Genomic DNA, 72,089 nt, shown 5'->3' on the forward strand with positions numbered 1-72,089 from the left:
TTGGTTCCGTGGTCAAGGCAACCGCTCCTTTATTATCACAGAAAATCTCCATGGGCTCCTTTATGGCAGGTACAACTCCAAGATCACCGATGAAGTTCTTCAACCATATTGCCTCCTTCGACGCTTCGCTCGCTGCAATGTACTCTAATTCGCACGTTGAATCAGCTATGGTTTCCTGCTTGGAACTTTTCCAAGTCACTGCTCCTCCATTCAGGGTAAAGACCTAGCCCGACCGCGAACGGTAGTTGTCCCTGTCGGTCTGAAAGTTGGCGTCACTATACCCTCGCACCTTCAAGTCATCACTCCCTCCGAGGACTAAGAACCATTCCTTCATCCTCCGAAGGTACTTAAGGATATTCTTAACCGCAACCCAATGAGCTCTGCCAGGATTCCCTTGATATCTGTTAACCATGCTCAAAGCAAAGGCTACATCAGGGCGAGTACAAGTCATAACATACATGATTGAGCCAACTGCGGAAGCGTATGGTACTCAGCTCATTTATGCTATTTCAGCTTCGGTACTCGGACTTTGAGTCTTACTCAACTTGGCATTACTTTGTATCGGTAATTCTCCCTTCTTCGAGTTTTCCATACTAAAACGTTTTAGTACCTTCTCTAAGTAAGTGTTTTGACTAAGTCCTATTAGTCTCTTACTTCTTTCTCTTACTATCCTTATTCCCAAAATATAGGAAGCCTCTCCGAGGTCCTTCATAGCGAAGCACTTCCCGAGCCAGGACTTAACCTCCTACAGAGTCGGGATGTTGTTTCCTATGAGTAGTATGTCATCGACATACAAAATGAGAAAGCTAACTATGCTCCCACTGGCTTTAACATATACAAACGATTCATCTTCGCTTCGTACAAATCCAAAATCTTTGACTTTGTCATCGAAACAAAGATTCCATCTGCGAGATGCTTGCTTAAGTCCATAAATAGACTTCTCAAGCTTACACACTCTATTCGGATGCTTCAGATCCACAAACCCCTCTAGCTGAGCCATGTAAACATCCTCAGCCAACTTTCCGTTAAGGAAAGCGGTGTTGACATCCATTTGCCAAATCTCATAATCATGAAATGCGGCAATCGCTAGCATCACTCTAATAGATTTTATCTTCGCAACTGGTGAGAAGGTCTCTTCATAGTCAACTCCGGGAGTTTGAGTAAAGCCCTTTGCGACCAATCGCGCTTTATATGTGTGTACGTTTTCATCCACATCGGTCTTCTTCTTGAAGATCCATTTGCACCCAACGGTCTTACGTTTGGGTACATTATCAACCAAATTCCAAACTTGGTTATCATACATGGATTGGATCTCGCTATCCATTGACTCTTTCTATTTCGCAGACTCCGGGCCTGCCATGGCTTCCTTATAGCTATTAGGTTCATCAAGGTTTATTAGTGTACCATCACTAATATACGTTTCCCCTTCGGTAGTGATATGAAAACCATAAAACCGAGGATGAACTCTAACTCTTTCAGAACGTCTAAGAGGTAAGGACTCGTCAATTGGTTCAACCGGAGTTTCCTCCTCGGATTGAGTGCCAACGGTAGAGGTTCCTTCATCTATCAACTCTTCAATCTCTTCAAGCTCGATTTGCCTCCCACTGTCTCCTTAGCATATGAGTTCTCGCTCTCGGAAAACTCCTCTCCTCGCAATAAAGACAACATTGTCCTTCGGTCTATAGAAGAGATATCCAAAGGATTTTTGCGGGTAGCCGATGAAAATACATCACTCACTACGAGGTTCGAGCTTGTCGTGAGTATCTCGTCTTACGAAAGCCTCGCAACCCCAAACCTTGATATGTTCTAACGAGGGAGCTTTCCCTGTCCACATCTCGTGAGGTGTTTTGGCAACCTTCTTAGTAGGGACTCAGTTAAGGATATGGGCGGCAGTCTCTAAGGCATACCCCCAAAAAGAGATTGGTAGTGAAGCACGACTCATCATAGAGCGAACCATGTCCAACAAGGTTCGATTACGCCTTTCTGCCACACCATTCAATTGTGGTGTCCTAGGTGGCGTCAATTGTGAAACTATTCCACACTCCTTGAGATAATCGTGGAATTCAAGACTTAGGTACTCTCATCCTCGATCGGATCGAAGCAACTTGATTTTCCTGCCCAATTGATTCTCCACTTCATTCTTGAACTCTTTGAACTTTTCAAAAGTTTCTGACTTTTGCTTGATTAAATAGATATACCCATATCTACTATAGTCATCGGTAAAAGTCATGTAGAAGCGGTTCCCATCCTTCGTGGTTGATCTAAACGGTCCACATACGTCGTTATGTATTAGGTCCAATAGACCCTCGCCCCTTTCACACGTACTTGTGAAGGGTGACTTGGTCATCTTTCCAAGTAAACAAGATTCTCATGTGTCATCTTCCCTAAGGTCGAATGACTCCAACACTCCATCCTTTTGGAGTTGGGCTATGCGTTTCTTGTTGACATGTCCAAGACGACAATGCGACAAGGATGCTCTATCCATACTATTGGAAGAATCTATGTTCAAAACATCATCTCCTAAGTTATCAACAATCATAACAGTTCCATAAATTCCATTACACGGTATTGCTTCAAAATAAAAGACACCATTTAGATAAGCCAAAATAGAACCATTCTCATTATTAAAAGAAAATCTAAAACCTTGTCTAAACAAACCATGAAATGAAATGATGTTTCTAGCTATTTCTGGAGAATAACAACAATTGTTCGAATCTAAACTTAAACCATTCCTCAGCACTAAAGAATACACTCCAATCTTGGTCACAGGCGACGATCTTCTGTTCCCCATGATTAGATTAATTCTTCCAGCCTCCACATCCCTATTTCTTCTTAGTCCCTGCACATTAGAACAAATGTGGTAACCACAACCGGTATCAAGAACCCAAGAAATAGCATGAGATGAATCGTTAGATTTAATTGTGTATATACCTGCGAAAGACGGGTTGATCTTTACTTCCTTGATGGCTTGCAGGTACTTTGGGCAGCTTCTCTTCCAATGTCCTATTTTGTGGCAGTGGTGGCACTCTGCCCCCTTTGGGTTAGGGCAGGGATTAGCAAGATCAACTTTGGTCCCACTAGAAGAGGCACCATCTCGGGCTTTAACCTTGCGATAGTTCTTAGACGAAGCCTTCCTCTTCTTTCCCTTTCCTTGTCCAATAGCCAAAACAGGAGCAACGGGTGGATTGGGAGTTGGTGCAACAGACTTGTCCTTGAAGTTTCTCTCAGCAACCCTCAAGAGACCTTGGAGTTTGCTTAGGGTGACCTCCTCTTTATTCATGTGGTAGGTCATCCTAAATTGATTGTAGCTTGGAAACAAAGAGTGAAGCACCATGTCGATTGCCAAGTCTTCCCCAGAGTCAACATTCAACTTGCGAAGATGGTTGACATACCTTTGCATCTTTTGCAGGTGCACGGTAAGAGACTCTCCATGACCCATCTTAGCGGAAATCATGTTAGTGAAAATCTCATAACGCTCTTGTCTCGCGTTTTGGTGGTATCTCTCCAATAAGTCTTGGTGCATCTCGTACGGGTACATGTCCTCATAGGACTTTTGGAATTCGGAGTTCATAGTGGCTATCATGATGCAATGAACCTTCGTTGCATTACACTCGTGAGTTTCAAAAGCGGTCATTTCAGCCGGAGTAGCGATTTCAGGGTTGATTTTCTCGAGCTTCTCATCGAGGACATACTCCTTATCCTCATAGCGAGCAATAATGCGAATGTATCTTATCCATTCGCTAAAGTTCGTTCCATCGAAGGTGACCTTTTGACAAAGGCTCATCAATGTGAATGAACTAGCAGCAGCGTTGTTTGCGTTCGACATCTACAATTAGAAAGGAAAAAGATAGATTAGAATATGAATCCCTAATTATCACCCAATAAGAAAAATTAGGGCTAGGATCCAACAACAATATTTACATATTAGAAAAGGGATGTCGTAATCTAACATGCAAACAATTTGAAGTTAAGTGAATGACGATTCACTAATTCTCCACCATGAAAACCTAACTTTAAGTTCTAAATGAATTTGAGAATTCCTAGGTTTAGATGAGATTCATTGAAACATTTCAATGGCATGTTTAAATCTCGATATGCCCCTCTTGTTTGTGACTGGGATACCGAGGATCACAAAGCGGTTGTGAATTACCATGCAAATTCACATGGTGCCTTCATTGTAACGATCACCCATTCGATGTGCCGGTAAACCACACACGCTCCATCGAACTATGATAAACAATGAATCACCCTTTGCCAGCTTCGCTTAGAACCAATTAGTGTGCCGGTAAACCACACACGCACCGCTAACTTCTTAGCTAGGTGCAAAGTGTAATTTCATGGGATTGCATCAATTCACTTTTCCTAAAGTAACTAAGATTGGGAAAGTTTTTTTGAAAAACATGTAGTTACTTTGTATTTCATATTATACTTTTAATGAGAGGATGAGGTTGCCCTATCCTACCCGTTCGGCTAACGACCCTCCACCGATCAAGCAAGCGGTGGGTGTGAGTGTACCCATTAAGCGCCATTTTATAGGCCGCAACCTTATACCCACCTTATAGATCGGCTTCGTGAATGAGGTCTACTAATGGTAAGACTAGCATTTTAGTTATACATACATATATATATATATATATATATATATATATATATATATATATATATATTAATCTTGTAATATTATATTAGTATAGGGTTGTATTTTAAACTTGTAAAATTCTAGGGTTTGAAATTTAAATTGTCTAAATTAGAACTTTTAATCACAAAACATAAATTTCAAAACTTGAGGACAAGTTTTAAACATTTAAAACATGGAGGATCAAATAACAAATAATCTTTAATTAACAATTAATTCCATAATTATCCATATTTGATTTATTTAAGATTTCTTGCATAATAATTTACCAATTTGATCAAAATAATTAATTAATTATCACATAAGGAAATTAAATATTTTATTAATTCATAAATATCTTTAATTAGATCAAGATTATAGTCATATATATCAAAAAATCGGATTAGGGTTGATCTAATATGATAAAGGCAAGTTTCCATAAGATAAATATCAAAAAAGTCCCGAATATGGCCCTTCCTGACGCTCGGACTCGCCGAGTGCCCAACTGGACTCGTCGAGTCAGGACAACTCGCCGAGTCCACTATGGGACTCGCCGAGTCTATGACTCAGAAACACAAATTTCGAATTTTGCAGGTAAGATTCAAACAAACAAGCAACAATTTAATAGAAACCAATCTAGGCTCTGATACCACTTATGGGTTTTGGCCATATGAACATTCCTATGTGCACATGCAAACCCTAATGCTTGGATCTAGGTTTCTCTAATTAAACATGCTTTGAATCCAAGACTTCTAATGACTAATTAGGTATAAGAACTATACAAAATCAGATCTGGAAGTTTACCTTTGAATCTCTTGTTTGATCTTGTTGTCTTGGAGCTCTAGAGTCACAATTGTCACTCCTCTAATGGCTTACAAACACCAACTAGCAAGGAGGATGATTTGAGAGAGAGGAGAGGGATTAGAAATCGGCCAGGGTTTCTTTGCTTTTGCAGAAGTGCCGATTTCCCTTGGCCTAGGGGTCTATATATATATACTTGTAAGGCTCCTAGGGTTTCACCCTTAAACCCTACTTGGATAATCTTTCCTTAAAGCAATCAAAATCCTTTCCAAAGATAAGCCTTGGACGAATTTGAGGCTATCCCAAGCCCTAGAATTCGTCCAACCTCTATCCAAGAAGGATTTACAGCCCAAAGTGTAACTATCAAACAATTGACAGTTTATACCCTCTTATTTAATTAATCTCTTTAAGTCACCAAATTAATACTAATTAATTCATGACTTATATTAATCAAATAACAATATTATTATTCATTATATTATTCTCATAATATATCAATAATATTTATTCTCTCATAATAATTCATCCTGTCAAGTTGCTATGGTGAAGGCAACCCAAAAGGACCATGAATAATCGGGTCAAATACTTGCCTGATATAGTTGCAGCCTTAGACACTATTCCAGCATATATTTTATGATGTGATTCTGGGAAGACTCTGATAATAATTGTATTGAAAACCTTTTTGTAATAACATTAATAAAATGGGTTGTTTTTGAAAAGTTAAAATTTGTTGAAATTTTTCGGTCGTTACAAGTTGGTATCAGAGCCTTGGTTTGAGTGAATCGGAGGAACATTCGTGAGAATCCAGTCTCAAATCAGGGAGAGTTTTTAAAAGAGAATTTAAAATGGTTTTCAAAATGAGTAAAAGGAGGACGCGGAGGTACGATCAGCTGGAGCCAGTAAGTAACCCCAAAATACCATACATGATATTTGTTTTTGAGCTTTGATAGAACATCATGCTAGTATTAGGCTAGAGATCTTCAGGGTTTCATGATAGTGTTGCCTGATTTATGATGCCTGCTAGCCTAGGGTCCTCTGTGGGAGATTTCTAATGTTCCTCCAGGAGTGAGGATTGAACGTTTGTTATGTATGTTTTTCAGTAGGGTGATGTGGTAGTACTTCATACAAATATGGGTAGGTGTGGAAGGTAGTATGGGCCCGTACTACTGAAAGCACAGGACCCATACGCGTATCAGGGAAACCATGACCTCTAGGGTTGGGTTGAGAGATTGGTTCCCGGGTTAGTGGGAAGTGTCTGAGATTTTGTGGTGTTTTTTCAGTATGGTGGTCACGAGGCATGCTGGGAGCGGATCCGGGTCAGGATCAGGAGCCGGAGCCAGAGAGGGCGGTCAGAGTGGGTCGGTATCGCTTGAGGTTGTGGGTCAGATGAGTACAGGCGAGTTGGATGCTAGGATTCGTGAGATCCTGCATGATGAGGTTGCTGCGTTGTTCCGGGCCGAGCTGCCGGAACTGTTTGGGTCGATCGACTGCCATGGTTGAGTATTTTGATGAGCGTTATGTGGATCTCACTGAGACGGCTTTCGCGGCGGCTACAACGGCTGTAGCAGCGGCAGGGGCAGGAGTCGGTCGAGGTTTTCAGTATCGGGACTTCGATAATACGAAGCCTCCTACCTTTGATGGAGTTCAGGACCCGATTGTGGCTATGAGGTGGTTGTCGGACGTGGAGGGGTGTTTCTTCACGTGTTCATGCCCTACTGATAAGAGGGTGAGGTGTGCTCTGAACCTGTTGAGGCTCGGGGCGAAGGATTGGTGGAGATTGACCACGGGGTCATATTCGGATGCGCAGAGGGCTGCGGTTTCATGGGATCAGTTCAGAGAAATGTTCAACACTCGTTATGTTCCGCGGGTTGAGAGGGAGAGATTGGCTCAGCAGTTCCTTGAGCTGAAGCAGGATTCGGATTCGGTGATGGAGATCACCAGGATGTTCACTGAGAGGGCGATGTTTTGCCCTGAGTTCGCTTCGGAGCAAGCTCAGATGTCCCGATATCTGAGTATGCTCAAGAGGGATATCAGACAGTTTGTGTCTACGCAGAGGTGCGAGACTCTGTTGGAGTTGTAGAAGGCCGCCAGGCGGCGTGAGTTGGAGATTGAGTTGCAGTTTCGAGAGCTGAGGCAGGCTCCGATGCAGTCGCAGCGGGCATCGAAACGGTCCAAGACCGTTGATTATAGGGTAGGAGATCAGAGCAGCCACACTTGTGGAAAGTGTGGGAAGGGTCACACCGGAGTTTGTAGGTCCGGTGGTGCATGCCGCAAGTGCGGAAAGGAGGGGAACTATGTGAGGGATTGTCGGCAGTCAGCGCCGGTTCGGGATTTGAGGATTTGTTATCATTGTCATCAGGTTGGGCACTTGATGGTCAACTATCCACAGCTTGCTGCAGGACCGGTGCAGGCTCCAGCACCGGCCACTTTAAGGATCACGGGTGGAGGTCAAGGTGGAGCGGAGCCCCCAAGGGATCAAGGTCGTGCTTTTCAGCTTACAACAGAGGAGGTCAGAGCAGTGCCGGATGCAGCTGCGGGTATGTTTCTTTCTTGATGTCTTGTTATCTTGTGATTATTGTGGAGTATTGTTTATCTGCTAGTCTCATTGTGTGGTTTTCGGTGTGGTATTCGTTGTTCTTTGAGGGTTATGGTATGGTTATGGGTTAGTGTTGGGAATTTCATTGGTTATCATTCATGAGGGTTATTAGTGGAAATCTGGCGTTTGGTCTGAATGTCGGGTAGCATCTGCAGTCTGAGGAGGGGTTAGCTAAAGATCGAGTTTCTTTCGAGCTCGGGATGATCAGTGTTGATATGTGATTTTGTGAAGGTTGCTCGTGCTTGCGGGACGCAGTTCGCGTGTAAGTGTTTGTGTTGTGTAGGGTTGTTGAGGGAGGTCGGTGATGGTGACCAGTGGTTGTTAGTCAGTGCTATAAGTGGGGGAGAATTAGAAAATTCTCCGAAAGATCAATGAGCATTGGAGGTTGTTTAGCTGCTTGGGATTCAGCAGTGTCCTGTCAGCCAAGAGCGTAGGCTGGTATGAGTAAGTGGCAGGCATGCGGGGCCGGATACATACCAAGGGTATTTGATTGAGGAGGGCCTGGGATCAGGCCGGGATTGAGTGTGTATGATGGAGATAGAGTTCGGAACCCCTAGAGGGCTAGAACAGTATGCATGGGAGGGTTTCCCGGAAAGATAACTCGGAAGGATGAATGCTAGTTGAGCGGTCCGGGTAGACTGAAGGCCGGTAGGCGTACCAGTCAGGCCGAAGGCTCGGAGAACGGTCCAGCCAGGCTGAAGGCCCTGGAGGGCGGTCCAGATTGGATGAAGGTTTTGAGAGTGGTCCAGATTGGCTGAAGGCATGGTAAGGCGGTCCAGTCATGCTGAAGACTCTGCAGGTATTGTTAGATCGGTTCGAGGAAATGGATTGAGTATGTCGCGATGTGTTAACATTAGAAGTTCTGGCCCCGGGTATTGATCTCGATTGGTGGAGATAGTGTATGGACTCGAGATTCCTTGCGAGCAGATTCAGAGCATGTGTGTTGCATGGACAGCGGTTATGCTATAGGGGAGTGGTGTAGCGTTGGGCGAGCACCATGGCACTTGTCGTAGTGACGGGGCGACCAAGTGGATTTCCTTGGTAAGGAAAGAGAGAGGAGTGTAGCTCTGAGAAGGAGTGTAAATCCACGGAAGTGAAAGCGGCAGTGCAGAGTTATGATTGGAGTGATCCAATTATGGTCATTGAGCAGCGTGATTGCGGCAGTGGTATGGAATCACATCCGGATGGGATGTCTGCTGAGGTTGCGGAAGGATTTCCGCGGGGGTAGAGACAAGAGGCTCGGAAAGGATGCAGGGATGGAGTCTTGGATTCCCAGTTTGACTCTGATCAAGGAATTATGTATGTAGTGGTGATTCATCCTGGGGGATGTTTGGACGTGTCGTCAGTGTGACGGGTTTTCCCATCCCGAGGGTGGTAGAGCTAGTTCAGTATGTGCATGCGATTGCAAGAGGAGAACTCATGGGAGTTGCTCTGAGGCTGAAGAATGTGTCATTCTGTCAGCATGGAATGGATAGAGTTGGACTATGATCGGGAACCCGGTGGTTCAGGGTTATATCTAGCTCGTAAGAGTCAAGTGATTGTTGTGATCAGGATCGAGAAAAGTGCCATGGAGTGGTACTCGGTTGATAAGTGTAGAATCTGATAAGTGTGGTTATCAAAGGGTGAAGCATGTGGCCGGCTTGAGGCGGTGGTCAGAACACCGCAAGAAAAAGGAAGGTTGAGTTTCGGATTTCAATGGTTGTGTCTTAAGGAACCGGGTTTGGTTAATGCCAGGTGGTGCGTTGTGGGAGAAGTTCTGGAGTCGAGTTGTTGCAGGCTTCGAGGGCGAAGCCTAATTTAAGCGGGGGAGAATTATAACGCCCCGTTCCTAAAAGTACTTATTTGTGAGTCCCCGGGATTTAAGAAGAAGGGTATTTTGGTCCTTTTGTGGGAAAAGTGGAAAAAGAGGGCCAACTATGAAAGTTGGGACACGCCGAGTACGCCCAGCGTAGGCGGGGTTACGCCAAGCGTAAGTGCGTAAGTGGACGCGGGTGCAAGGTTGAGTACGCCCATCGTACTAGCGTACTCTCAGAGTTCTAAAACCCTAAAATTAGGGTCAGCCACTATATAAGGAACATGTTGGTTCATACCCTAACCTCCATAAGCTCTCTCTTAACCTCAGAAACCCTAGATAGCCGTTCCACCTCCATTGTTGGGTGTGTTTGGCCTTGGAAAGCTTATTTTGGCAAAGGAGAGGCTAGAAGAAGAAAGAGGAAGTTGTCAAAGAAGGAGTTGAGTGGCTGGAGCTTATAGATCTGGAAAGATATCATCCTTTGGAGCCTATCTGGGGTATAAAGCTTCTTGCTTGTCATTTATATTGCATAGATCTAAGTGTTGTGAAGTTTTGACATCATTCTTGTCCCAAAAGTCCTCATCTTGATGCATGTTTTGAGTTGGTCGAGATTATCTGTCCTTTCAGACCTTTGGAGAGGTCTTGAGTGAGAAAAATGAGGTCCCAAGGGTTGTGGTTGCTCCATGTGTGAGATAAATAGGTCTTAATGGATTAAGACCTTGGATTAAGAGCTTTATGGACGTCCCAAGTGATAAAGTTTGAGACTTTATGAATCTTAGGCATATTTGGCCTAAGGATTTGAAGTTTCTTAAGAGCTTAAGTCGTTAAGAAGTTATGAGGACTTAATGAGCAGCGAAGTTACGCGCCGCGTAACTTAGGAGTACACCCCGCGTAGCGGGTCAGTACCCCGATCCCCAGTTGCGAATCAGCGTGTACGCCCAACGTACCAAGGAGGGTACGCCCAATGTACTCCCTCTGTTGGGTTTTCATTTTGGGCCTTAGGGATTGGGCTGATGGATTTTGGGCCGTGACTGGACATTATGGATGGTGTATTATGGACCCATTAATTATATTGGACCATGGGTCTAGGCCCATTTGATGAGGTGGGCCCAATTTAGTAAATTGGGCCAATAGTGGGCTTTGCTTCGGACTTTTGGACTTTGGGCCATTAGTGGGCTTAAGAGCTTATCCAGTGTTGGGCCGGAATGAGTTAAGGGTAAATTGGTCAATTTATCCTTGGAAGGGTATTGTGCTTAGCCTAATGATTATTTGTGCTATGTTGGCTAGTTCGGGATTTTCGGTGAGTCGGTGATTCGAGAATCTGCTTCTTCAGTTCAGAGTTTCGGCAGTGGCAAGGTGAGTTATCCTTACTATATCAACAAGGTCTAAGGCACCAAGGCCGGCCCTTTATCGGATTGAGATCCAGGTATTTGTTGTTATGTTATTGCTTTGATATGTTTGCATCCTGGTAGCTAGGATGGTATATGTTAGAGACCTGGTTAAGGACGGTATCCTGTTATGTAGGATGATGTTATGCTAGTGGCCGGTTAGGTCGGTATCCTGGTTAGGATGATGATATGTTATGTGATCTGCTAGATCGGCTTGTTGACTGTGAATTGTTATATGATTGTATGTTTATGTGCACAAGGTTGTTGGACTGGGGTTTGGTTGAGGCGGGTCCTGCTTTGTGCTGTAGGCCAAGATACCCAAGGCGGAACGGTTGTCCCGAAGGCCCAGCGAGCGGTCCGGATATGTTGTAGGCCCCAAGAGGGCGGACCAGACGTGCCGAGGCTCGGAGAGTGGACCAGGCCGACTGAAGGCCCGGTGCGGGCGTACCAGTCATAATGTAGACTCAGAGAGTGGACCAGGTGGATTGAAGGCCCGGAGCGGGCGAACCAATCACACTGCAGACTCGATGTATATGGCTAGACTCGGAGGGTGGACCAGGTGGACTGTTGGCCGGTGCGGCGGACCTGTCACACAGTAGACCCGAAGTGCATGGCTGTTCTGTGATCGGATATGATATGGCATGTTATGCGTGTATGGTATATGTGGTTGGTATTTTGGGGGTATCTCACTAAGCTTTCGGGCTTACAGTTGTGATTTAATGTTTTTCAGGTTCTTCAGGAGACTGTGGCAAGGCGAAGGCGTGATCGTACCGCTCTTCATGATTATGTTTTATGATGTGATTCTGGGAAGACTCTGATGATAATTGTATTGAAAACCTTTTTTTAATAACATTAATAAAATGGGTTGTTTTTGAAAAGTTAAAATTTGTTGAAATTTTTTGGTCGTTACAATAATACTAATGTGTTATCTTAGGTTGGGATTTTTCCTAGTGATTTCCTAAGATTTACAACACTAACGTGCTGTCTTAAGTTGGGATGTAACACTTGGTTCGTTGTGCTTTTCAGTTTTGACCCTTGGGGGTGGAAGGTTTTGGAATTTGGTCCCTAGGGGGCAAAATTGTCAACTTTGGGGAAGTTGGATTATGTTGGACGTACTCATGCAGGTTGGTCACGGATCTTATCCATGTACGTTGGGCGTATGTGGAGTACGCTTAGCGTACGTGAGCAGTCTTGAAACCCTAGTTTTAGGGCTTATACCTTATATATACCATAAGATAGCCACTTTTTGCTTTGTTTAACCAGCCTTCATACCCTTGAAAACCCTAATTCGTACCTTAGCCTTTGTGTGGTGATTTTGAGCTCTTATGAAGCTTTTGGTGGGTGTTGTGCATCTTGAAGTGGTAGAAGAAGAAGCTTGAAGACACGTTCTTTGGTGGAGAGCCTTTAGATCCAAATTTTGCACCTTCATTTTATGGATTTTAAGGTATGAAGGTCAAAGCTTGGCATCTCATTTCATAGATCTACTCTTTAGCTTGTTTATGGTTATTTTGGTCCCTTTTGGTTGGTTTTGTGAGCTAAGGACGTTTTTGGAGTTTATCCTTGTAGATCTGGACACACTAAGGGTTTCTTGAGCATAAAGGTGCAAACTATATGGTGGTTTTGATCTCATGCATGTGTTAAGTTATTTATTAAGCTCCATTGAGCTCTAAAGCCCCATTAAGCCATGCATGGATGTAAAGTTGGCAACTTTACGTGATAAACCACCTTAAGGAAGTCAGATTTGAGTTTGGTTGAAGTCTTAACTGATTAAGAGCTAAAAATAGGAAGTGGGTCAAGATGGTGGAGTACGTTGGGCGTACAAGTAGGTACGATGTGCGTACAAGCCCTCAAGCTAGTACGCTGAGCGTATGAGCTGAGTACGTCCCGCGTACTCAGCAGTTTGGGCTTCGGTTTTTTTGGGCTCTCAGTTTGGGCCATGTTGGACTATGGTTGTCTTGGGCCTTGTTGGGCCATTTAAATCCTATTGATGAGTTGTTGAGATTTTAGTGGACGCTCTTGGGTTAAGGCCAATGAAAGGCCTAACTTGGAAAATTAGGCCATATTTGGGCTTTGGGTGATTATTTTAGATTTTGGGTTTTTTTGGACAATTGGAATGGGCCTTAGACTTAGGCCAAGTTCGAGAAAGGGTAAAAGTGTCTTTTACCGTAATTTGGACTCTTAGTGTGAGTTGGGATCCAATTATTAATTGGATGTTATTTTGTGATTAATAGTACAAAGATTTTAGCGCATCTGCAACTAGAGATTTATTTGTGGGTTTCAACTGTCTGAGGTGAGTATCGTCATTGTACTATGGGTCGAAGGCAACAATGTCGACCCATTGGATTAGGTATTATTGAAATACCAAGGGGTGATCCCTTGTCATTGAATGAAATACCCTGAGGTGGCTCCTGGCAAATCTATATGTAAGATAAGGGTTCGAACCCTGGCAGTTAAGTAGGTTGTGTTGGGTTATGTGCAATACATCAATCCTATAGTGTACATGCAAACACTAATGCTTGGATCTAGTTTTTCTAGTTGTACATGCAATAATTATCCAAGGATTACAAACCCTAATCGAGCATATAACAAAACTAGATTTCTATAACTAAAACCAAGTTAGAAACATACCTTTGATTGTAGCTTGAAGATCTTGAGTTTTTGAGAACCTTAGCACCTCAAATGTTGTGCCTATAATATATCACAAACACCAAAAAAAATTGGAGAATCTTAGAGAGAGAGGGGAAGGTAATTTCGACTCTTGGAACTCTTCTTAGGGTTGGTGTAGCCGAAATTATGAAGCCTACGGACCCTTTATATAGTTGAGAAATTAGGGTTTCAATCAAAGTCCTCATCCGATTGCTTAGGCTCTAAGCAGCCCACAAGAACCTTCTAGAACTTGGCCCCTTGGATGAAATCCTTATGGGCTCCCGTAAGATTTTGTCCAACCCTTTTCCAAGGGTTCCTCAGCCCACTTTGTAATTATCCAATAATTACAAGTTCAGTCCCTTTAATTCAGTTAACCTCTTTTGACCACAAAATTAATTCTAAATTAATTATTGACCAATGTTAATTAAATAATATGATTTCTCCTTTAATATATTGTTCATATAATATATTAATAAACCATAATAACCTCTTTCTCCATTATTCATCCAGTCAAGTTGCTACGGTGAAGGCAACCCAAAAGGACCATGCTACAACCGGGTCAAGTACATACCAAATATAGTTATGGGATTAGACACTAATACAATAGTCTCCCACTTGGATAACTCTAATAACTATAAATGCAAGTACGACTTCAAGATCCGATCAACAATCGTAGCTCTCAAAATCCGCTGTCGAAATCTGACACGTCCTTTAGATAAGGGATCGTATAGTCCTACGTTCTCAAGATATCATGTGGACAATTACATGGAACATAGTCATACTTATTGTCCAATAGTTTGTTTCTTGATCTCTGATTTCTCTGACATAGAACTTAATTGAACACATCAATTCAGTCCTAACCGGCCCCGACATATAAGTCAAACCAAATCATCAAGGGGCCCAAGATATCGCTTTTACCCTCGTAGGAAAAAAGGAACAGATAAAATTCAACTTATATGCTTGTACTATTTACTTATCAAATCGTACACAACAATGCATTTTATAACATCAAGTTACTAATGCGTTTACGCATTATCAATGCACAACCGACTTGTAAACAACAACTCATATATCTAGGTTTAAAGACTATATGATATTATCATCTCATAATCACTCGTGATTAAATTCCATAAAGTGATTCATGTGAGTGCGAGTTTAATCCAATACTCAAATCATATTTCATAAGTACTCATGAATGTTGCAACAAACTTTTGCTATGTCTAAACGCTTTGGCAATCTACAAGCCAATTTATGACAGTCTTCTTTCATACCTACTTCCAACATATGATCGATTGTGGATGGTTTAAATAATCTTATTATTTAGGAAGTCAAAACATGCAAAGTGAAACAATAGTAAATAATTGACATAAGACAGTAACATTACTTATAACTAATACACCTTTATTTAATAATCAAAATGTCAATTACAATTTATCTATTACAAGTTTCTAAGGCTATCTAATCACTAAAACTAACATCATCCTTTAGCCCAATGCTCTTAGCGTGCTGCAAGTGTTTAACCTTACCCAGTCCCTTCGTAAGGGGATCTACTGGGTTCTCTTCTGACGATACCTTCTTTACTACGAGGAGTCCCTCTTCTACCTGATGTCTAATGAAATGATATTTCCTGTCGATTTTCCTGGATCTACGATGATCCCTCGCTTCCTTAGTGAAGGCAACCGCACCTTCGTTATCGCAAAAAATATTCATAGGCTCCTTTATGGCTGGTACAACCCTAAGATCTCTGATGAAGTTCCTTAGCCATATCACCTCCTTTGACGCTTTGCTTGCTGCTATGTACTCTGATTCGCATGTTGAATCAACTACGGTCTCATGCTTAGAACTTTTCCAAGTCACTGCTTCTCCATTCAGGGTAAAGACCCAGCCTGATTGCGAGCGGAAATTATCCCTATCAGTCTGAAAAATAGCGTCACTATACCCTCGCACTCTCAAGTCATCACTCCCACCGATGATAAGAAACCATTCCTTAGTCCTCCGAAGGTACTTAAGAATTCTTTACTGCGGTCCAATGTGCTCTACCAGGGTTCCCTTGATATCTGTTGACCATGCTCAAAATGAAAGGCACATCAGGGCGAGTACATGTTATAACATACATGATTGAGCCAACTGCGGAAGCATAAGGTACTTTGCTCATCTCTGCTATCTCGGCATCGGTACTCGTGCTTTGAGTCTTACTCAACTTGGTATTGCTTTGGATTTGTAACTCCCCTTTCTTGAATTTTCCATGCTAAAACGTTTTAACACTTTATCAAAGTAGGTACTTTGACTAAGTCCTATTAGTCTCTTACTCCTATTTCTCAAAATCCTTATCCTAAGAATATAATCAGCTTCTCCGAGGTCCTTTATAGTGAAGCACTTCCCAATCCAAGACTTAACCTCCTGCAAGGTTGGGACGTCGTTTCCCATGAGTAGTATGTCATCCACATACAAAATGAGAAAGTTAGCTATACTCCCACTAGCTTTGACATATACATAGGACTCACCTTCGCTTCTCTAAAAACCAAACTCTTTGACTTTCTTATCGAAACAAAGATTCCATTTATGAGATGCTTGTTTCAATCCATAAATGGATTTCTCAAGCTTACACACTCTATTAGGGTGCTCTGTATTGACAAAACCCTCTGGCTGACTTATGTAAACATCTTCAGCCAACTTCCCATTAAGGAAAGCGATTTTGTCATCCATCTGCCATATTTCATAATCATGAAATGCAACTATGGCTAGCATAACCATTATAGATTTAATCTTCGCAACTGGAGAGAAGGTCTCATCATAGTCAACTTCGGGAGTTTGAGTAAAGCCCTTCGCAACCAATCACGGATTATACGTGTGTACTTTCCCATCCATGTCGGTCTATTATTGAAGATTCACTTGCAATCGACCGTCTTACGACCCGATACATTGTTAACCAAGTTCCATACTTGATTGTCATACATGGACTGAATCTCATTGTCCATAGCCTCTTTTCATTTCGCAGACTCTGGGCCTGCCATGGTTTCCTTGTAGTTTTTAGGCTCATCTAAATTTATTAGTGTACTATCACTAATAAACGTATAACCCTCTGCAGTTATATGGAAACCATATAATACGGGTGAAACACTAGCTCTAATAGAATGTCTAAGAGGTAAGGACTCGTCAATCGGTTCAACATAAGTTTCCTCCTCAGGTTGAGCGTTAGTGTTAGATGTTCCTTCATCACTTGATTCTTGAAGCTCTTCAAGATCAATTTGCCTCCTACTGTCCTCTTGACATATGAGTTCTCGCTCTCGGAAAACTCATCTCCTCGCAACGAAGAGAACATTGTCACCCTGTCTATAGAAGAGATATCCAAAGGACTTCTACGGATAGCCGATGAAAATACACTGCTCACTACGAGGTTCAAGCTTGTCGTGAGTCTATCATCTTACAAAAGCCTCACAACCTCAAACATTGACATGTGCCAACGAGGGAGCTTTCCATGTCCACATCTCGTGAGGTGTTTTGGCAACCTTCTTAGTCGGGACTAGATTAAGGATATGGGCGGCAGTCTTTAAGGCATACCCCCAAAATGAGATAGGTAACGAAGCCCGACTCATCATGGAACGAACCATGTCCAACAGAGTTCGATTGCACCTCTCAGCCACACCATTCAACTGTGGTGTCCTAGGTGGCGTCCACTGCGAAACAATTTCGCACACAACACAAAGTTAACTCTACCATTAGACTTGTACTTGTATTATCTTCATCATCTCTGTAATCTCATATTAAAATCAATAAAAGCAACAAGGCAGGTGATCATTATCATCTCCCAAGGTTTTATGCTGGAGATACTACAAAGGATCAAAGACTTTCCTTGTAACTCACTTGTCTCACTTTGATTATTATTCTATGTTTGCATTATCTTAACATCACATCCTCTCATACAATTTGATTGAATTACATTTGATTAATTTTCGACCAAAACAAAGATGTGAAAATCTTAATAGAAATACTAAAAGAAAATAGACAGGAGATGTGCATATGTTATCATATATGTTACGATATCCTAGTGTTTTTGAGAATTTTATGTTAAACTAAACTAAACTTGTAGTGATGAAAATTTTGAAAATTTGATAATTAAAATGACTAAACAAACTTGTAGCTAATCTCTTCTTTTAAACACCCTTCATTTGGTGTCTGTTGAGGAATAAAATTTGTTTGTTGATGAATATAATTTGTGGAGTCATGGCTATTATTATGAGATCTTGTTTTTGTTTAAATATTTTAAATTTTTGTTTCACTAAATTCTTCTTTGAGTTTAAAAATGAATTGCCTTAAATTTTATTTTATCTTAATTCTACAATTTTAACATGCCAAATTTTGATGTAGCACATTAAGTACTATAACTTATTAGAACCTAAAAAACTAAGTTTTGGTAACATTAAGTCCTTTAACAAGCCAAAATTTGTCGTGGTAACATTACACAATGTTTATTAATAAATAAATACTTTTTATTGACAAAATAAGTATGATTTATGTTTTATCGAACTTCCAAGTTTTTATTTTATTATACACTAGATTTAAGACTCATGTATTACACGAGTTGATTAAAAAAATATTAAATAGCAAAGTGTAAACAATAAATATTTTTTAAATAAAATAAGAAATAAAAAATAAAGAAAGTTATTAATTGCAGTTTATTATCATATTTATTAATTTAATATTTTACATATAGAAGTATAAGTATTATGTGACTTTTTAATTTTAAAAATTAAAAAAATCAGAAATTTACATTTAGATATTATTTATTTTAAAAATGTCATAAAATGACAAGTGTCAAAACTCATAAGAGATTGACATGTGACAAAATGAATTTTTATTTATTATAGTAGATTAGTTGTGAGACCCGATAAAAAAAAATTAAATATGAAGGTTTCAACAAAAACTTATTTAAATTTGAAATTTAAAATTTAAAGGAAACATATTAAATACTATATGAGTTGTAATATTATAATTTATTGGTTATTTTCAATTAAGACAATTATTAATTAAGGTGTAAATATGATGTGTTAATTAAGAAAGATAAAAAAAAATAAGAAAATGACAAATGGAAAAAACATTTACTCAAAAATACTATAAAATGACAAGTGTCAAAACTCATAAGTGATTGAAATGTGGCAAAAAAAACATTCATTTATTAAGGAGGAAGTGATTGGCGCATTATCTGATTCAAAATACATACATATCTACCCTAATAAATGAAAATGTTATTGCCATTTGTCATTTTCTCATTCAATTGGCCACATGTTATTTTGTCATAATTTTGTGATATATTTATTTTACACTTGTCAATTTTTTTCATTATTCATTTCCAATATATCATTAATTTAGTTTCCATAAATTAAACCTACCATAATGACTATTAATTTCAAATTTGAAATTTGAAATTTCAATTTCAAATAAATTTATACTTTAAACCTTTGTATTTAACATTTTATTATAATAACTCGTTTAGTGCACAGATATGACAATTAAACACATAATTTTAATTAATTATTTTTTGAATGTTTATTTTCTCATAATTTTCACTTATTTCATATTTCAAATTCAAATAAATTTCTCATTTAATCGCTCTTATTTAACATTATGTTTTAATTAACCTATATAATATACGGGTCTTACAACTAGTGCATTATTAATTTTCTATGGATCTTAACCTATTTAGTGTCATATATTTTAGAGAAAATGACAAAAATAGCCATTTACACTAATTGCATTACAAAAATAGCCAAAAAAAATCGAAATTACAAAAATGGCCACCCATTTCGCAGATGAGAAGGTCCCATCTGCGAAAGTACAAGTACCTGAAGCATAGTTGTGCTTTAGGTACTTGTACTTTCGCAGATGAGAATTTTTTTTTTTTAATATTTTTTCTGTATAAATAGGGTTAATTTCGCAGATGGAATAGGTCCATCTGCGAAATCCTTTCAGTCTATCTGCGAAATGGTGTATTTTTTGTATTTTTTTTTTAAGTTTGACTATGAAATGAATTGGTTTGACTACGAAATTACGTTGCTATATAAAAACTTTTGTAGAAAAAATATCATTTTGGTTGTTATTTGTTTAGGAATTCTCTCTACAATTTGCTCAAAAAATGATTGAATATTTGGTTTGTCTTGTAACCGGTGGGAGATGGCAAGTTAATGGAACTAATCTGGAATACATATGTCCACAGGGAGGTATTTCTGAACTCGCTTTGATATTTTCTGAGTATATTAGTTATAGTGATTTTGTATCTTTGGTAAGAAGCAAAATTGGTTTGTTAGACAAATATAGAATTAGTCTTCGTTTCCACCATCCTGAATTAAATTATTATATTGCTATAGTTGAAGACGTGGATGTTAGAATGTTGATAAACGTAATCAAATGTAGTGGAGGAAGGGCTGTGAAAGTGTTTGTGGTGGTTGATGAAGTAGATGAGGTTAATGAGGGTGGTCACAGTGGAAATCAGCCGGTTGGTAATTTATGCAGTTATAAAGGGAGCAACGATCCGATAGGTACTTTCAATACTCCTAGTGTACCTCAGTTTCACAGTGTTGCTGAAAATGTTAATGTTAGTTATTCACCTATTCACTATGTGGATCCCGAGAATTACAAGTCTGTTGGTGATGATGATGTTGGTACATATCTTAATCATGTGGGTGGTCGTTGTGATGATGTTGCCGAACAAGAAGTTAAACTTATGAATAGGCGTGTGGTAGATAAAACTAAAAAGAAAAAAAATTCAACTCAAAAAAATGAAAAAATCATGTTTACGGGCATTATGTTGATGTTGGTGATGTATGTTTAGATATAACCGAGCTACAAAGTAATTCCGATAGAGATGAGTTGGGTGATGAAGTTAAAGCTAAGTATCCCGATAACCTTTTTCACGGTATGCCCCCTGTACCAGCATGGCCAGTTGATATTAATGAAGATATCCCAACACAGATGGTAGACATTAATCTTCAAAAGATTCAATGTGAGAGTATATTTAAAAACAAAGAACTTTTAAAGCGGTGTATTGGTAAAAAATGTCTTCGAGAAGGTTTCCAGACGAGGACAAGTAGATCCACCAAATCAAGGTATGAAGCTGTGTGTGTTTCGAAAAATTGTTCTTGGTTACTAAGAGCAAAAGCAATTAAAAATTCTGATGGACTTTTCCAAGTGAATAAATTTGTTGATGTACACACATGTTCTTCAACATTGTTGCAACCTAATCATCGACAAGCAAACAAATATGTTTTGGGTGAATATGTTGCTGATGTTTTGGCTGAAGACTATAGTAGAGTTTATTGGGGAAAAGAAATTGTTAATGATATGAATGCTTAATTGAATATCAGTATCTCATACCATCAGGCATGGCGTGCAAAGCAATATGCATTGTTGTCGTTAAGGGGTACGAAAGAGGATTCTTTTACCAAACTTCCGGCGTATTGTCACAACTTGGCCAAACATAATCCGGGTACTGTCACACATATTAAAACAGATGCTGATGATCGCTTTGAGTTTTTGTACGTCGCACTCGGTTGCTCGGTTAGTATTATCATGTCCTAATTTTTTTTAATATTTATTTTGGTGTATTTGAATAGATATACAATGTATTGTAGGTACAAGCTTTTGTCAATTTTTGTAAGCCGACCCTAGTAGTAGATGGAGCTCACCTAAAGGGCGAGTTCAAAGGTACCATGCTACTTGCAGTTACTAAGGACGGACAAAATCAAATATTACCGGTTGCATATGGTATATGCAAAAATGAGTGTATTGATTCTTGGACATGGTTTTTTCAAAAACTACGTGATTGCATAGGAAATATGCAGGAACTTACAATTATATCTGATAGGTCTCCATCTATAGCAACATCCGTTGCCAACATTTTTCCTCACGCTCATCATGGAATATGTGGTGTCCATTTGTATTTCAACATAGTATCTAGATTCGGCAAGAGTAAGACGGTTAAAGGAATTTTTTGGGAGGCGTGTAGGGCGTACACAGTTGATGCTTTTGATGCTGCCATGGATGTTATGAAAAAGACAAAAGAACCAGTATGGGAGTACTTAAAAAGTATAAATCCAGAAACCTGGTCAATGGCACATTTTAAAGGGAACCGATACAATCTTATGTCGTCCAACAGTGCGGAGTCTATAAATGCATTATCTAGACACGCACGTAAGGTGCCAATACTTATGTTGATTGATTTTTTTCGTGCTACAATGCAACAACGGTGGTTTCAAAGACGTAACTTTGCAGGTATTACGTAAATTTGTAATATTAATGTTTTATTAGTTTTGATGTTATTGATCTTAACTTCTTCATTTTGGCTGTTTTTTTAGCGGAAGCAACAACAACACTTACCCCTTGGGCGGATGAAGTTGTAAAAGAAAACAAGAAAACTTGTACGAAATGGGATGTTCACATGATCTCAAATACGAAATGCGAGGTCAAAAAGGGGGCACAAAATGTGATTGTTGATTTTCAACATATGACATGTACATGTAGGCATTGACAACTTGATGGGATACCTTGTGGTCATGTCATAAGATGTTTAACAGTGAACAATTACCAAGACTGCTCGAGGTTTGCATTAAATGCTTACCTTACCGAAACACTGAGGAAAACATATGAGGAATCAATAAACCCTCTGCCGAAGCCATCCGAATGGGAGATCCCCGATGATTTGATGATTGTTAAGCCACCTATAATGGATAAACGTCAGCCAGGCAGGCCAAGAAACACAGACCGCATTCCATCCCAAGGCGAGGGTCCAATTATAAAAGAGTGTTCTACATGTGGTCAACTAGGACACACGAGAAATAATTGTACTGGAAGGGCGTCTGGTAGCAGAGCAGGTCACATAATTTCTACTGCAGAAATGGCATATAATATTGGTGGTTCAGCGGGTTGCTCACAAACCCATAACGCTGATTTTGATGTAAAACAACCTTGAAATTAAGAGTAATGACGAGTTGTTAGCTTATTATGTATTGTAATATTTTTATTAACTCTTACAAGACATTGCTATGCTTTCATATTTTAGTTAAGTTTGTTGATTATAACAATGAATGAAGCCTTTATATTATAAAATATAGTTTGCAGATTTATTTTAACAGTTACAACATGTTATTTAAAAAAAACAACAAACGATCCTTTGGCAACCTAATATGTTTCATGATAATATTACAACAACTTTATAACTAATTTTTAAACTCAGGGAACTGCAACGGGTACTTCTCTTTCTCCATTGTTATATAGTCATCCCTAATTCTCATTTTGTCTTCGAAACGATCCTTTTTTACCATAATGTGTATCAACTGCTCATCCTTCTCAGCAAGCCGTTTTTCAGTCGTTTTGATTGCCTTCTTACTCTTTTTTATCCAATCTTTATGCTCTTTGATTTTGTTTTTATTGAGGTCAATCCATTCTTGAGCTTGTTTGCATTCCGAATCTATATCATTAGCAAATTGAGTGAGAAGTCGGGATGACTCTTTGTCCTCTTCTTGTTGTGCTTCAGCCTTCTTTAATTCTTCAAAATTTTCATGTGACATATATGGCCCGGCTGAAGAGGGTGTAAAAAAAGGGTCTACCGAATCACAGTAGTAACAATCTACTTCGTTGCATGAGCAAATTTCGAATTTGTGTGAGGAACTCATAATAAAGTCGATATTGTATTAAACTGGAGCAATAAGTGGTATTTATACATACTAGACAGTAATGAGAAGTCCAACTTTGAAATGACTAGACAGTAATGACAAGTCACTGTAGTAACCTGCACATCCCAGTGGGACCCTTAAGTGACAAGAGATAAATGACAGTTTGACATGACAAAACACTGCATAAAGTTGAAAATGGTAGTCCAAATATTACCATTTCGTAGTCAAAGTATTAATTCATAGTCTATTTATTTATATAAATAGATGTTTAAGATCTATAAACCAAACACCCAAATCACCTAAACGAAACGAATTCCCATTATTAGAAATGTCGTCAAATGCAGCAAGTTCTTTGAATGAAGTACCCGGTTCCAATTCTGAAAGGCCATGGACGACAAACGAGGTGTTACTTCTAACATGATGCTGGCTAAGTGTTAAGGACGGTGAACCGTTACTTGCTCCCCTGCATTGCCTAATTGGTGATGAATGGAGTCGCCTCACATCTTTGTTTAACCATGAGATGGGAGAAGGACAAAAAAGAGAAAAATCAGATGTTGTTACTAAGTGGACGGATGTAAAGGAAGAAGTGACATGGTTCAATCGAGCATGTAGTTATGCGAAACGTAACAATGTTCGTTATCGTGACGAAGAAGAGTTCTTGGAAGTTGTTACAGAGTTTTACATCTGTGAGCATGACGGCAGAGACTTCGAATATGAGGAAGTTTGGAAGGTTGTTAGAGATAAACAGTATTTCAAGTAGACCGCTCTAATTTGTGTTAAGAATAACCCATGGACTTGTGATTTACGTTAATGCTTTGTTCGTATTATGTCGTTGTTTTTCATGTAATTGTTGTGATGTTTTTAATGGTTCATGGAATCCTTGTTACTAATGTATTCTAATATATTGTGATAACTAATGCAATGGTCATTTATTAACTCAAGTTAATCATACGAGTTGCTCACATAATAAACTAAAATATATTTTAAACAAATGAAATACATACGAAATACATGAAAATAACCTAGTACTCACATAATAAACTAAAATAGATTTTAAACAAACGAAATACATACGAAATACATGAAAATAACCTAGTACATGAAAATAACCTAGTACTCAAATAATAAACTAAAATAGATTTTAAACAAACGGGATATATTTCAAAATATTCCAAGGGGCTTCAAACTGGAATTCCAACCCGTTACTTAATGACTTGTATTCCTCCTTAGCAGCTTCCAAGATGACATCCTCAGTAGCATTTAAACGGGTGTCGTCAATTTTGGTATAAAGATCGTTGAATAATAGAACTTCGGTTTTCATTTCATACCATCTTGCTAAGATGTCTAGTTCGTCACGATCGTTTCTTGTAGCCATTCGGTTTTCAGCATTGAAAAAATTTGTTAAACGGCTCCAAAACATTGGATCGTTCAACTTGCTTGTCTCGTACACATGAATATAAGCATGTGTAAGAACCAAGAACTCTTCATTGCTCCATGATATAGAACTCATTTTGATTGAAACAAAGAGAGTAGAATCTAAAAAACAATATTTGAACAACTTTATTGGTTAATTTAATAAAGTATTGCATGTAACTTAAGGTCAATTTATAGTAGTTTCTACACAAAATCGCAGTCCAATCTTCTAATATGTCTGCAATTCATAGTCAAAATTAACTGATGAATGCAGTGTACTCTACTTATAACACAACAGATCACTGTTCGAGTTGACAATTCATCCTCGGTTGAATGACAACACAATACATTGCTGCTTGAGTTGACAAGTCATTGCACCAGGAAAGTAAGGAGTCGTTATAAATAGATTTCAATATCCGTTATAATTGTATTCTATTACTTCCCTCCTTGCAATTATAGACTCACCACATATATGGAGGAACGCAGAGGAGGTCGCTTTGGTTCAAGCTTGGATTACAACTGTAGAGGTGGATTTTCCACCGGGTCCGCCACAAGTTCGTGCTGGATCATTTTGGTCTCGTGTCTGTCATTTGTTTCACCATTTAATGAACCGCACTCAATATCGAAGAAGAAGAGATGTCAAAGCGAAGTTTCTGGATATGAAAATGAAGGTGAAACAATTTCAACGTATTTATAACGAGTTGGATAACGAACATGCAAATACGGATGAAGACATTCTACGGCAGGTGACTTTGGAACTATACCGTTTTGAATATGATGGTAGCGAGTTTACCCACTTAGATGCATGGAATCTTTTAAAGAATGTCCCTTATTTTTAATATGCATGTTGGTTAAGTTAATTGTTTTTCGTTATTTAAGTTGCTTGTTGTTGTATGTGTCTAGTCGTTACTATTTAATAAACGTCCATTTCTTTTAATGTATGTTGTTTCCTCAATAGCCAATATTTAGAACGCAATAAAATATAAATGGGGTACATAAATAACTAACCCATAATACGACATAAAATATAAACTGGGTACATGGATAACTAATACGTAACACAGCACTAAAATAAAAACGGGGTACATAAAAAACTAATACATAATACTACATAAAACATAAAGGTGCTACATGAATAACTACTGCATTGAGGGAGGTAACAGGACCACCGTTTCATTTGGTATTTCCCAATGCACATGTGATGGTATAGCATTCACCAACTCAGATCCATATGCAAGTCGATACACATAATTAGTGAACTTGTAATCAACCATTCTCTGAATGGACTCAGATGTACGGGTTCTTATACATGCTATAGCGTGGCCACATGGTATACCGCTTTTTTGCCATTTACCACAACTACATACCCTTCGTTCAAGTTGTACGTTGCTGGTGGCAAAAGTGTCATCGACTTCAAATGTATCCCCATACAAACGTCTTGCATTACAATTATAAGACTTGTTGAGACTTTTTTGAACCTTACTCTCAACGTAAGGGGTCAACCCACCAGACAACCTCCCTGTAAAATTTGATATTTTAATAAAAATAGTAGCACAATAAAAAAAACTAAATATAACAATCTCCCTTACCAGCCAGTTCGGCCCGTTCAACATACTTTGATTGTATCGACGTGGTGGTTAACTTAATTATCGTTGTTATAGGAAACTCACGTGAGGATATAATTTGCAAAATTTCAGGGACGTCAATCGATTTAACATTGTAACGTATTTTTGGGAAAAATGCTCTTGTCCATTTTGAAATCGGTATATCGTCAAGCCAGTAAATTGGACTCATAAGCAAGGTGCAGAAAGGTGGTTTCCTACATGTACTTTGCAACCTTTCCAAACACAAGTAAAAATCATAAACGCTATATGCATTTCATGACTTCCAAAACAACGATTCGACTTCCGTATTGTTATGTCCGACAGACTCACGTATCTTTCGAGCTATATCTTTAGGACAATATCCATGATAGGAATCCGGGTAGGCACTCTTAACACCAAAGTCTATGTTATCACACAAGTTGCTTATGAAACCAACCTCTATGTCCTCACCTAAACAATCTCTTAACCTCATCATGAACCATCTCCATGATTCTTCACACTGTAAGGTTCCCAAACCAAGTGCTAAGAGTAGTGGTTCATGATTTCCATCTAAAGCCACTGCGAAGTACATTGTTGTCAGAAAGCTCCCAAGAAGGGGTAAATAACCCACATATATCAGCGGTATCATGCACCTAAGGAAGGTACGAATCTACATAAAAACGAACACATATTAGTGATAAGTAAAAACTAATCGAGATACATTACCATGAAATATTGTATAACTCAATAAAAGAAGTATGTAATACCACGCAACCTAAAGCCACAAAACAGAATTGAAAGCGGTTGGTATCAGTTTTCTTAATGACTGTGAAGGTATTAGGATTTTTTCTTTGAAGGTTATGCAAGAAAATTGGTAGTTGAGAAAAGGTTCTTTCGCTGTAACTACTCATTTCAATACCGATGATAGTGCTCTACAATGATCACACAAATGCAATATGAAACAAATGCAATTATAAATAGAAAATATTGTATCTCTACTGATCAAAATTCATAGTTTAACCTTTTAAATTCATAGTTGAACTTTTTGAATTCATAGTCAAACCAGTTCATTTCATAGTCAAATCTCACTGACCGACATGACAATACTACAGAATGTACTTGTCTGCATTTCATAGTTGAACTTTTTGAATTCATAGTCAAACCGGTTCATTTCATAGTCAAATTTCACTGACCGACATGACAACACTACAGAATGTACTTGTCTGCATTTCATAGTTGAACTTTTTGAATTTATAGTCAAACCAGTTCATTTCATAGTCAAATTTCACTGACCGACATGACAATACTATAGAATGTACTTGTCTGCATTTCATAGTTGAACTTTTTGAATTCATAGTCAAACCAGTTCATTTCATAGTCAAAAAGAATTGTCCGTAATATGATTTATTCTATAAATGGGTGTCACTCATTATGAAAAATTTAACTGAGAAAGTAACTCCGATCTAAAAGAATAAGAAGGCTAATGGCATACTGCAATTGCGGAGGAGAACGTATCGTTAGGATTTCGGGTACAGCTAAAAACCCAGGAAGATTGTTTTACGCTTGCCCGTATTTGGTATCATGTAGTTAACGTCATTCAAATTTAAACCCTCGTGTTTACATCACAAAAATTTATTTTCTTACTGTGAATATTAAATTTAACAGGGACCAAAATGCGGGTTTATCAGTTGGGTTGATGAAGAGAAGGACCAATCTTCTATGGTAATAGCTAAAGTAGCTAACTCTAATAAGCTCTTTCAATCAGAAAATAAGAAGTTAAAGATAGCGTTGGTTTGTAGTTGGGTGTTGTTCTTGGCAGTTCTTGTTTACAAGTTGTAAGCTTTTCAATATTGTTTTTATGGTTTTGAAGTTGTTAGGTCAATAAATTGTTGTATTTGTAACGTTAAAACAAATGTTGTAGTCGTTCTTATGTTGTATGTATTGATAAGTAATTAGTAGGTCATTAATTTGTTGTGATTGTTGTAACGTTATATTTTTTGTCATCCGTTGAGTAAACTGTAAAAATAAACTAATAATGAAATCCAACATTAATTTGTATATACATTTATATAATCCAACTACATAGGACCAAGACTAGACCCCCAAATAATTTTTGCCATCCGGAGACGGAACTCTAAAGCTGCGTTCTTTGGGTCAATAAGAACACGTATTGGTTGACCTGAAACCAATTGCTCCATAAACATACAAAGAAAAACACCGTAATCTCCCAAATGACTACTTTGTTGGGGAACGTTTTCTTCATAAATGAATTGCATATTCAATGGAATCCTTGGGATGTTCCTCCGGGCCCAATACTTAATCTTGTCCAAATAATTTTCCACCCGACGTTCAAATTTGGAAAAGATTCCTTCAGATTGGAATTTTTCATAAGCACCTCTACCAAGACTGTCATAAATATGCACTTCCATTGACGCTAATCGTAGTTCCCCAAATAGCCAATGATTAGGGGATGAATGAATCGGCAATAAGACCTGTATAAGGATCAGAAAATAAAATTATGTTTATTTACATCACAATACAAAAACATCACAATACAAAAACATAACAAAAAAAACGATATTATTTTCAATATAAACTATTAAGTTTACCGTATCAACATCCCACCAAGCAACCATGAAGTTGGGGTACGTAGCAATACCAGCCATAAACGCCCTCCAGTCCTGTCCTTGTTCCAAAGCATGAGAAACAAAAAAATTTGGAGGCATTATTGTATGTCGGTCGCTCTCAAACCGTCTCTCCATCAAAAGTCGGTACCAAATGGTTATATGCTGCACACATGATACTTTTGTTATTTTGTTATTGACTAAAAAACAATTAACTTTTAAAAGAATTAATTAACAATTAATTTACCGCTGACTCCAACCATCCGTCGTGTGTATGCCCAAACAATGAGCTCCAAAAATCTCTATCTAACACGAAATTAAACAAACGATGTTGGACATCATATGAATGCAATACATAATTTTGGATGACATCCTCACCGCCTGCTACGTAAGGTTGCAGGCGCAACATGGGGAAGTCATGAGCAACACCAAAAACTGGAGGAGGAACGGGGCTTGTTGATTTCATATCAACCTTCTTTTTTGTTCTTCTTTTTTGCTTCGGTGTCGTGTGCAACTAAAACAATATTCAAATGTTTAAATCTATATCTTTCAGATAATTCACATAAACATAAAATCATCAGTTTATAAATAAAACGAATACCTCGGTGTAAGGAGGGCACAAATATTGTGATGGTTTTCGACTCCTCGGTTTATCGGGTGTAACTTCTTTGTCATCATCATCATCATGAAAATAATCTACATTTCCCGTTATTATTAGTTCGTCTTCGTCCGACACATCATCATCAAATTTGTTCGCCGCATTGTCATTCCTCTCCTCCCACTCCTACATTAAAAATAATACTTTATACTTAATAACGAAATACACATAATTTAATAAGCAATAATATCTAAATAAACAAAATATTTATATTAATGTAACTATAATAACCTCTTTAACTTCACTATAATCGTTTACATCAAACACATCATCATCAAATTTGTTCCGCGCATACTGATTACTCTCCTCCAACACCTACATTAAAAATATAACTTTTTACTTAATAACGAAAGACACTTTATTAAAAAGTAATTATTAAAATCGTAAAGGTAACATCTATAACAACCTTGTCGTCTTGAGTATCACCAAAAACATTTTGAGTTGTATTGTTTTTATTCATCACTTCATCTTGCACAACCTATATTTTCAAATATAAAATATGAACACAGGTATTCATATATGTTAATAAAATTTAATAAATAATGTAGCGTGTAACTAACCTGTTCATCATAATTTCTTTGTGACACTGTCGTATCATCAAAAAAAATGTCGTTCCAAAATTGGTCATTATTCACTTCTTCAACAAAAACCTCTGTAGGTTGTCGGTTCATAAACACATGTTGCTCCAGTGCATGTAGCCGTTTCAACACCTCGTCTAGCTTGTGTTTCCCACTGCCCCGACCTCTACCATGAGAGCGACCACTAGACGACATACTAGACGAAGATTCGTCTTGTCTCCTAAAATGGTCCCGTACTGGGGATGGAACTGCTTTCCCTTCACCATATACATACTCTTGAAATGACATATAATAAAAAGATGTCATCTCACCATCACCCGGTAACATGTTTTGTCTTGGTGGTAACCCCTCCTAAAAAATTAAACATATTAAAAATGCATATAAAAGTATAATAATCAACTTTATTAATAATAAACAAAATATTTTTAAACCTGTATCTTTGACCAAATCTTGTTCACGTCAACCCATTTCAATTTTTTTGTTCCACTCCATCGTTTCATCCGAGGCAAGTCTTTATTTTTTCTCGATGCAAATCCACATGCACGAACAGCCGGAATCATCTCATATATCCATATCTACAATTTTTTACAATTACAGTAATAAAAGTTAAAATTAAAATAAAAAACATAACAATAAAACAATTTAAATATAAGAAAATTTTTATACCCTTATTGGAGCCGTAAATCCTGAGACGGAGTACTTTAAAGTTTGACCATGCTCAGGAAGTGATAAATAATTATGTATCTTATTCCATGTATCCTCAAGGTTAACATAAGTAAAATCCCAGAGATAGCTACCCCAAGCGAAGCTAACAAAACAAAAAAACAAAATTGGTTATTATATAAATTATAACTTTAATAAAATAGAACTTTTAACGTAAACAAAATATACCTATTTCAGAGATCCAAATTCTCAGCCAAATAAAACCAATCTTGTGGCACCCGATCGTTAACTTCTTTGCCCAAAAAACCTTCACACAAAATATATATCAAACATACTCTAACTGCATCAACATCGTCAAGTGCTAGGAATGTTTGATTTAAAATTAAACCTTTCAGGTCGCCGATTTTCACCGAACTATTAGTATGGTCCGGAAATAGCCGTTCACGCAGTAAACATCTTTTTTTACTGCTTATTAATTTTTCTGACCCTTTTCTCCCAATGTTTTTTGGATACTCCCCAAAATTGAAGTCGGTAATCAAACAAAACTCTTCCGGCCCATAAACCATTTTCGTATTGCCTACTCGAAAATATAAACGTTTTATTCCATCTGGGGATAAAATAGGGTCCGGCCGGATCTGATGAAGGAACATTTTATGAAACAATAATGCGTCCCCTTGTAAACGAGGGACATCAATAAAATAACCAAAGACGGTATCTCTGAAAATAGCACGTCGGGCATCATCTAAAACTTCAAATACTTCCCATATGTTACCGCAAGAGCCTTTTAAGTTCGCAAAGGCTTTCGTATTCATTAAACTTAAATCATGCTGCAAAAAAAACACAAAAACAAATTAGATAACTAAAAAATATTTTTTTTTAAAAATATATGATTACGAACTGCAAATACAATTTCTTAATTACTAATATATATATTTCCGATAAAAAACAATAACATACACATATATAAACAATTTTCCAAGTTATACAACAAATATATTTACGATAGAAAACAATATCATACATAATTATATAAACATTTTATTAAACATATTTTCAACTTAAACGATAAATATATCAACGACAAATTTTCAACTTAAACGACAAATATATAAACAATTTTTATCTTTCTAATTAAAACTAACATTTTATAACCATATAAACAAAAAAAATTTAAAAATAAAACGACAAACAAACTAACAATTTTGCAAGTTATACGACAACTTTATACAAATTTTCAACTTACACGACAAATACAAACAATTTCTAACAATATATATACAACAAATTTTCAACTTATATATACAACAAATTTTCAACTTATACAAATGTTATACTTATACGACAAACACAAACAATTTCTAACAATATATATACGACAATTTTGAAGTTATACAAATGTTATACTTATACGACAAATATATATACAAACGACTATTTTGCACTTTATATAAACAATTATACGATAAGAATATACAAGATTTCAGGTTATACTACAACTAAAAAAACAACAAAAATAACAAATTGTAAACATTATCTACGCAGTCTCTAGTTGTCTCTACTTGCATTTAAACTTCAAGTATACTAAAAAAATATTAAAACTATCAAACACAACAAAATTACCCTTTTTTAACACTAAATAATACAACAAATGATAAAATAAAGAGATTGTTGACATTAAAAGAGTTAAAATCTAACCATATTTGCGGGATTGTTGACATAATCCTCCATTTTCTTCAAAAATTAGCCAAAATTCCGAGAGAAGCCCAAAGTTAGAGAGAGTTTTTGTGTAGAGAAGGGTGAAAAATGAAGAAAAAAAAACGTTTTTATAGTCAAAATCGAGGGCATTTCGCAGATGAGAAGTAATTTCGCAGATGGGGCTTCTCATCTGCGAAAGTACAAGTACCTAAAGCACAACTGTGCTTTAGGTACTTGTACTTTCGCAGATGAGAAGCCCATTTCGCAGATGGGACCTTCTCATCTGCAAAATGGGTGGCCATTTTTTGGCTATTTTTGTAATGCAATTAGTGTAAATGACTATTTTTGTCATTTTCTCTATATTTTATAGTTAGCAGTGGAAACTAGTTACTACAAATAAAGACACCTATTTAACAAAAAAGGATTTTATACCCTTACGTCGCCAAAAAAAATAAAAAATTAGAGACCATTTAAATAAGAAATGAAAAGTTATTAGGACTACCCTAATGACCTAAAACAATAAATAAGAGAAAATGACAAAAATAGTCATTTACACTAATGAGATTACAAAAATAGCCAAAAAAAATCAAAATTACAAAATTAGCCCACAATTTCGCAGATTGAGATGCCCCATCTGCGAAATCAGCTGTGCTTTAGGTGCTTGTACATTCGCAGGTGCTTTTAATATTTTTTTTTAATTTTTTTTCTGTATATATAGGGGTAATTTCGCAGATGGAATAGATCCATCTACGATTTACTCTCATTCTATCTGCGAAATTGTGGTTTTTTTTATTTTTTTTTAGTTTGACTATGAAATGAATTGGTTTGACTACGAAATCATGTTGCTATAAAAAGTTTTGTAGAAAAATATCATTTTGGTTGTTATTTGTTTATGAACTTTCTCTACAATTTGCTCAAAAAATGATTGAATATTTGGTTTGTCTTGTAACTGGTGGGAGATGACAAGTTAATGGAACCTGATTTATATAACAACCAAAATGATATTTTTCTACAAAACTTTTTATATAACAACATGATTTCGTAGTCAAACCAATTCATTTCATAGTCAAACTAAAAAAAATACAAAAAAAAACCACGATTTCGCAGATAGAATGAGAGTAAATCGCAGATGGACCTATTCCATCTGCGAAATTACCCCTATATATACAGAAAAAAAAAATTAAAAGCACCTGCGAATGTACAAGCACCTAAAGCATAGCTGTGCTTTAGGTGCTTGTACATTCGCAGATGAGATGCTCATTTCACAGATGGGGCATCTCCATCTGCGAAATCGTAGGCTAATTTTGTAATTTCGATTTTTTTTTTGGCTATTTTTGTAATGCAATTAGTGTAAATTGCTATTTTTGTCATTTTCTCATAATATAATCCAGAATTATTTAAGTTAGGAAGAGCCCAGCCCGTTAGGTCCATACCCGACTACCCAAGTAAACATCAGGATTCAGGACCCAGGATCATTGCGAATGCGAGCAACCGCAAGAGCAAGAGAATGAAGATGGGAGCGTTTTGGGGGACGCGAGTCATGGAATTAGTGAAGAAGCACGATTCAGGAGGCCTCGTCTGGAAGAGAATCAAGCTCACTACTACCCGTAAAGCCAACGCCAAGAAGCGTATTCTTCGAGTCTGGCAGGTCCCTCCCTCTCTCCTAATTTCCAATTTTTAGGGTTTATATGCCGTACGTATTCTACACTAACACCTTAATGAGATCGAATACACTACTTACTAACTACTGCTATTCATTAGTCTAATCACCTGGGAAATAAACAACTTAATCATTAATATTGTTTTTTTGAAAAGGGTTTTGATATATAGACATATCGCATATGAATCTTAATGCTATATGGTACCAGTTTGGGGTATACCAGAGACGTTTTGTGAATGTCTGCTCAAATTCTCATTATTAAAGCCGTGGATTTGGAAACTAGCTCGATATCTTGAATTTACGGTTTTACAAAACCCTAACGTGGTGTGCTCCCAATTTATGATGTCAAAATAAGGCTGTCAATATAAAATTTGTGGAGCCTCATGCATGTGACTACATTTCCTTTTTTTTTGGTTGGTGTTTGTGACTACGAAACTTTTTCTCACTATTTTTACATTTCAAGGTAAATTCTTTAAAAAAGTTGTGCTGCAAACCCCCTTTATCTTGCCCTTACTTTTTTTTCCCCTTCACAAAGCAGCATTGAAGACTACAACACTTTGCTCTAATGAAGTATTGGATGCATGCAGCATTCCATTTTTTTTTCTTTCTGAGAATTGCTATATATATATATGAGAAACCTTGGGGTGCATTATGTTTTCAGAAAATAGAGTTGAGTTTTCATTTCATCTCAGAAATTTAGAAAACTTTGGAATACTGTAAAAATCACTTTTCTAATTTACATACAATTTGGAAAACAAATAGTAATTTTCATTTTTTTGAAAAATGAATCAACCAAAGGCGTTTTCAAAATTTTCATTTTCATTTTTATTTGAAAATTTTCTGCAACCAAACGCACTTTTAGTATTTCAAGTAACCAACTTTGGTCTCCATACCACTATCAGTGTTGATTGTTACATGTTAGTAATATGAACATAATAAGAATAGTTAAAACCATGCAGACCTTTCATAAATGATACCTTGAAAGGCACATGACTAGACTTGCATAGTATAGAATATAGACAGGTCTGAGACACAATCAGATGTTTTTTAAAAAATATTTTATTTCTTTCAGTTAAAATTAGGCATCTTGCTAGCTACTTCATTCATTATACATAAGGGGAAAAGCAAGCATATTGAATTGTCATGTTTAGTTTAGGTCTGTACACCACATATGCCTTTTTTTTTTCCTCTTCACCTCATCGTTTCTGTTTATGAGTTTGAGGTTAATGAATATCAATGATTAATACTATGTTGTAAATGCTGATTAGTGACTCTTTTATTGATGTGTTTATGTTTTAATTGGTGTTAGTATTAATTTGAAACAGTTGATTGATTGATGATGTATTATTGCAGTATTGATGTTAAACCATGGCAGCTTAGGGTATGTTAGAACTACAGATGATGATAATAGTGAATAGTGAGTGCCATAATCATATCATATGATTTAGAATCTGATAATTACACCCAAACCAACCAAACCAAACCAAACCAAACCAAACCATGCCTACCGTTATAAATTGTTTCTTTATTTGAAATGATGAAAAGTTTTTTTTTTTTTTGTAGAATGAGGCTGTGTTAAGGGCGTGCTCAGAGGTACCACCTTCAAACCCAAATTCTGAAGGTGCAAAGAAGCCTTGAGGTTGTTATCTCTCTGTTAAATGTAGAAACCCACAAGTGACATGTTTTGGTAAAAGTGATTTTGACTATTATTTATGTAGGGGTGTGTGTGTGTGTGTCTGTTTCATCAAGATATTTATTTGTATCCAGTTGTCTGATGGATGCGTCTAAAATCTAAATATGAGATTGGTGTCATAATCTTTCATTATCATTATGAAGATAGGATTGGTGTTTGAAAGATATCCACACGAAGTCAGAAACAGAACAAGGGATGATATGATTCTGAATCTTGAAATAAGATAACAAGAGGAGGAGGAGGAGGAGGAGGACCCATTTTAGATTTTGTCAATTTGAAATATGTGGATGGATTTGATAGCAAAAATGGAAGTTGCTTCCTACTCCCCCCTCTGTGAAAGGCAAGGAGACCAATTTATCTTATTATATACGTTATTGTTAAAAAAAAAAAAAAAGTAAAATCACTTCATGTTAAAATATCAACAAAAGTCATAATAACTAGTGGATTCGCTTGCTTTTTTGCACGCAACAACCATATTTGCACCCAAAGCGGGAGAATTATTAATCTTTATTATTTTTTGTTTGAAAATAAATTCCGTTCAAAGAGTTTGTTGAGGTAGCAATATGTTTCCGTACGTTTGATTGATATGAAAATTTGCGTATTTTTCGGGTTGTTATAAATAAATAATAAATAATAAATGATATGAGTGATGTCTTTTTATTCAAAATTTGGAACAGCCTGTTTGCTTTAAGATCCTTGAAGATTAGTTGGTTTTGTGAATGAATGATTATTGGGGAGAAAAATTAAATAAAAAATAGCGAAGTTGGTTGAAATTTTAATGATAAGTGAAGTTAGTTGTATTCATGTGATGTGGTCGTTGGAGGTAATTGGTAATTGGTAATCGGTAAGAGATGAGGATTTAGAATTAGGGCCAAACCCAATACAAAGAAAAGGGACCTACAAGCCGTCTTGGACCCACACCATGTTCTGTTCTTTGAATTAACCTTTTATTAGTAATTTCAGAACGTCGTTGTTGCATAGAGTATAAGCAACCCACCTTTCTTTCTATCTTTCTTTTATTTTTTAAATATATTTTTCCAAAAAGAAACAGCATTTAAGGTGGCTGCCTGGGTTCGGAATTAGTCAACTGGAGGGGGAGGACTAGGACCCCTTTATTTTTTAAACGGAGTTTCAGAGTGTTTATTTAAATCTCAGCTTATTGATTTATAAAATTATAAAAATAAACTTTTCTTTCTTTCTTTTTTTTTTTTTTTTTAAATATGTTTGGTATAGTAAAGAGTAACTTATACAAAATGACTTATGTCCGGTATTTTTTAAAAAGTTCCTATCCAAACATTAATTTTGGTTTATACCGGTGGTGTAATAAGTTACAAAACTTTTTAAATAAAAACACCATCTTAATATGTAGGGAATAGGGAGGGATGTTTGGAACGTACTTGGTAGTTGGTACTTAATATCTTAGGGAAATTAACTTTTGCGTTTGTACTCATTTTTTTTTTTTTTTTTTTTTTTTTTTTTTTTTTTTTTGTATTCAACATACCATCGAACTTGTTGTTTGTGTTCACCATAACCTTTTTGACCTGTGATAGCCGATCAAAGGGTTATGGTGAACACAAACAACAAGTTCGATGGTATATTGAGTACAAAAAAAATAAAGGGACCAAATGAGAACAAATCCAACAGTTGGTTACCCTCCTGATTCATTTTCCCTTTACTCATTTACAGCAAATCCCACGTCATCTCCTACTGATATTAATGACTATGAGATTCATTCTTGCTTTTCTTCAAAACATAACTCACGAAAGGACATTATTCATGCATGTACAACTTTGTAATGCACTTGAATATTTATTAGGGGAATCTTGACTAAGCAGACGCATTTCATGACTACATATACATTTCCAATCAAATGATTTATCGTATCATGGATTCTAGACAAGTCTACAAACGAGTGGAATCACAAGTGCTGTGATTTTTGAGTTTACTTAGCTTTAAGATCGAACTCATGGGATAAGATACAACATCAATATGTACAATATCATGGTGATGTGATCAATATGTACAATATCATGTTGCTTTTGTAGACACATCACCATGATATTGTACATATTGATGTTGTATCTTATCCCATGAGTTCGATCTTAAAGCTAAGTAAACTCAAAAATCACAGCACTTGTGATTCCACTCGTTTGTAGACTTGTCTAGAATCCATTATACGATAAATCATTTGATTGGAAATGTAAATGTAGTCATGAAATGCGCCTGCTTAGTCAAGATTCCCCTAATAAATATTCAAGTTCATTACAAATTTGTACATGTATGAATAATGTCCTTTCGTAAGTTATGTTTTGAAGAGAAGCAATAATGAATCTCATAAAGTCATTAATATCAGTAGGAGATAATGTGAGATTTGCTGTAAATGAGTAAAGGGAAAATGAATCAGGAGGGTAACCAACTGTTGGATTTGTTCTCATTTGGTCCCTTTATTTTTTTTGTACTCAATATACCATCGAACTTGTTGTTTGTGTTCACCATAACCCTTTGACCGACTACAGGTCAAAAAGGTTATGGTGAACACAAACAACAAGTTCGATGGTATACTGAATACAAAAAAAAGGAAAGGGACCAAATAAGTACAAACGCAAAAGTTAATTACCCTCAAGAGTCATTTTCCCAATATCTTATTGCTAGCTGCTTCCGTTTCTTGTATTTATCTATAATTAAATTATGCTTCATCACCTAAATAATTACCTCACACATCCACGCCACCATCCATTTCTGCCTTTCTAAAATTTACTTACTAGAAAAACCAACAAAACAGAATTAATAGAGTTGGTGGTTTTCACTTTTCAGATGCAATTGACTTTTGATGATGGCCGGAAATGGATGGGATTGCTGATGGAGGCTGAATTCCTATTTCTTTTCCTAATACCGAATGAAAACCCAAAAGAAATTTTGGTAAAAGTTGACCATTAGACAACAAAGAAAGAAAGATGCTTCATCATTAGCATTTAACAACTACCGATTCTGCTAATAAATTCATTCAAAATATATATATATATATATATATATATATATATATATATATATATATATATATATATATATATATATATATATATATATATATATACACACACGAAAAATAATTATCCAGTAAAATTAAAATCTAATGTCATTCCAATTCTTGACTTTAAATGGATAACATAACATATTACGTAGCAAGTGAAAGGCTATGTACAATAATTAGCATCAAATAATACCTAAAGTTACTCTATGTATGTATGTATCGTCATGTTTTAATTTTAAAAGCTAAGTCTAGGTATTATATTCAATATAATACGATCGGTATATAACATATATATCCATATTTGTCTTTGAAAAATAAAATGTCAATTTAGACATGAAAAGGAGATGTCTTGAGGAGAGGGGAGGAGAAGGTGACGTGAACAACTCCAACATCCATAATATATAATTATATATACATTTCTTTATTCTATAACCAATTTCACAAGAAACTTTTGGTCGGCATTTCTCTTAATTATTTATCACTATCAAACATATATATATATATATATATATATATATATATATATATATATATAAAGTTAGAAACTATTTTTTAATTTTTTCATTAAGGATATTTTTTACAAATCAAACATTAATATTATATTAAACAAACTTTTTTATTCTCTAATTTACAACTAATTACCACTTGTCGTTGGACCGTTGCGAACTAACACAAAATTCAATGATACTTTTCTGGTCATTCACTAGGGTGACAATCCTCGACCAAACTTGTAACTTGATACGAAAATAAACGAGTTTGGGTTAAGATTTCTAACCAGTCAAACCGCTTATTTCATGGATTGGGTTGGGTTATCTGTTTGGGTTCGCGGGTTGTACCTGACTATATATATATATATATATATATATATATATATATATATATATATATATATATATATATATATATATATATATATATATTAAAAAAATTAAAATTTTATTTATGAATTAATAGAATATAGTTGAAATATGGCGTTTGATTTTTTTTTCAAATGTGTTGCTTATTAACTTATTATTTTAGATTTGTATTTGAATGTTCATTTCATTCTAGTCAATGTAAAATGCTAATTATTAATTGAAAAAAATATCATAAATGGTCCTTGTGGTTTCCCCAGATTTGAAGTTTACTCCTCGTTGTTTAAAAACATAATAGATGGTCCCTGTGTTTTCAAAACTTTTGACGATTGGTCCTTATTGCTAACTCCGTTAAATTTTGTCCGTTAACTGAAGGGCATTTTCGTCATTTCACTACCAGGGACCAATTATGATGTTTTCACTTAATTTTTTTTTGAAGAAAAAAATGGAATAATATGCAGATGGGTCCCACCCACTATCTCTCTCTCTCTCTCTCTCTCTCTCCCTCTCTCTCTCTCTCTTGCCCTTTTTCCAAACAACCCTAATTTTGTAAGTCGATTCAGAATGTTTGCACCTCAACCCACATCCAAAAACCGTACCTCTCTTAAGATCCATCTCGTTTATCAATTCGTTCTTGCTTTAAACACCCTCAACATGAAAAGATCAGCTTTTGATCACACCCAAAACCATAAATGGTCTCACCGTGTAAAGGTTGTAGCCTACACATCAATGGAGTCTATTGTTGGACCAAGAAGAGCTTGGAGCCGTGCGATTTTATGGAAGATCAGAAACTGAGGTGTGTAACTAGAAACAAGAAGTTCATCATATAACTACTAGTCTTCGCCTGCATCTAACAGGTGAAATCTCAGATTAAATTCAAGCATTGAAACATTGAGATCATCGATCTCTCTACAAACAAGCTCACCAGAAAATCTCTGGAGGTTTCGGTAATCTAATGTGGTTAACAAACTTGAGTCTCAGGTGAAATCCCATCAAGATCGAAAATTTAAATTTGAAAACTTGTAAGTTTGACTTTGTAAAATTAAGAAACATACATCAATTTTTTAAGGGAACCTGCAAGTCAGACTCAAGAAAAAAGAAAGAGAAATTAATTTGTTTTTATTTATGGGCAACAAAAACATTCACAACGGATGGCTTTCACTTTGTTTTCTGCCGGTAATTTACGGGCAAATGGAGCCCTATAGTCAACATCAATCTCACCACCACCTCTAGCAAACTGAAGAGGGTAAGGGTTTCAGTCAAGATGGCTCCGGTAGGTCGATTTCAATGTCCGATTTCAGATGGGTTGTCATCGATTTCAAATGGTTGTCATTGATTTCACGTGGGTTTTACCGCCAATATTCAAATGGGTCTTCCATGCCTTCACCATGAAGGCTTGTTTGACTAAAATACACACGATTATGTCGAAATTTGTCTTCAACGGGGATGGTGATGGTGGAGTATCCGATAGCATAATGTTGGGTGAGGGAAGAAGACTAGGCGAGAAATAGATGGGTCTTGTGTTTTTTTAGAGAGAGAGGGGGGGAATCATCTTCATATTATTCCATTTTTTTTCTTTTTTTAAAAAAATAAGTGAGAACATCATAAATGGTCCCTGTGGTATGAAATGATAAAAACGCCCTTCAGTTAATGGACAAAATTTAACGGAGTTAGCAATAACGACCAATCGTCAAAAGTTTTGAAAGCATAGGGACCATTTATGATGTTTTTAAACCACAGGGAATAAACTTCAGATCTGGGGAAACCACAGGGACCATTTATGATGTTTTTTCTTATTAATTAATTTAGAGCTTATTAATTAATTTAGAGACATGTATAATTCGTATAAATTTAACATGTGAAAAGTTACCCAAAAAAGACTTATCGACTCTTTGACTCGAATCGACCCACTCACCCGCGTATCCATATGCTTAAATATGTTATGTGAGTTGGGTTGGGTTGATGTTTCTAACCTTTCAACTCATGACCCGCCAACCCATATATTATATGAGTTTTGTTGGGTTGGGTCAATGCATTTTGACCAGTCAACCTGCTAACTCGTGATCTGCCAACCCGAACCCAACTCAATTGTCAGACCTAATATTCACAAATTAATAAAACAAATAGTGTAGCTCTCATTTATTTGGTAATACTTTTTAATACATACCATTTCATTTTTGCAGCAAAATATATAAAATTTAATAAAAAAAATAGATTATGGATTGACAAATACAATTTTCTCTTTTCTAAATTGTAGATTTCTTTAAGAAATATATTGTTTATAAGACATATTCACAGTTTAAAATATCATATTCATAGTTTCATAAACATATTAATTCACTAAATACACAATTTAACATTTTCATGCACACATTAATTTATATTTTAACATAAATCTATATCAAATATACAACTTAATACAATCTATTTTTAGTTTAATACGTAATATTTATAACATAATATAATCCATTATACACTAATTCACATATTCAAAAAATCAAACCCAAACACCACCACCAACTACCACAAGCAACCATCAACCACCAATGCTTCCGTCACAATCATCATTCATTCCACATCTGATATGTATATAAAAATCGTTGATTGACAACTTAAATAATATATTCCCAATTTAATACCAACTAATTCACTTATTGAGAGTTTAATACAAAGTAATTAAGAAAACTAATATATTCTTCCATATTTATACAAAAATTATATATTAACAAGGAAATTAATACAAACATTCATACATAGATCACTCATATTTTAACACAAAATTTATTAAAAGTTCACAACTTAATACAATTATTTCACATCTTAATACAATCAATTCATAGTTCAGTACATAAAATGCACAACTTAATATAATAAATTCACAGTTTAATGCATACAAATTATAAATTCACAACCATATTTTCAACTTAAAACTTACATGCATAACTTTAGATCTATATGCTAGTGTTTCTTTCAATTATTATTGACTCAAATATTCATAATTTATTTATTACAAAATATTAACAATTTAAATTTTACATACTTTATTAAAAATTAGATTATATTAGATCCGTGTATAATGCTTCTTTCTTCTCATATTTCAGAAACAAACAAAGAATTAATAAAAGATTCACAACTTAATACAATCAAATCATAGTGTAACGTCCCATGTTCCACAATAACATTTTTTTTTATTTTTAAATAAGATAAAATACCCTTTTATAAAACAAACCATGAAAAACATTGTTCCAAAACACATTCATCCAAAAATCAAAGTATGATAACAAACACAAAATCACAAAATACTAAAGTTGCTGATAAGTGTGTACAATTAGGACTATGCCTTCCCACGATCATTTGAAGTACTTGAAACATATAATCCACAGCTGTAAGCTAAAGCTTAATGAGTTCCCCCCTAAATACAATAAACAATAATAAAAATACATGCATACAAGCAAGACTCTTGGTACTCAAACCGATCCACCCGAACAACATTAAGTATCTAGGCTCGCAACACTTCAGTTGATCTTGCCATCAACTCGCCCCTTGTGAGTGTCTAGACTCACACCATTCAATGTTGATATTGTCATCAACTCAACCATTGAACTTCGTCATAAAGTTGGTCGGCCCGCGTCTTGGTCTTCACACAAAGCTGGAACACCTCGGCCCACCACACATACCGTAGTTTAACCACATCCTAACATAATAGAGCACATATTGCAGTATATAGTATAGTGATAAACCCACAAACCCTAGGGGTTGTGATTTCCTTGCTACGCGTATGGGTCCTGCGCTTCCAGTAGTACGGGCCCATACTACCTTCCACACCTACTCATATTTGTCTCAAGTATCACCACAACGCCCTAATACTATACTCAACATAATGCGTGCTCAATCCTCACTACTTGGGGACATCGCCTATCTCACAACTGATCCCACAACTCTACACAACTCACACCTCCATGGAACCTCCATCATCCCCTGCAGCGCTAGTGTATGCTAGCCGCGCATAATGTCGGACCCAATAGACTTCCAAATATCCAATCCTACCCTAAGGTCGAATGAGACATTTCCAGACTATAAGATCTTGACTATACACAGTCGTGATGCATACACTAAACTTCTACAGTTATGATGTCAATTCCATATACAAGAAACCCTAGGCTAATAGGTATCATATAATCAGGCAAATCTATCATACGATTCCTGAAGATCCCTAGCCTAGCACTAGCATGCTGTTCTAACATATCAGAATATCAATTAACTGTATGGTATTTTGGGGTTTACTTACAGGCTCCGGCTGATCTTACCCTCTGCATCCTCCATCCTTTATTTTGAAAACCATTTTTAAAACTTACTTTCCGAAAATCTCCTTGATTTGAGACTGGATTCACACGAGTGTTCCTCCAAGTCACTCAAACCAAGGCTCTGATACCAACTTGTAACATCTATAAATTTTACACCAAATTTAAACTTTTTCGATCATAATAAAATCAAATAGTATTGTTTACAAAATGTTTTCAAATCAATATCCATCAGAGTGTCCCAAAATCATAACGTAAGGATGAGGAGTGGTACTGTCACGCCTTCTCCTTGCCATGATCTCCTGAAGCACCTGAAACAATAAACTGAAACTGTAAGCCCGAGGGCTTAATGAACTACCCCCAAAATACCAATACCACACTAACAAATCCATATCAGTAACAATCTATCAATCAATCAACATGCATACTAGCCATCGGCTTGACTGGACCGTCCTACTGGGCCTACAGTCTATCTGAATCTATCCCGAGCCTTCTGCATGACTGGTCCGCCTCGTGGGCCTGCAGTCTCCCTGGACCGCTCATAGGGTATGTTGACCTTCAGCATAAAGCAGGACCGCCTCAAACCAACCATCAAGCAAATAACCATGTGCACATAACTATCAGATACTGGCATATACAAACATCAAACATATCTATCACACTGATCATCAATCATAGAATTCTCTCGTAACTAGAGTACCGACCTAGTAGGTCACTAACATACTAATCCTTACCGATCATAGAGCATAACATACTGTCTACCCTGATTCCGATCTAACAGATCATAATCACATGTAGCATATCATAACATCACCGACTAAAGGGCCGACCTTGGTGTCGTAGACCCTATCGATATAGTGAGGATAACTCACCTTGCAAATGTCGACTCGGAAGATACACTCCAACTCTCGGATCATACGACATAGGCTCCACCACTTATGATCATAGTACAATATACTCATAAGTCCTTAGCCTTATAAGGTACTCCATAACCCACCAGTCAACGCCTGGTCAAAGTCAAAATCCTTAGTCAAGGTCAATAGTCTATGTTGACCCCAACTTACCGAGTACCCTTGGCTACTCGCCGAGTCATCGGGGTGACTCTTCGAGTTCCTTCGATTCTCATTCAAACTTTAAGGCGACCCGTCGAGTTCCTTCCTTGCAACTCAACGGATACACACGCATACATATTCTAGAGAAAACTCATCTGACTCGCCGAGTTGTTCTTCAACTCGTCGAGTCTTATGGTAATCTTCATCGGACTCGCCGAGTTGTTCATCCAACTCGTCGAGTTCACAACCATCTTCATGTGACTCGTCGAGTCAACCTTACGACTCACCGAGTTCATTCAGTCCTCTTTCCATACAGACTTGTTTTAAGCCATGCAGCGGCTTCAAATCACAGATCCAAGCTTCCAGGGCATGCTTATCACGTAAAGTTGCAAACTTTACGTGCATGCATGGCTTTAAAGGCTCTAAATGCCAAATCTAAGCTCTTAATGGGGCTTCATGCCCAAGAGGGACCTCAATCACGACCAAAACTGTAACTTTATGCTTCTAGAATCCAAGGAGGGTCCAGATCTGAAGTTACAACTTCAGATCTAGCCCATAACTCATCATACCAACTTGAAAATCCATAAAAAGCCCTAGAAACTCAACAAAAGGGAAAAAGGGAAGTAAGGATGGCACTTTGATACCTCCAAAGGATACTAGCTGAGGTAAATCCTGCTTCCTACGCCTTCCTTGCTTCATTTCCTTTGCACTCCTAGCTTTCTTCCTCCAAGATTCTCTTTCTAAGCTTCAAACACCACACAAAGGCACCCACACACGTATAAGGACTCTTAGGACTCTCTAGATTTGTAAAGAGGCCCAAGGGAGGCTGAGGTCCCTTTAAATAGGGGTGCAAACCCCGGGATTTAGGGTTTCCTTTGCCAGCTCCTACTCGTCGAGTCCCAAGATGGACTGGTCGAGTAGGTCACTTAACACGCGATCCCATCCCGCTGCTTCTCGACGAGTAGGTCAACCAGCTCTCCGAGTAGAGCTTAACCCAATAATTCTTATTTAAGAAATACTTGAGAATCGGGGGGTTACAACTCTCCCCCACTTGAACTAGACTTTGACCTCGAAGTTTGCTGGAATAAACAATGCCGGGTAATGCTCGCGCATCTTCGCCTCCGGCTCCCATGTCCACTCGGATCCCCTCCGATGCTCCCACTGTACCTTTACCAAAGGTATTTCCTTGTTCCGTAGAATCTTCTTCTTTCTTTCCAAAATAGCCACATGTCTCTCCACATAGTTCAGGTGCTCATCGACCTGAATGTCATCCAACGATACCACTGCCTCCTGGTCCATAATGCATTTTCGCAATTGCGAAACATGAAACGTGCTATGGATCCGACTGAGCTCTTCCGGAAGCTCTAGCCTATAAGCCACCTTGCCAACCCTGGCGACGATCCTGAACGGCCCAATATAACGGGGACCCAATTTTTGCCTCTTCCTGAAGCGGATCACACCCTTCCAGGGTGAGACCTTCAGGAGAACCATGTCACCCACTTGAAATTCCAGCTCAGATCGGCATCGGTCGGCATAACTTTTCTGCCGACTCTGAGCGGTATGCAGTCGCTGTCTAATCTGCTGTATCATCTCGGTAGTTTGCAGAACTACCTCTTCCCGACCCATCACCCCGTGCCCAACCTCGCCCCAGCAGACTGGGGTCCTACACTTCCACCCATACAACAGCTCGAAAGGCGGAGCACCAATACTGGAATGATAGCTGTTGTTGTAGGCGAACTCTGTAAGCGGGAGGTGGGAATCCCAACTCCCACCAAAATCAATGACGCACGCCATCAACATATCCTTGAGGGTCTGAATGGTCCGCTCACTCTGCCCATCAGTCTGCGGATGGAACGCCATGCTAAAATGCAGTCGCGTACCCAGTTCCTCATGGAACTTCTGCCAAAAACGGGAAGTAAACCTGACATCTCGATCGGAAACGATAGAAACTGGAACCCCATGGTGAGAGACAATCTCTCTGACGTACAAGTCGGCTAACTTCTCTGTTGACAAACTCTCTCGTATGGCTAGGAAATGGGCACTCTTGGTCAATCGATCCACGATGACCCATATAGCATCGAACCCCCTTGCCGTCTTTGGTAACTTCGTGATGAAATCCATCGCGATCCGTTCCCATTTCCACATGGGAATCTCTAGAGGCTGCAGCTTACCATGCGGCCTCTGATGCTCGACCTTGACCATCCTACAGGTCAAGCACCTCTCAACAAACCAAACGATATCTCGCTTCATGCCAGGGCACCAAAAAGTCGAACTCAAATCACGATACATCTTGGTGGCTCCCGTGTGAATCGAAAAAAGAGACTTATGAGCCTCCTCCATCACTGTCTGCCGGATCCCTCTGGACATCGGAACCCAAACCCGACCGTAACGGGTCAGCAATCCGCGGCTATCCTCAACAAACCGAGCGCTTTCTCCCTTAAACCTCTCCAACTTCCAAATCTCTGGTATCATACCCTCAGTCTGAGCATCCCTGACCAAACCCACCAGTGGGGAATCCACCGCTATCCTCATACAACTGGCTGGGGTCGAGGACCCAGCTGACTTATGGCTCAGAGTATCCGCAACCACGTTCGCTTTACCAGAATGGTAAAGGATCTCGCAATCATAGTCCTTGACCACATCCAGCCACCTACGCTGCCTCATGTTCAGGTTCGGCTGATCCATTATGTGTCTCAAACTCTTGTGATCCGTGTATATAGTACAACAGACCCCGTATAGTTAGTGCCTCCAAATCTTGAGAGCGAAAACCACTGCTCCCAACTTAAGATCGTGCTTAGTGTATCTCGTCTCATGCGGCTTCAGTTGCCGCGATGTGTAGGCTACCACCCGTCCTCTCTGCATGAGGACTGCCCCCAAGCCTGTGATGGATGCATCACAAAATACCACAAAATCCTCCACTCCCTCGGGGAGTTTCAACACTGGCACCTCGCATAAACACTGTCGGAGGGTCTCAAACGCCCTCTGCTGCTCAGGGCCCCATCGGAAATCCACCCCCTTCCTCGTTAGACAAGTGAGGGGTACGACAATCTTGGAGAAATCACGAATGAATCTTCGATAATACCCTGCTAAACCCAAGAAATTCCTGATGTCTGAGGGAGATTTCGGAGTCTCCTACTGCATAACCGCCTCCACCTTGGCCGGATCGACCAAAATCCCCTCCTGGTTAACGAGATGTCCGAGGAACTGGACCTCTCGTAACCGAAACTCGCATTTCGAGAACTTGGCATACAACCGTTCTCGCCTTAGAATCTCCAACAGCTCCCTGAGATGCTCCTCATGCTGCTCTCGAGTCTTGGAATACACCAAGATATCATCTATGAACATAATGACCGAGAGATCGAGCATCGGTCTGCAGACTCGGTTCATGAAATCCATGAACACCGCTGGCGCATTGGTGAGCCCTAACGACATCACCACGAACTCGTAATGACCATAACGAGTCCGAAACATGGTCTTCTCCACATCTTCCTCCCCCACCCTGACCTGGTGGTATCCTGATCTCAAATCAATCTTGGAAAACCAAGATTCTCCCTGCAGCTGATCAAAGAGATCGTCTATCCTCGGGAGCGGATAACGGTTCTTCACCGTTAACTTGTTCAGCTCCCTATAGTCAATGTACATCCTGTGCGAACCGTCCTTCTTTCTGACGAAAAGGATCGGCGCTCCCTAGGGTGAGCTGCTCGGACGAATAAAATGCTTACTCAGAAGCTCCTGCAACTGAGATGATAGCTCCTACATCTCTGGCGGTGCCAAACAGTACGACGCCTTGGCGATAGGGGCCGCACCTGGCAGTAGATCAATCCTGAACTCAACCTGCCTCACCGGAGGCACTCCGGGTAACTCCTCGGGAAATACATCAGTAAACTCTCTAACCACCAGAACCTCTGAAACTGAGAGCTTCTCTCTAACCCGCGTATCTACCACATACGCCAAATATCTGGCACACCTGTGTTGAATATCTTGTCGAGCCCTGGCTGCCGAACAAAACCCTGATCCTGACCAGGTGCCCTCACCATATACTACCAGTTCTCCCCCACTTGGGGTTCGAACCACCACCCGCTGCCCCTCATAATCGATCATAACGCCAAAACAGCTAAGCCAATCCATCCCTACAATCATGCATACATCCCCCATGGGGATAGGAATCAAATCTATCGGGAAGGACACCCCGAAAATCTCCAACTCGCATCCCCGGTAAACCGAAGAAGCAGAAACCCTGTGCTCGTTGGCGATCGAAACTCGCAACGGACACTCAAGATCATGTATCTGCACACTGAACCCTCTAGAGAAGGTCTGAGATACAAACGACCAACTCGCCCCCGAGTCAAATAATACTAAGGCATGCAAAGAATTCACTAAAAACGTACGTAACTACAGGCACAATCCGTAAGCATAAAACAAATACAATAATTGAGACAAAGAATAGAAACGTACCAGCAAACACATCCGGTGTTGCCTTGGCCTCCTCGGCCATGAGCTGGAAGGCATAACCCTGAGCCTTCAGAGGCTCCACCTTGACTAGCCTCCCATCTCCAATCCTCACAGTAGCTGGCGCAGGACCCAACGCCGACTTGGTGGCGAGCAGCGGACAGTTGGTCTTCACATAACTAAACGGATGACAATGCTAACAAATCCTCATATCTGTTGGAGGGGCGGAATGACGGCAGTCCCTGGCATAGTGCCCCTCCTTGCCATATTTATGGTACCCACCTCGTGCTCGACAAACTCCCGAATGACCCCTGCCACACTTTCCACAACTGCGGCTCTTCTGACTCCCAGATCGAGCATCAGCGGTCTTAGACCGCTTAGGCGCCGACTGAGACTGTGTCGGTGCCTGACGTTGCTCCTTCAGCTGCAGCTCTATCTCCAACTCACGCCGCCTCGCGGCTTCCTGTAGATCCAGGAGGGTATCACAACGCTGTGTGGCCATAAACTGCCGTATATCCATCTTGAGCATACTCAGATAACGAGTCATCTGAGACTGCTCTGACGCAAACTCTGGGCAAAAATAGCCCTCTCAGTGAACATCCGGGTAATCTCCATCACGACTCCCCATCCGGTCTCAATGTCAAAAACTCCTGAGCAAGCCGCTCCCGCTCCACGCGCAGAACGTAGCGGGTGCGAAACATATCCCAGAACTGCTCCCAAATAATAGCAGTCCGCTGATCATCAAAATATGAACCTGTAACAACCCGAAATTTCCGTTTGTCTTAAACGCCGTAATTAAGCACGTCAAAAAAAATTAGCCAAATTTATCCCAAAATATTTTTGGCCGGATTTAAGCCAATTGGAATATTTTAAATAATATTCGTCAAGCGAAACGAATTAAGGAGGTATAATTTAATATTTGCCGTGTTTAACGGAAGTCGCGAAAAACTCCGTATGCGGTTGGTGTTGGGTGGACCCCCACCCAGGCTGTAAACTCAACCCTATATAAGGGTTGAGTGGGTTTCATTCCAACCTTTTCACATCTTAGGAGTCATCTCTCTCTACAAATCGGGTTTTGGTCAAAAATCGCCCCTTCGAGCTTCAAAACGGTAACTTAACCTTCCTAGCTTGTTGTTTAGCTTATCACACTTGCAAATTCGTGTTTAAATCACCCAAAACCCTCAAAATCATGAGTTTACGGCCCAAGAACACTCTTGTACCGCAAACACTCATAAATGGGGTTTTGAAGCCCCAAAACCCTTCCAAACCACTCCTAGGGCTTAGGTATGACTTGGGGACTTGCATGTACGAGCTTAGAACACCAAAACCTTGTTTTTTGAGGAGTAAACATGAGTTTACGGTCCAAGACACTCTTGGACCGTAAACCCCTCTTCATGGGCCGTGAACACCTTTTAAGGTGTTAAATTTGCCCTTAAACACCTCCTATGGCTTGGAATAATGTCTAGAACCAACAACTATTGCATTAGGGACCTTAAACTTGAAGGAAACCATGAACCTAGGAGTTTACAGCCGTAAACCCCCCAAGGATTGGTCCATGGGCCGTAAACTCCCTTGAAGTGGTCAAATGGTGCCCTAACTTCCTTCTATGGCTTGTACATTGGACTAGAATCACTTGTGCTTAACCTAGAACCATCAAAACACAAAAGGAAAGGGCATGTAAGAGTTTACGGCTGTAAAATCCTTTTTTACAGCCATAAACAAGGATGCGTCGCTGCTGCTAACCGCCACCTGTTGGCGCCGTTGTGCGTTCCACAGCTCCGCCGTCGCCATTCTCCTCCTCCCATTACTTCTCCGTATCGGCTAGCTCATGTTGTCACTGTTGCCATCGCTCCATGCGGTGGTCTCATCTTCGTGGAAAACACCTCCGGTCATCGTCACCATTAGAATGGTGGTTGTGGAGGTATGTTGTAATGCTTCTCAAGGATTCAAGGTGGATTCACATGCATATGGGCCCTTTGTCGAGTGAAGATGTGAAGGACCACCATGGCAGTCGGCCATGGTGACTGCTGTCATCACACCGTCACTAGCTGCTGCTGTTGCCGCCATCTACTGCTTCCGCGCGCCACCAAGTGGGTGGATTGGGTTCATCTTGCAAGAAGAAAACAGGTGGTTATGTGTGTGTGTGTTTGGTCTAGTTGTGTGCGTGTTATTTTTAGAGATTAGCATTGTAAAATGTAACCGGAAAGAAAATTGATGAGTTATGAAAAACTGTTAGATCGATTAGATCTCCGTAACAGGTAAGTAAAGAACGTAAAAAGCAAGGAAATAAAACACAAGTATGGATCAAAAAGAGTCGAATGATTAGATTACTCAATCCTCAGCAGAGCTCGACTAAGAACTTCCGCTGTAGAGGACTTCTAGGGTTACAAAAATTAACGATGAATATGCTGAACAATACTTTTCTAATCGTTTCTAATCACCTTTTTTTCTCGGATGCATGCAAGCATCTATTTATAATAAACCCTACAAAACTCACGGATGGACAGGCCCATACCGGAGATAAACATGGACTAGCTAACGAGCCCAATAGACGCAACACAACATTAGACCTAACAATCTCCCCCTTTGCGTCAATTTGGAGCGAGACTATTGTTTCTTCTTGCTTGGACCAGCAGCGGGAACCTTCTTTATTGTATCAAACAGACGTGAGATAAGTGCAAGGATTGTCTGTCTGAAGCGAATGTACCATTGAATCATGTCATCAAAGTACTTTATATCATCTGCTGTGTTCTGCTTGCACCGATGGATGATCCCTAAGACGTGTTCCAAACAAGCAGTGGTATAGTGATGTTTGTCTGCCAAGGCGAAAAGACATTTCTGTCCTTCGTTTCTGGTAAACATGACGGAGTTTCTCTTTGGGTCAATCTTCCCCATCTGCATCATGTTGAGATCACTGGCAGAGCCAACAGGAGATATGGTAGGCTTTTTCTTGAATACGCTCGCTATCTCCTGATCCATCAGGGCAACTTCCATGACATAGCATACAAGCATCCTCTTAAAGTGGTCGATGATCGGACCATATTCAGCTTCGTTTGTAAGAAGAATGTTGTGCAAGATAATCCAGTCATGGGGATTAAGGTTGGGCAGATCTGGAAGTGAGATGGCATGTTCGGCCTTGGCAGATCCCCATAGTATCTTGAACCGAACGTTGGTGAAGTTGCCTTCCCTGTACGGCTTTAGGACCCGAACATTGACGATTTTCTGAGCGCTCCAAGTTTGATATTGTGGTTGAGCTGCCCTCAGATAAAATTCGACTAAGTCCCGATCAACCTTTGGATGAGGATGAGGGAACTCAACAATGTTGTCAAAGGCATGAAAAATAAACGCCTTTCAGGTCAGTGGCATATCAAACTGAGAGTCGACAGTGTTAGAATGATCTAAAGAGATCACAGGTTCTAGCCACAAGATACTGGGTGTTTCGATGGATTCTTTAATCAGTTTCTCAAGAGTCCAAGGAGGAAAAAGGGTTTTCCTGCTCTCGAGAAGGTTGTGGGCTTCTTTCTGTCTTCTTTCGGCTTCTTCAGCCTCTCTGGCCACACGAGCGCTGATGTCAGCCTCTTTATCTCGACCCCGTCGCTTCAAAAGGTCGGCAATTGTCTCCTTATCATCATCGTCACTCTCCTCAGCAATTTTCTTGCCTTTGTCTTTCACACTGGAACATGAGGCTTGGCCGATTGGAGGAGGTTCGGTTGTGTGAGTTGCTGAAGTAGGAGGTGGTTGAGACACTTGTTCTTTTTCTCCCCCTTGTTTCGAAATGGACACGAAATCAAGGAGCCCTTCAATTTTGCTTAGGAGAGAGAGGGCAGGAGCAAACTTCTCTGCAAGATCACGCCTTACAGAATAATTGAGGATCGGGTCATGTGCTTCAAGGATGTTTGAGATAGCTGAGTGGACATCCGAAACACACGATTTAACCACCTCTCTTTCAGATCGAAGAGACTCAATCTCCTGTTGAGAGTTGGAGAGTTGAATACTCTTGACCTTCAGAGCGGTAGTTTTCCTTACGAGAGCATCCATGAGGGTGTTCTCAGCAGCTAAGTCTTGTTGAAGCTTGGCAAGGTGCTCCTCAATGGTTGTTCTGAAAGCGGAGTTGTCGTCAGAAATAGTTTGACGAAGTGAAGCGAACGACTTCAGCTCCGATGCAACTGTTGTAGGCAGCTGGTTGACAATTGGTTCCAGTGTTGTTTTGGTGGCTGCAGCAGTTTCCTGTAAAGATTGTAACAGGGTAGAAGCATGAGTAAATAGTTTATCGACTTTTTCGGTCGCTGCCTCATAAGCTTTGGTTGAGGCGTCAATGGCTGCAGTGGCGGAATCAAGGGAAACTTGATGAGCTTTGGAAAAAGCATCAACAATTTTTTGAATGGCAGCTTCAGAGATGGAGGATTGAGATGTAGAAGATGAGGCGATGAGCGAATCGATTTTATCATGTAACTCCTTAAGATGTTTCTTTGTGACAGGAGCATCGTCATCATCATCACTCTGAACTTGAAACGGACAGTAATAGACCGAATCGAAGGTCATGTCCTCCCCGCCAAGGAGTGGTTCTTCACTCTTTGCAGTATGAGCAGGAGAAGGTGGTGGTGAAACTTGAGGTTCGGTAGTAAAGGTAGGTTCGGGTTGGGTGGTGTGTTCAGTTGTTGGTGTGGGTTCGGGTGATGAGGTAGATGTGGGTGCGTCAGTATGAGCCCCCATATCAGATACGTTGGTTCTTACTTCGACAGTGGTGGTGGTTTCTTCGGTAAAGATGGGTGGTGGTACTGGGATGGAGGTGGATGGTATTTGAGTGGTGGAGGTTATGGGGGGAATGGAAATAGGAATTGTAACTGGTGGAGAAGAAATTGGAGAAGTGGAAATATGAATCTCTGGTGTAGGAGATCGTGGTGGAGTGTTACCACATTGAGATCCATCAGAATCAGAACCCTCTTCCTCAGATTCGCTTGAGGACGAAGCGATGATTAGCTTTCGCCTTGGTTGGGTTTTTTGCTTCTTTATTGGAGGGGATTGGGCAGCTTTGGTGGGTTTCCTCTTCTTGGGAGATGGGCCTTTCGCTCCTTTTGCAACCTGCTTGCCCTTATCAGCCTTCTTTCCTCTGGGGGCAGGCTTGTCAGCATCATGAATCGACTTGAGCATTTTTGGAGTAAGGTCTCTCGGACCAGACCGTCGGAACTCCTTGTACGTTTTAATAATCCGGCTTTCGGCAGGAACACCATCATACATTGTTTCAGGGATAGAACCGTTGAAGGGAAATTTTGATGCGTCAGAGACAATGATCTTCGTGGTATGGAAGGTACCAATCGAAGACATTGGAGAACCAGCAACAATGGAGATGTGGTACTTGTCCATCACCCATTTAGTGACAAGAGTCCAGAACCAGGCGTATGAAATCTCTGAATGGCGAGAAGTGGAAGATAGGCTCTGAATGAGCTGTTGCCAAAGGACCGACCCGTAGTCCATATTGATACCATTGTAGATTCCGTACATGATTGAAAGGAACATACGACTTGCCCCATCTGATCCAGCACTCCTTTCAGACAGCCCCTTGAAAAGCACTGTAAACATCCCATTCCACTGAGGGGGCAGGCACGATTTCTTGAATTTCGTGACCGTTGTGAGCACCTCAGTGTACCCCATGTTGTAGAACATGTTAAAAAGATGACCCATTGGAATGGTTTCAGGGTTAACCCTCGACGAATCAGGTTCAAACCCTAACAGTGAGCAGAATCTCTGCTTGGAAATCGACGCCTTGTGCTCAAATACATCCAAGAAAATCCGGTCGACGACCTTGTCGTAGTGAGCAGTCGCAAATATCTGGGACAGGAACTCCATGGGAACTGCTTCAGCTCTGGTGAGAGCAGGAGCAATCGGCGAGTACTTCAAGCATTCGATAATGGGAAACATGAAAGCGTCGTATGCTTGAGGAGTAAGATCAATGATCAAACTTTACTGGGGACGAATCGGCAAGATGTGTGAAGTAGCGTGAACTGATGAAGAATCCTCCATTGTTGTGAAGAGAATGGGAGAGATGTCTGGAAATATGGGTGCAGTAAAGAGGTAAACAAGGGGTTACGTTACCTTTTATACTGTGGATAAAGGAGAGAGAAGAATCTTTCCCAAATATTCGAGTGAAAAACAAAGAGTTTTTCGGAGGCGATTGACGCGTGACAGTTGTTAATGCCGATGATTACGCATGAGAGAGAGAGTGTCAGTCCCGATTTACATGCTTTTCCATCAAGCGCCATTTTCAGACGAAACGGTTCCAATTCGCACGCGTGACCTTCTAGCACCGTTTGAAATTAAATCGATTGGATTCCCTCCCGAGTCAGCTTTTTGTAATCTTATCCCTTTAGAGTTAACGACATCTTTAAAGCAAAATATTACCCACGTGGATTAATGTTGACCACAACCCGTTAATAACTGCCAACCCCATTAAAATGCCTTAATGAAACCTGATTTTTGGAAAACCAAAAAGATTTTCGTGCTAAGTGTGTAAAAGAAAAAGAAATAAAGCAACACATTTGAGGGATTGTGTGATGTCAATAAAGACACGAAACAATGGATCCCGGGCACGAATCTCTTCCTTCAAAGTCAAGAGAGACCTTAAAGTGTTTGTGTGGTTTCCCGTTGAATAACGATCAGACACTTATTAAGAAGTGTTGAAAGGCTTCTTTTAATTTGGCTTAATTGGGTGGCTTTTGTTTCAATTCAGAATTCCTGATCTTGATATAAGATAGAAATCGAACGAAGTACTTGTGAGACCAATGTAGTCTATTGAATAAGTAGGTTGGAGATAATTTAAGTGGCAAGGTAAAATAATGTATGTAAAATCTCAAAAAAAAAAAAATTAAAACTGGATTCCGAGGGAAGAAATGTTATAGGAGTTAACAATTTCATAGAAATCACTCAAAAGGAAATTAGAGATTTTGCTTTGTATCCCCATGGAGAAATCCATCGATTCATTAGTGAAAGCTAGAACAAGTGTATTGTTCACCGTCAATGCATACTAGGTATTGAATTTTGGGTTTCACTTAGCACGGAGTGACACGAGGCTAAGATCATTAACACAGAAATTGTGTAACCATAAACCTCAGTGGTAATTGCGGAGAGTCTCAAGGGTTACGTTTGTGAAACGAGTAAGATGGAGAAAAGTAGTATAGACGGTGTAAAGAAACCAAAGTACCTCTGCTGTTAAAATAGGGACCAAGCAGAAAACTCTTATCTCATGTGAGAAGAGAGTTAGGTAGCTCGTGATCAGAATAAATATGAGAGCCTAATTGGGAAGACAGGGTTTGTGTGTACCAAGTCAGTAAGGCTATTATTCAGAATCAGGTGAGGCTTTGGACACATACAACAGCATGCTTCTAGGGACACGTAACTAGTGAAACAAATTCCCCACAAATAGACGCACAAAAAGATAAGACATAAAAAATAAAATAGTGAAAAAAAAATATTTTTGGAATTTTTGATAAAAAGAAAATTGAGATAAAAAAAATTGGAACCGAACCCGAGCGTTCGGTTATTTCGGGTAAAAAAAATTGGGAACCGAACCCGAGCGTTCGGTCTATTTCGGGTGAGAAAATTTTTTGGAACCGAACCCGAGCGTTCGGTCTATTTCAGTTGCCAAAAAAAATAAGTTTGAAAAAGAAAAGAACTTTGACAATAAGAGAAATAAATTTGAGAAAATAATACAAAAGAGTTACAACCAAAGAAACTACCTTGGAGTGATAAGCGAAGAGTAGATGATACAACCGAACCCGAGCGTTCGGTTCATTTCGGTACACCAGAACAAGACACGAACCCGAGCGTTCGGTCTATTTCGGCATACATGAGACCCGAGCCTGAACGTTCGGTCTATTTCGCTTCTAACTTTCGATCTAGAGAAGAAATCTTTGGTACTGACTCCGATTCCATCATTCTTAGCCCTTGTAGAATTTTGTTGAATGAAGCTTCAGGAAGAGCTTTAGTGAAGATGTCAGCCAGTTGATCAGTGGTTCGAACAAAGTGAATTTCGACGTTCCCGTCTTCCACATGATCCTTAATGAAGTGATACCTCAGTGCTATGTGCTTAGTCTTGGAGTGTTGTACTGGGTTATGACAGATCCTAATTGCACTTTCTGAGTCGCAATATAGTGAGATCTTTTTCATATTGAGTCCATAATCCCGGAGCTGGCTTTGGATCCAAATCACTTGAGATGTACAGGAGGTAGCTGCGATGTATTCTGCTTCAGCTATAGACAGAGATGCACAAGTCTGTTTCTTTGATTGCCAGCTGACCAATTTCCCGTGAAGGAATTGGCAGCCTCCAGTGGTGCTTTTCCTGTCTAGTCCACAACCTCCAAGGTCTGCATCTGAGTAGGCTTGAACGAAGAAACCTGACTTTGATGGATACCATAAACCGAGAGAGGTAGTTCGTTTCAGATACCAGAGTATGTTCTTCACTGCAAGCATATGAGGTTCACGAGGATTCGCCTGAAATCTAGCACAGTAACAGACAGAAAACATTATATCAGGCTTGCTAGCAGTAAGGTACATTAAAGAACCGATCATCTGGCGATATAGCGTTATATCAACTGCTGGTTTATCCAAGGATGGTGTGAGCTTGGTGCCGAATGCCATTGGAACTTTAACTTTTGAGTCTCCCATCATGCCAAATTTAGCAAGAAGAGTCTTGGTATAAGCTTCCTGGTTGATAAAGATGCCTTTGGGTCCCTGTCTTATATTTAAACCAAGGAAAAAGTTAATTGGACCCATTGAGCTCATTTCAAATTTAGTCTCCATCAGCTTTCTGAATTCAGCTGTTAGGCTGGGATTCGTTGAGCCAAAGATGATAGACATAGATTTGAACTATCATTAGGTGGTTACCTTCCTTCTTACGAAAGAAGGTTGGGTCAAACATTTCCCACTGCTCTCGTCACCTCTTGCCACATATGCTTTTCCATGCGAAGGTCTTCTCACTTCATCATCCTCAGAGTCGGTAGACCATACTTGCACGCCACCGAACTCATCATCCGCTGCCGAACCCTGTACAATAAGAGCATTCATAGAAGGGTTAGTAGCATTTTTCTTCCTCTTGATCTCATCCAGCTTTTTCATAAACACAACTTCTTCATCTTTCTCCTCATCCTTCTCTGCCATTTTCTTCAGGACACAGTCTTTGGCATAATGGTTCTTTCCTCCACAGTAATAGCAGTTCACACCCGAATCTCCCTCAACCTTCGCTTCCTTCTTTGATTCTTCAGTCTTCGGTTCCTCTCTGACCTTTTCAGAACTATAGCTTCCCTGCCAATTTCGGTTCTTATTGGTAGGGAACCTTTTCTTGATAAACCTCTTTGGATTAGACACCATCATTGCATAATCTTCAGAAGTAATATCATAATCTTTTAGATTCAAATCTTCATCATCAACCGCATTTTTACCTTTAGACAGGAGGGCCAAGGACCCCAAACTTGAAACCAAATTCTTCTCTTGCATGAAAATCTTCTATTGGGATTTCAAAATTCCCACTAGCTTTGCCAGCAAATAAGACTTGAACTGCTCATGAGCTTTGACTGTAGACACAACCGATCTCCACTCGGGTCTTAGGCCATTCAAAAAGGTGACCTTCTGTTCAATCAGCTTCCTTTCTATATCATGTTTGATCATCTTGCTAAGAAGATGATTGAAGCGATCAAATGTCTGAGTAACAGTTTCATCAGAATTCTGCTTAAATTCACCAAACTCAGACAACAGCAACGTCTGAATGGAATGCTCCAAATCTTCATCTGTGGAATAAAGCTCTCGCAACCTATCCCATATTTCTTTGGCTGTACTGCAGGAACTTACTAACCTGAATGTATCAGATTGAAGAGCGAATCAGATCAGTCTCAATGCTTTGATATTGCACTGAAACTTTTCCTTTTCATCTTGAGCGACATCTTTTACGTATTTTAAAAGATCATTATATTCTTTCTTAGTTTTGATGATCTTTGATGTCCATGAGTGGGTGAATGGTCCAGACACGATAGCTTCCCAAATAAGATATCCATTATCTTCAGATCCAATGACATAATCTTCAAAATGATGCGCCCAGACTTCATAATCCTGGGTGTAGAGAATAGGAATCTTTGTCGTTGATCCAATGCTATTTGAGATGTTGATAGGATTAGATTGTGACTCGTCCATGCTTAATCGTGTAACCTGTTTGAAAGATCAGACTTGTAATACGAAATATTAGGGCAAAACAAATAAATGCTGAGTTACGTCAATTATGGAATGACGGCTCAATAAATATCAGTTAATGCGGAATAACCCTAATCGTAAACTCTTTCACAGAAAAGATGTGTATCGATTACACAGCCTCCTACTCTGATACCAATTGATGAGTTATGAAAAACTGTTAGATCGATTAGATTTCCGTAACAGGTAAGTAAAGAACGTAAAAAGCAAGGAAATAAAACACAAGTATGGATCAAAAAGAGTCGAATGATTAGATTACTCAATCCTCAGCAGAGCTCGACTAAGAACTTCCGCTGTAGAGGACTTATAGGGTTACAAAAATTAACGATGAATATGCTGAACAATACTTTTCTAATCGTTTCTAATCACCTTTTTTTCTCGGATGCATGCAAGCATCTATTTATAATAAACCCTACAAAACTCACGGATGGACAGGCCCATACCGGAGATAAACATGGACTAGCTAATGAGCCCAATAGACGCAACACAACATTAGACCTAACAAAAATAATGAAAAGAAAATCAAACCACCACCGTAGGGTGGTGGCTGTCGCCTCCTGCCGCCACCGGCCGCCGTGTCGGGTGCCGGTGTGCTTAGTTGTGTTGGGATTGCTAGTTTGGGGATGTTTGGTCAAGGGACTAAAACCCTAATGGGCCCAATGAAGCTTAATGGACTCTAATGGACCTAATAAAACCCTAATGGGCTTAATAATATTTTAGTGGGCTTAATAGGCCCAATAAAGCCCTAACTGATCTAAAAGCCCAACAAATTAATAAATGGGCTAGTATTGGGTTGGAAACCCTAACTAGGGTTTGGAAAACCTTAATGCCAATGAAACCCTAACTTTAAGAATTAATCGGGTCACACACACAAGAATTATTTAATAACTTGAGATATTAAATAATAAACTTTGGCAAACATTAATCTAAGCGATAATGGACTTAATGGATTAAGTCCTTAATGGGTTAAGTAGGAAACTTAACCCTAATCATCATTTTATGTGAAACCCTAATTTCACTTGGGTTTATTGTTGGGTCTTTCTTTTGGGCCTTGAGGGTTGGGTAATTAATGGGCCATCCAAAGTCAAGCCAATGAACTATAATGATTTAATGGGTCTAGGGTAAGTCCCATGTAAGGGGCTTGGGCCCAATTTGGAAAATTGGGCCATAGACGGGCCATAATTTGGGCCTTAATGATTATATGATGTTGGGCCTTAGAATGAGACCATGTATAGGCCTAGGCCTAATTTGGAAAATTAGGCCATGTGTTGGGCTTTGATTTCTAATTGACTTTGGGCCTATGGATTGGGCCTTAGACTTGAATAAGCCAAGTTAGGGGTAATGTAGTAATTACCCAAAGAATATACTTATGGTTATGTATTGGGACCCAATTATTAATTGGGTGTTATTTTGGCGTTGACAGTTCGGGAATCTGTCAGCCAGCAGCTGGGGTCGAGTCTGCGGGACTTCAACAGTGTGGGATTGTGTCTACGGGACTTCAGCAATGTGAGGTGAGTTACCTTCCAGTAGCGGTGGGTCTACGGCCACAATGCCGGCCCACCAGTAGGAGGTGTATGTTAGATGATTGTCTTTGTGATATCATCTAGGTTTGCTACTACCTGATATGTTATATGCTGGCATGATATGCTGTATGTGATAATAGTAGAGTTCGGTTGTTAGGACCGAAGGGTAAGTCAGACACCCCAGATATGTCTGACAGTATGTGATGATATGTTTATATGCTGGCATGATATGTTATATGTGATAGTGGTAGTAGGAGGGGAATAGTCCCCAAGTTCGGTTGTTAGGATCGAAGGGTAGTTCAGACACCCCAAATATGTCTGATAATCTGTTACGTTATGATATGTGATGGTAGTAGTAGTAGTAGGGGGTGAAATAGTCCCCGAGGTTCGGTCGTTAGGACCGAAGGGTAGTCAGCACCCCATAATGGCTTGACATGGGTAGTCAACACCCCAGAATGGTTTGACACGGGTAGGCCGGCACCCCAGAATGGCCGTATCGGGTAGGTCGGGCACCCCAGAAATGCCTGACAGTATGTATGCTATGTGATTGTATGGTATGTGCTATGATGGGGGAACTCACTAAGCTTTGTGCTTACGGTTTTCAGTTTTGGTTTCAGGTACTTCGTTTTCAAAGGAAAGGAGCCGGCTCGATCGCAGCGCATCACACTATGGTTTCCGCACATGAGATCCTTGGGGATTACGCTCTGATATGGTTTTATGATACTATGTTTTTTATTATTGTCACTTGGGTTTTGACATAAGACTTTATTATGAATGTTTTTATATTGATGGTCTTATGTAATAACTTAAATAAAAATGAAATTTTTAGCCTGTATTTTTGGGATGTTACAGTTGACCCCAACTTGCCGAGTACCCTTGGCTACTCGCCGAGTTCCTTGAAGCACAACCCAACTCGCCGAGTCATCGGGGTGACTCGTCGAGTTCCTTCGATTCTCATTTAAACTTTAAGGCCACCCGTCGAGTTCCTTCCTTGCAACTCGACGGATACACACACATACATATTCTGGAGAAAACTCATCCGACTCGCCGAGTTGTTCTTCAACTCGTCGAGTCTTATGGTAATCTTCATCGGACTCGCCGAGTTGTTCATCCAACTCGTCGAGTTCACAACCATCTTCATGTGACTCGCCGAGTCAACCTTGCGACTCACCGAGTCCATTCAGTCCTCTTTCCATACAGACTTGTTTTAAGCCATGCAACGACTCCAAATCACAGATCCAAGCTTCCAAGGCATGCTTATCACGTAAAGTTGCAAACTTTACGTAAAGGCTCTAAATGCCAAATCTAAGATCTTAATGGGGCTTCATGCCCAAGAGGGACCTTAATCACGACCAAAATTGTAACTTTATGCTTCTAGAATCCAAGGAGGGTCCAGATCTGAAGTTACAACTTCAGATCTAGCCCATAGCTCATCATACCAACTTGAAAATCCATAAAATGCCCTAGAAACTCAACAAAAAGGAAAAAGGGAAGTAAGGATGGCACTTTGATACCACCAAAGGATACTAGCTGAGGTAAATTCTGCTTCTTATGCCTTCCTTGCTTCATTTCCTTTGCACTCCTAGCTTTCTTCCTCCAAGATTCTCTTTCTAAGCTTCAAACACCACACAAAGGCACCCACACACGTATAAGGACTCTCAGGACTCTCTAGATTTGTAAAGAGGCCCAAGGGAGGCTGAGGTCCCTTTAAATAGGGGTGCAAACCCTGGGATTTAGGGTTTCCTCTGCCAGCTCCTACTCGTCAAGTCCCAATATGGACTCGTCGAGTAGGTCACTTAACACGCGATCCCATCCCGCTGCTACTCGACGAGTAGGTCAACCAACTCGTCGAGTAGAGCTTAACCCAATAAATCTTATTTAAGCAATACCTGAGAATTGGGGCGTTACAGACAAAATAGTTGGGCCGTTTGGTCGAAAACGGACACTGACCAAACTTCTCTAGAAGCACGCCGCTCCATCCGAAGGCCTCCACGCCAAGGCCAAACTTAGATTTAAAAAACAATTTAATACATTAAGTCCAAGGTTCAAGTTCTCAGATCTGGTCCTAAATGATGTCTTAATGGATAAAGTTTCCAACTTTACCAATTACCAAGCTCCAAAACAACTAGATCTAAAATCATAATCTATAAAAAGTCAAAGTTTGCATTTTTATATATGCTTGGAGCACAAGAGATCATGCATACACCAAAATCTCTATCCAAAAACTCAAATATGAAGTATTATATGGTTCTAAGATCATGGAGTTACCCAAAATCCATAGATCAAGTCAAAGAGGGACCAAAACATCATAAATATGGGCATAAACACCAAATACTATTAGATCCTAAGATGGAATCAATAAAGCAATGAAATTTAGAACTTAAAAAGGTCCATAGCTATAAGGATGGATGAATCTTCACTTGCAACAACACCGACGGTCAACCTTTGGATGATTTCTTCACTTTATGCACCAAAAACACACATAAGAGGATGAGAGGAGAGAGGATGACTCACAACACTTAAAAGAGGATATGGTTTCACACAAAGGATGAATTAGGGTTGATGGAGGCTGATAATGATCAATTTTTGGGGTTAAGTTTCCTTAAATAACCCCCAAAACCCTAAAATCAGTCCTCACCCTCATATATGTTTGTCACACCCTTCTACCCAAAATAGTTTTTTAGCTCCTAGATCAGAAAAGACCCAACAAGTTAAATTCAAATTAAGAATACATACCAAGAATGTGGAGGATACAATTCTCCCGAACTTGAATTACATTTCATCCTTGAAATTTGCCACAACAAAAAGCTTTGGATAGTGTTCACGCATCTCCTCCTCGGGTTCCCAAGTCCACTCGGAAACCTTTCGGTGCTACCATTGCACCTTCACCAAACCCACTACCTTGTTGTTCAAGGACTTCATCTTCCTATGCAAGATTGCGATCGGTTGCTCGAAATAATTCAAGCACCCATCCACCTGAATATCATTCAATGGAACCACCACATAATCATCTGCTAAACACTTTCTCAATCGAGAAACATGAAAGTGCTATGGATCTAGTTGATCTTCTTAGGCAGATCCAATTGGTAAGATACCTTGCCTATTCTAGCAATAACTCGAAATGGCCTAATAAATCTCGGGCCCAACTTACTCCACTTCCGAAATTGGATGACACCTTTCCAGGGTGACACCTTAAGAAGCACAAAATCCCTAACCTGGAACTCATGATTAGACCAATGCCGATCTGGATAACTCTTCTGTCTGATCTGTACAGTCTATAGTCTCCTACGTACATGTTGGATCAACTCTGTGGTATTGAGTTCCACTTCAATGCTCCCCATAACTCTATGACTATAACATCCCAATTTTTATAACAAAAATTTCATTTTTAAAAGACAATATTTCATTCAAACATTCATTTATTCATATCGAAAACCATTGTTTGTCAAACAAAAGTCAACTATTCAAATCAGAGTATAAAATAGAACATGCCGAAAAACTAAAACATGATGCCGATGCTAATCTACAATCAAGCATTGCCCTTCTCATGATCCAAAGAAGTGCTTGAAATCATTTGTAATCAACTGGGTAAGCACAAAGCTTAGTGAGTTCCGCAAGATACCATATACCACATTACATATATTGCATACAAATAATGGTTACGACCTTTAGTCGTTCTACCAATAACGTGTGTATATGGACTCACGTCCTGTCATCGTTCCATCGACAACACAATTCTATAGGCTCATGACCGTCAACTCCTAATATAGATATATAACTGAACTAACAACTATTCTTATAATAATGTGTGTATTTGAACTCACTGCCAGTCGTCGTTCCGTCATCAACACAAGTCTATAGACTCAAGACCTTTTTCTGTTCCGCCATTAAGTCCTCATACATACATATGAATGAACCATATAACCAGACAACCAATCATACAGAGACTATACTAATCCACACATATAACTCTACTCTAGCAGTTCTTATATCCTATCATACATGGATCTATATATATATATATATGTATATGTATATATATATATATATATATATATATATATATATATATATATATATATATAGTGAAATAACTTACCTAGACAATTACTCAGACGACTATCAGCTATTCAACTGGTGGGTAGCGTGCCTAATAGGTCTTAACCTATAATACTATAACTTAATAATATCTATGGCATTCTTGTAGAAGTTAGATCCTTCACTAATCCCATTGAATATCGAGTTCTATCAAATAAGGAATGACCAAGTAAGATCATATTGGAGGTGGGATATGTTTGGTATAAAAACGTATTGTTTGGAAAATCCACTTTAAACACTATAATGTCCCAAAAATGCTAGTAAAATTTTCATTTTAAACCACCAAAACCATGCAATAATTTGTTCTAGATCCAACCAAGTATAATGTATTTCTCAAACATTAGAGTAAATAAAGATATATAATGCGAAAATAAACTCTAGGGAATGCAGTGCAATCAGGACAAACCCTTCCCTTTGGAACCAAAAGTATTTGAAACATTTAAATACAAAACCGTAAGCACCAAGCTTAGCAAGTTCCCCAAAATACTACATACCATACATCAAAAGAGTCTATTTCAAACCCAAGTGACTGTTATAGGCAAATTATAGTCTGACAATCAATTCCTGCCATCGACTAAATCATCATATTTCATTACAACGCTGAGGGCCAAATCTCGGTAAATAAGTGCCAGGGGCCAGATCCTTGTCTTTGATACAAATGCTAGGAGCTATATCTTGGTCTTTCATACATATGCCAGGGCTTGATCCGGGTCTTCCATGCAAGTATCACAAAAATTACTAGCATCATACATAGTATAGTGAGAAGACTCACCTCACAATCATAGTCGGAAGCTAACAAGCTCACACAGATGGAAAGCGGGTACTACACACCTCCTAATGAATCATACAAGGTAAACCGTTAGTCTACCTTCTAAAACTAAAAATTTGACTAAAAGTCAACTAGGTTAAGAAGTCAACGGTCTCCAGTCGTGGCTATCCAACTCATTCGCGATCAAAATCAGCTACCACATCATGGAAGACATGCCACCATGCCATGACAGTGCCCCAACAAAACAATTACGAAGTGTTGCTTCACCACGTCATGGAAACCATCTTGCCATGTTGTGGTTACTGCTCTTGGATAGCTTAATGTATTGAGTCCTTAATCCATTAGGCCATCCATTCACACTTTCCAGTAAACTTCTTGGTACCCTAATGGTCTATATAAATCGAGTGTTCATACAAATCCTTCAAACTAGGGCTCTGATACTAACTTGTAATGTCACATATTCCACAAATTTTTGTTAGATTTTTAAATAAGATAAAATACCCTTTTATAAAACAAACCATCAAAAACATTGTTTGAAGAGATAATTATGCAAAAATCTAAGTATGATGACAAACGAGGACTCTCAAAATAGTAAACCTGTTGACAAGTTTCTACAGTCATGTCTCTGCCTTCCCACCGGCATCTGAAGTACTTGAAACATTTAATCCATAAACTATAAGCCAAAGCTTAGTGAAATCCCCTGAAATACCATAAAGAACACTAAACATACATGTATACAAGCATGGCTCTCGGTACTCAAACCGATCCGCAGAACAACATTGAGTATCAAGGCTCACATTACTTTAGCTGATCTTGTCATCAACACCTAGCTAGTGAGTGTTTAGAATCACAACACTTAATTTTGATATTTCCATCAACTCACTCATTAGCGTTTAGCATAAAGCTGGTCCACCTGCATCTTGGCCTTCCATACAAAGCTGGGATGCCTTAGCCTACCATATAGTATGTCGATATATACATAATATAGATAAACAGACAACTCAGGATCACATGTAACAATCTACAAGTCTACTTGCCTAACTAAATACCACAGTCTAAGAACATCCAAGCATACTAGGGCACATACTGTAGTATATAGTATCATGATAAAACTCACCTCGCGAATAAGACTAATTACATAACAACTCGTTGAGAACTGTGAAGGTTGTTCTTATAATCCACTTAGACATTTAATAATGTCTAATCCTTAGTCGAGGACCCAAAATCCTAAAGTTTGACCCAAGTTCAAACTTAGTAAAAAAGTCAATAGGTCAACATGTTGGTCAACGGGCACGCCAAGCCTCCTTCTAGGCACTCTGCATCCAAAAAAAGATAAAAAAGTTGGGCCATTTGGTCAAAAATAGACACTGGCCAAACTTCTCTAGAAGCGCGACGCACCAATGCCAAACTTAGATGTTAAAAAGAACTTAATACATTTATTCCAAGATTCAAATTCTTAGGTCTTGTCCTAGTGGATAAAGTTTCCAACTTTACCTTTTACTAAGCTCCAAAGTAACTAGATCTAAAACCCTAATCTATAAAATATCCAAGTTTTCATTTTTGTACATGCACGGAGCACAAGAGAACATGAATACAACAAAATCTCCAACCAAAAATTTAGATCTGAAGTATTATATGATCCTAAGATCATGGAGTTGCCCAAACTCCATAAATCAAGTTAAGGAAGGACCAAAACATCATAAAGATAGGCAAAAACACCATATATTCTTAGATCCTAAGACGAAAATCAATAAAATAATGAACTTTAGGACCTATAAAGGTCAAAAAGTATAAGGATGGCTGGATCTTCACTTGTAACAACACCAATGGTCAACCTTTGGATGATTTCTTGACTTCATGCACCAAAAACACACATAAGAGTATAAGAGGAGAGAGGATGACTCATAACACTCAAAGGAGGCTAGGCTTCCATAAAAAGGACAAACTAATGTTAATGGAGGCTGATAATGATCAATCCACAGGGTTAAGGTTCCTTAAATTGTTGGGTTTTGTATACTACAACATCCTATGGTGTACATACAACCCTAAATGCATTGGATCTATGTTTTCTCTAATTATTAATGTAATGGTATTTCCAAAGCATTAAGCCTATAACTAGCATGCAAATGACATAAATAATGTGAAATACTAGTTAGGATGACATACCTCTTTTGTAGCTTGAAACCTTGTTGTATTTGGCCTTAAGAGCTTAGCACCAAAAGTATGAATGCATCAAATGGCTCACAACTCACCTAGGATAAAGATGGCTCTTGAGAGAGAATCTCCATGCACCAAAAACACCTCCAAGAACTCCAAGAACTACAAGTGGGCGTTTTTAGGCTATGGAGTATGTATATATATATATATATATATATATATATATATATATATATATATATATATATATATATATATATATATATATATGTAGGATTTCAAGGGTCATGGGTATAACCCAAATCCATACCCATGGGTTCTATGATCCATGGTTCATGTGGCCCAACTCTTTATTTATCCATACATAAACTTGGTCCAACATGGATCATAAGCCCAACACATATAAATATAACTAATTGCCATAATTAGTCACCATAGATTTAATTAGTCTATTTTGATCACTAAATTAATTCCAAATTAATTCTTGATCAATACTAATTAAAACATATTATTTCATAATAATATTTTAGAACTTATAATATATTAATAAATCATATATAACCTTTTCTCAAGAGTCCATCCTAACAAATTGTCCTGGTGTTATACAACCCAAATTTACCATGCTACTCTCGGGTCGAGTACATACCAATAATCCAACAGTCCCCTACTTGGATAAGTCTAAAACTATTATTGTAAGTACGACTCCAAAATCCCGACTAGCAATCGTAGCTCTTAAAGCCGAAGTCGAACTCTAACCTAGTCAATGAAATGTCCACTAGATAAGGGATCATATATTCCCCCATTATAGATATCATATGGACTGAGACGTGGATTATAATCATTCTCTCTGTCCATCTGTTGCCTCCCGATTTCCGATTTATGGCGACCGACTACTTAAACAAATCAAATCAGTCCAGGCCTGGCCTGGCCGAGCACTTGGGGTTGTCATCACTAAATCATCAAGAGGCCCACATATATCGCTTTTATCCCTCCAAGGGTAAAAGGAATGGATAAACTTCAACTCATATGCTTGCTCTATCTACTCATCAAATTACACACAACAATGAGTTTTATAACACCAAGTTACTGGTGTGTTTTCACATTATCAATGTGCAACCGACTCGTAGACTGCAACTCATATTTCTCCGTTTCAAGAATATAAGATATTATCGTCTCATGATCACTCGTGATAAAATCCATGAAGTGATTCAAATGAGCGTGTGTTTAATCCAATACTCGAATCTTATTCCAGGAGCACTCATGAATACTGCAGCTATGTCTAAAACACCTAGACAAACTATGTGACATCCCCATTTTCACGGCCAGAAAAGACCGATTTTGTTTATGCCTTATAAAAATCAGAGTACTTCTTTTCATAAAAATGTTGCGGAATTTGTTCCCAGAAAAATACGATAAATACGTTATCAAAACATTTTCGAAGAAACGTATTTTATTCATTTTAAAACGTTTGGGATGTCATCGTTAATACAAAAACATAAGCATAAACAGAACTTACGTTTATTTACACTAGTGATCTACATCTCTTTAAATCTCTCAGTGTAATGTGACTTCATATCAACACCTGTGATATAAATAAACTGAGTGGGTCAGGTTGGGAAACCTGGTGAGTACATAGGGTTTTCAACCCACAATAATATAATTATTAGGTTTAAACAATCAAGCAATTAAACCCCATTACCCATCCCCATTATATTCTCTATTCTTAAGGGTCTACCCTAAGAATCAACCGTTCCTCGTTCATACATTCCTAAGGATCATCCTAAGGAATCGGCACGAAGTCAATCGTCACCGGGGTTTAGGCACTAAGTCTGCATAGTCGCCAGAATTTATACAATAGACACTAAGTCTGCATAGTCGCCAGGGTTTTGGCACCAAGTCTGCATGATCACTAGGGTCTAGGCATCAATTCTGCATGATCACCAAGGTCTAGGCATCAAGTCTTCATGATCACCAAGGTTTAGAGTACACCGAGTGAACACATCGTTCACAACACTTACAGGTTGCGAGCCTGCTAGTGTTCCACTGGACTGTCTAGAATAGTCCGTGGTTGTCATCCATACTCTGCTGAATGACGGGGACATCGTTTGGGAAAAAAGGCTTCTCACATCGTACACCCCTCACCCTTACCTCATAGTCTATATCACCTCTCAACTCATCGTCCAACTCATAATTCATCTATTATATCTACCCATGTTTTACCCCAACATTTTCGTAGATATAAAATACATATATAGTTTAAATCATTTAAAACATGTATAAAATATTTCACCGAGCATAGACAACAAGTAAACAGACAATATGCACACATAGCACGTAGTAAATACTTCATATCTATGTGTAAGTTGAAGGGGACCATGCACTCACTTGAAAGGTGGTGACTCAGCACTCGGACAGCGCTTCGATACTCTCAAAACGATTTCCTTCGATAAAACCTAGTACCAATACCACTAGGGTTTTTAGTCTAACGATAACCGCGACAAATTAATTAGTCTGACTATTATTATTATTATTATATAAGCGTTAATAACACTCAATATAACTAATAATAATAGCCCAAATAATTATTTTAAGGACCTAATAACATTCCTATAATTATTTGAAAGCTATATTAAAAATTATGTAAGCATAGCTTACTTACAACGAATTTTATAGAAGACCGGAACTCAATTTGGAGCAGCGTTTCAAAACCGAAAGACCCTTTTTCTCGGGACTCCGGGAGCCTCGGGGCTTCCTTCGGGTGCTAGGGGGTTTACCTAGGCTTTTAGGGGGGTTTGGTAGGCTAGAGAGATAAACTAGTGAGAGAAAGATGGGAGAAATGGTGTGAGAAATCGGAGCACTTCGCACCTCTATTTATAGTGCCAGAATTCGGTCTTTACGCTGGGCGTAGGGAGGCTATGCTAGGCGTAGTCTCGGATAGGATTGCCAGCTTCGCACAGCCGGCTCGCACCTTCTTCGGATGGATAAGACACGAGGGTATGCGGGGCGTACTCACCTTGGACGCGGGGCGTAAAGCGAAGGCTACGTGGCATGATCCGAAGCATGTTTCTTCATTAGCGATGGGCGGCCCAGATGCTGCCACGTCACCAACTCCTCACCAGGCTTCGCAAATTCGACTAAAATCTTTAAAAATTCGTAACTTTCTCATACGAACTCTGTTTTTGACATTCTTTATATCCACACGAAGGTAGGAATGTACTCTTCAACTTTCGTTTAGACTCTGTTGGCTAATTTTGACTTGATTTTAAATTTTATATTATTAACAGTCCGGGACAGGATTGGTCCGTTAAATCCTCATAACTTCTTCATCCGACGTCCGTTTTCATCCATCTTTTTCTCGTTACGCTACTCTTAACGAGATCTTCGATTCTCGTTTAGGTCGTGTCGGCTAAAAATCACCCGATCTAACATTCGAATTTCTGGCTGTACACCTCTAATCCGAAACTTCGAAAAATCATAACTTCTTCATACGAAGTCAGATTTGGGCGTTCTTTTTATCGATGTTCTTAGCTTAACGTATTCTACGACTTT

At 38.7% G+C, this 72,089-nt stretch overlaps 1 protein-coding gene and 1 long non-coding RNA gene across 2 annotated transcripts; one reads left to right on the forward strand and one right to left on the reverse strand.

The window, feature by feature from the left end:
* Nucleotides 1-29,262: 29,262 nt before the first annotated feature.
* On the reverse strand, nt 29,263-29,844 carry LOC145099905 (uncharacterized). The gene is made up of 3 exons (XR_013704683.1): nt 29,728-29,844; nt 29,374-29,640; nt 29,263-29,291 (listed from the first exon to the last, which is right to left on the reverse strand). It is a non-coding gene; the product is annotated as an uncharacterized LOC145099905 (long non-coding RNA).
* Nucleotides 29,845-34,163: 4,319 nt separating this feature from the next.
* Nucleotides 34,164-36,195, forward strand: LOC145100873 (uncharacterized). The gene is made up of 2 exons (XM_079037998.1): nt 34,164-34,368; nt 35,944-36,195. Exons 1-2 carry the CDS (start codon nt 34,228-34,230, stop codon nt 36,016-36,018), a joined length of 216 nt encoding a protein of 71 aa, XP_078894124.1. The 5' UTR covers nt 34,164-34,227; the 3' UTR covers nt 36,019-36,195.
* The last annotated feature ends 35,894 nt before the right edge of the window (nt 36,196-72,089 follow it).

The sequence above is a fragment of the Lactuca serriola genome, chromosome 4 (genome assembly GCF_051521515.1).
Source record: "Lactuca serriola cultivar US96UC23 chromosome 4, Lser_US96UC23_V15, whole genome shotgun sequence".
In the NCBI taxonomy this organism is placed as follows: Eukaryota; Viridiplantae; Streptophyta; class Magnoliopsida; order Asterales; family Asteraceae; genus Lactuca; species Lactuca serriola.

Coding starts and splice junctions, on each gene's coding strand:
- LOC145100873 (XM_079037998.1), top strand. CDS start 34,228: ATGAAGATGGGAGCGTTTTGGGGGACGCGAGTCATGGAATTAGTGAAG. Junction 34,369..35,943: donor GTATTCTTCGAGTCTGGCAG/GTCCCTCCCTCT, acceptor TTTTTTTTGTAG/AATGAGGCTGTGTTAAGGGC.